General features: G+C 44.6%; 2 protein-coding genes and 2 non-coding genes across 4 annotated transcripts; 3 read left to right on the forward strand and 1 right to left on the reverse strand.

Annotated features, from left to right (window-relative positions):
- Positions 1-9,228: 9,228 nt before the first annotated feature.
- LOC136509882 (DEAD-box ATP-dependent RNA helicase 10-like) lies at positions 9,229-14,271 on the forward strand. Its single transcript, XM_066504471.1, has 13 exons — positions 9,229-9,611; positions 9,727-9,859; positions 9,943-10,012; positions 10,357-10,419; positions 10,774-10,848; positions 11,077-11,196; positions 11,568-11,609; positions 11,714-11,788; positions 12,898-13,044; positions 13,196-13,333; positions 13,455-13,566; positions 13,672-13,760; positions 13,893-14,271. Exons 1-13 carry the CDS (start codon positions 9,431-9,433, stop codon positions 14,010-14,012), a joined length of 1,365 nt encoding a protein of 454 aa, XP_066360568.1. The 5' UTR covers positions 9,229-9,430; the 3' UTR covers positions 14,013-14,271.
- Positions 14,272-15,205: 934 nt separating this feature from the next.
- On the reverse strand, positions 15,206-15,402 carry LOC136511834 (U2 spliceosomal RNA). Its single transcript, XR_010772871.1, has one exon. It is a non-coding gene; the product is annotated as a U2 spliceosomal RNA (small nuclear RNA).
- Positions 15,403-18,021: 2,619 nt separating this feature from the next.
- LOC136512572 (small nucleolar RNA R71) lies at positions 18,022-18,128 on the forward strand. Its single transcript, XR_010773153.1, has one exon. It is a non-coding gene; the product is annotated as a small nucleolar RNA R71 (small nucleolar RNA).
- Positions 18,129-47,594: 29,466 nt separating this feature from the next.
- Positions 47,595-48,656, forward strand: LOC136509887 (probable long-chain-alcohol O-fatty-acyltransferase 4). Its single transcript, XM_066504480.1, has one exon. The coding sequence runs from the start codon at positions 47,595-47,597 to the stop codon at positions 48,636-48,638; it is 1,044 nt and encodes a 347-aa protein (XP_066360577.1). The 3' UTR covers positions 48,639-48,656.
- Positions 48,657-60,948: the final 12,292 nt, after the last annotated feature.

Raw genomic sequence — 60,948 nt, forward strand, 5'->3', positions numbered from 1 at the left:
GACGCAGACAGAAGACCAGCCTCAATTGCAATTGAACGGGAGCTGTTGTCGGTGAGGATCAGCAGCGACGCGACCATGGACCCCGGCTTCGCGTCGCAGCTGAATGGCACTTACAGCTCCGACCCCAACGCCTTCACCTTCCTCGACCCCTTGCCGGTGGGCTTCGACAACGCCTTCTACCGGAACCTGTAGGTCGGCAAGGGTCTCCTGGGCTCCGACCAGGTGCTCTACTCCGACATGAGGTCGCGCAGCACGGTCGACTACTACGCGTCCAACCAGGGTGCCTTCTTCGGCGATTCCGTGGCGGCGATGACCAAGCTCGGGAGGATCGGGGTCAAGACGCCAGCCACCGGCGGCGAGATACGCCGAGACTGCCGGTTCTTGAACTAGTTGCTAGTTAATCTCACCAGCAGTGCTGCCACGACGCATTGAAACGAATATGAACCAAATAAATAGAGTCCGTGCGCAAGTTGATAAGTTGCCACATAATATTTGTTCGACATAAGTTTCGGACGATAATATGTGTTCGACATAAGTTCAACATAACCAACTAAGTCCCAGGAGTGTAAGGATCCATCGGACGCTTCTGTCTCTTCGGATTTGTAGGCAACACATCGGGAGTGTAGCCAACATCGGCGTGGTCACGTTGTCGGTGCGTACGGCTCGTACCCTACAAGTATATGATATGCACGATTATTTATAATCTTTATGATCGTTAGTTCATAGAGCCTACATATTTAAAGAAACTACCTTTGTTACTACCTATGAGGCTCCTTGGGTACGAAGCGGGGCTCCACCTAGCTGACACATGTCGATCTCGTCTTGCTGCCAATCGTCCCACTAGTGGTGCTATATGTGGAAGCCTGGGGGTCGTCATGGTCGTCGTCATCGTCGTCCTTGTTTGCAGGGTCCTTCCCATCGCTATGATGTGGTGATGTACGCACTGCAGAAGCGGCACCTGTCACCGGCTGAAAAGAGTCGGCTGGTGTCCTCAGAGAGCCAGAAGACGTGCCACCCGACCACGCCGGGTAATCGGGTTTCACCCAAGGAGTGTCCATGCAGCTCAACTTCTGAGCTAGCTTCTTGCAGCTCCGCTTCACCTTCTGCATAAATAGACGTTAAAGTGAGTGCATTTCCCAAACGCATATACACTAAAAAACATTTTCGAAACGGACAAGTTTATGTTTACCTCCATAAAAGCCTCAAGAACGCCTGACTCGTGTCCTCTAGACTCGTGAAGCCGAAGCGCTGCTTCGTTGGATAACCTTGACAATTGTGTCGTCTGGGTACAAAAACGCGGTTGGATAGTTTTAGTACACATACTTAATACGAAATGGATAACAAATTGTACCATTCGAGTATTTTACCATGTATCTTTGAAGTGGGGCTCTCTGTAGTTGTGTGTCGTCCCTAGTGGCAACGTCGTACACATCTTCAATCACATCTTCCTTGTCGTCCTCGTCAATCGCCTCCTCAATGTACGGGCTCTTGATATGTGTCCTCGTAGACCTGTGAAGCCACCGCAGGTACTCGTCGAAGGTGTGCTGGTCGTGTGGGGGACTCGCATCTACCGGCTGTCGGTCCCTGGTTTGCCATAGCTGGATGTACGCATCATGTGTCACGCGTCAATCCTTGGTCTTGTACCTCTTCCTGCGGTCATATCTGCAACAAAACGATTGTTAGTTGTACCATACACACCTCTGAATTGTAGCTTTATTATTAATCGATAACGCACCCATGCAATTGTTGGTTGGTGGAGTAAAGCGGTGGTGGGTAGCCTATCATTCTTCTAAACTGCCTGCAAACCCTGATGGGCAAGTGAATCTCGACCACGTGGAAAAAAATAAGAGGTATGTTGCAGCGATACTCGTCTGACTCATCCCTAGTGACAGGACACAGATAGTACTAGAGCTCCGGAGCATCCCAAGGACACTAATGCACCTAAATATTTCATAATTGAGTTAGGTTGTGATATAGTGTACATCGAATAAGACACATGTATGATAGTAAAGAGAGCGTAACCTAGTGCTGTGTCAGGACGTCGAGATAGTCCGTGTACTCCCTATACTTGCGCCTCGCATTCCCTCTAACTAACCCTACTTGCGTCTAGATATACAGAGCTATAGGGAGTGTATCCTACCCGTTCCAATGCTGCATTGAACACAATAATGAATTAGCCATTAATAATTTCATCATATGTAACTACCTCGAAGAATATAGTGAACCGAAGTACTTACCAGTAAACCAGTAACAAGGGGTTTCCCAACGGGCCATCGTTCCCAACACCAAACCTGGAGTAGGTAGGAGCAACCCCCAAGGTTCGCATACCCTGAGGTGCGATGGCAGGCAACGCATAGCTGTCAATACGTCCATGCCAGGACTACGCTGCCCTAGCTGTACGCCGCTATGTTATCCCACGGCTGGCGTAGTATGTCAAGGAAGATCCAGCTGATGGTGTTGCCCGAGGCGTCTAGGAATAGGAAAGCACTAAGAAAGTGCCAGAGCCATACTCTAGCGAACCTGTCGATCTGAGCAGCATCAGCCTGTGGGTCCAAGTAATCAAAGCGCTCTGTGATCCACGACGACGAAACACCGAAACTTTCCCTGAAATTCACCAAAGAAAATGAGACCCGATGGCTGTAGGAAAGCAATGCAAGTATTAAATAGGCTTGAATTGCTCACTTATTTTTCTTGAAAACCTCGTCGCCCGGTGGAAGAAAGCCTGTGAACTGAGCCACTAGCTCCCTCTAGTGATTGTTGTGAACTATACCTGTCACTAGAAGTCCTCCCAACCGAAGGCCAAAGATAGCCTTCACGTCCTGCATGATCAAGGTCATCTCACTGCAAGGTAGGTGAAACGTGTGGGTCTTAGGCCTCCACCTATTATAAGAATAGAACGACTGTTAGTTGCCTCGAATTTGTTAGAAGAATGTTTACGTAAAGTGAAGGCACTCGCACCTGTCTACAGCTGCAGTAAGTAGTGCTGGATCAAGGGGCGGAAGACCGTAGTTGACAACACGTACAAGCTCGAGGAAGCCGGCACGCCATATGCAGCGGCGAACCCAGAAAATATTTCAGGGGGGGGGGCTGGACAACACTGTTGTTTGATCTTAAGTCTCAGCCCCCCTACACTATAGAACTTTGCCTAAAAAATTATGGGAGATCCACAGGGGTTCCACTGCTGCGATATGGGTAGGGAGGCTTGACCCCCCCCCGGCCCCACCGCTGTGTCCGCCCCTGGCCATATGTACGGCGTGTAATACTTGTCACACTAGTGCGCCCTGGTGTGCGTGCGGGGCCTCAAAGGAGACAAGGACACCTCTGCGTCGGTGTCAGTCAAGAAGTATGCTCGGTGCGGCTCGTTGAACTCCATCTCAAGAAGAGGGTAGAACTGGTGCTGCGTGGGAGGGGCCATCCTATTACAATTTGATAAACAATGGGTTAGAGTATTCAAATTGACAATATTCAAATTAACATTATGTAGCATTGCAAAATTTAAACTACTTGTTATGCAATACGAACACAATGTGAAAGCACATGTATATATTCAAAATAACATTAACAGACATATTAAACAACTTCACTAGGAAAATAAGCAACTTCTATGTATGGACATGGTGCCCTCGTCTTCTATGCCTGCTAGCCTTGTGACCAGATTCTTTACAAATGGAGCAAAGATTCCTACCACGGGTCTCGTTGAAGTCTTCCCCTCCATACATGTCTTCGTCGTATCCTCTCATAGCATAACAGTAACCTAAACCCTAACTATCAGTAACCCAAAAGTGAACAACCGAGAGTCCTAACTAACAGTAACCTAAACCCTAACTACCTAACCAAACCTTAACTATGCTACAACACACAACCTAAACCCTAAAAACTACGTACCTAAATAAACAAATTCACTAACCTAACTATACTAAATCACTAACCCTAACTATCATAAATAACTAACCCTAACTAAAACAACATTCATAATAACAAGAAATCGAGAGAGGGAGCTACCATGATATGAGCGGGGAGCTTCTGGGGTCACCCAAGCTGAAGGAGATGGCCGCTGGTGCCTCAATAGTGGCACGGAGCACGTGAGGCGGCGGCACAGGCGTTGGCGCCTCAACACTGGCGAGGTGACGGCGGTTGGCGCACACGAGGCGGCGGCAACGCTGGGCGAGGGCGGGGGGAGGCGGCGGCGGCGTGCGTCGGTGGCGTGCGGTGGGGTCGAGGGCGAGGGTGGGCGCAGTGGGGGCGTCGCGGGCTTTTACTGGGCCTTGCCGCGCCACCAGTGCTGCCGCGTCACAGCCGCGCCAAGATGGGTGGTGCGGCAGACCCTGCCACGTCGTCGCCACGTCATCCTCCCGCCTCGCCACCATGCATGGCGTGCACAGGCGTTTCGCCGCGCCATGGCAATAAGCGCGGCCAAAAGTGTTAGTTTTGAAAAAAATAAACAGTGTTAGATTTAAAATTAATTTATAAAAAAGTGTTAAAAATAAAAAAATTCACATTGCACAACCAAAGATAGGCAAGACTGACTACAACAAACTAACTTGACCGCGACCCTCTCACCCCTAACCCTGTTCGCCTGTCTTATAAGCCGTATTTTTTCCCGCGAACGAAAAATATTTTTCTCTCACAACAAATCAGCCATCAGTACATTCAGTTATGGCTTATTAGTCAAGCGAACGGGGCTGCACGTTGGGTTTCAGGTGAAAGGGGACTACAGGAGAGCAGAGGAGTACTACTCCGCCGACCCCGACCACGGCGAGCTCTTGTCGGAGTACGCCAAGCTGGTCTGGGACGTGCACCGCGACGAGGAGCGCGCCTCCAGCTACTTCGAGCGGGCAGCCAAGGCATCCCCGCAGAACAGCCACATCCTCGCCGCTTCCCGTGCTCTTCCAAATCTTGAGTTTTCCAAAACGAAAGCAGCGCGGCGCGGACGGCCGCCAACTTCTCAGCTGGTAAGTTTTCCTCACCGCTGCGCATAAGCGTGGACTTCGAAATAGAGCTCTCCCAACTCCGGCAAAGCCCGGCCATGAAACGTAATGCCGCCATGAAATGTTCAAGGCTTTTATAAGCTCTCTAATGCTCATGCAAGCTCACAAGGCTCAAATCTTGCTCTCAAATTCAAAGCTTACCTCACCTTTTCACTCCAATCTCATAAGGGTGAATTGGAACCGTCACAAGGCTAGTTTGTAGTTATACAACTAAAAAAGAGCTATAACCATTGGATGAGGCGAATCAACGGGCCAAAATCCAAGTGCTCGCCAGAGTGCCAGATGGACAGGCCCTAAAGAACGAATCTTTGTTCAATTTGCGCTGCTTATTAGAGCGGCAGATGATCCGCGAATCATGGAAGAAGAGGATAGAGCAAAAACTAGGTACAGTGCGTAGCAAACTCTTCTTCTACCAGTAGGGATCCAGTCATCATGCAATGTACCATGTAGTACATAACAACGTACGCCTAGCTACTTTGCACAGTAGTGCTACGTACAGGTACGAGTGCTCTAGAAATTGCAGTATCTAACGTGCAGTAACAGACTAACAGTAGTAGTAGTATTTCTTTATCACCTGGTAGGAGTATCGCGCATGGCCATGGGTACGGCATTCATTCCCAGGTGTGGTAAAGGTGATGGCAACTGACCAACAAGGGAGTCAAGTGCGGCACATGCTCCCTAATAACGACTTCAGGAGGCCGGAGGCGCGCATTATCTCTATATATATACGTTGCCAATTATGTGCTTCAAAACGATTACGCCCAACGACTTAAGACCAACAGATGTGATATCTGAATTTGTAAAATAGAAAGCTAACTATCCCTTGATTTTCGGTGGCTATATATAGCCAACTACAGGAACTTGATATGTGATTTTGTAAAATAGCAAGATTGTTGGGAGCTTCTTCTTTTTTAAAGAGTTTTTTATTTCATAAAATGGTTAAACAATGAAATTTGGCTAATAATTTTAGCTAAACTTTTGGAGTTGCTCTAAGCACGCATTATTTGGAGGATTGCCAAATATGGACTACATTCCAGTGTACAGATAAATTGGAAAAAGAAAAAAAAGATTATAGAGATAAGTGCGCGGCACAGCCTCCCCCGGGAGATGCCGTCCGTTATCAGCAGCTGGTACTCCTCGTCTATTAATACGCAGTGGTTACTGGTTAGCTAGTACCTGATTAGCAGGAAGAGTGAAGCCCTGAGTGCAGTGAGCTTCGCCCATGGCAGTTGCGTGGGCGTGGGTGCTTTTCATCGCCTGTGCATTGGCACCCATCCCGAGATCAAACGGTGCCGGTGAAGGGGAAAATTAACGGGTGAATTTCTGTGTGTATGTCTCTGGAAAAGTTCAGCGGTCTTCAGTGCCACTGCTTTAACTTTTTTGTGCCCTCTATGCCACCGCCGTCAGTTTAGGCTCTAACGTCGTCAAACTGCAGGTGTAAAAAGTCAAAAATACCCTTAAGTCTAAATATGTCATTAAATTTTTTTGAGCGTCTTAACGACTTCAAATGAAAAAACTCAAAACTAGAAAGTTGTAGATCTCGTCGAGATCTATAATTTTCGTAATTTTTTTGCGAAACTAAATGAAGATAATTTTTTTGATTCCGCAATTTTTCTAAGATATCTTCATTTAATTCCGCAAATTTTTGATTTTTCTAAGATATATTAATCATATCAAATTATATTTTTTTTCCGAAACTAAATGAAGATAATTTTTATATAAAAATTATAGATCTCGACGAGATCTACGACTTTCTAGTTTTGAGTTTTTTTATTTGAAGTCGTTAAGATACTTAAAAAAAAATAATGACATATTTAGACTTAAGGGTATTTTCGACTTTTCACACTTGCAGTTTGACGGCGTTAGAGCTCAAACTCACGACAGTGGTATGGAGGGCACAAAAAAATTGGAGCTGTGGCGCTAAAGACCGCTAAACTTTTTCAGAGACACACATGGTATTGCGATCTTTTTAATGTCACACAGGAAATTCCCCAAAATTAAATATGTCCTAGGGCATATGGTTTTATCCTCATTGCTGTCGGATTCGCATTGCGATGGGTGCGAATCCGATGGCAATGAGGATAGGCGCACATGTCCCTGAGGATGGCTGTGAAGCCGGCCACAGACTATATCACCGTCACTAGTACAGAAACAAGCTGTACTTTCGGTTGGGAAACCCCTTCAGTCCCGGTTTTCTAACCGGGAGCACGAATCCGGGACTAAAGGGTCCCTTCTTTACTCCCGGTTTCTCGTCCGGGACGATTGGTAATACCAACCGGGGCTAAAGAGGCCTCCCGGCCTAGCCACGTGGGCCGGCGGGGCTAAATGTTTTCATTTTTTTCTTTTTTTGTTTCTATTTTCAATTGAAGATTCGTTTTGGTATTACCAACCGGAACTTTAAAAAACCATCGCTGGCCATGCGAACAACTACTATCAAACACACTATGGGTTGCGAGCTCATCGCTGCAGCCGGAATCCATCGATGTATCCCCCGCACAAAGAATTGACCAATCTGCATAGAAGGATTAGCGCAAAGAATTAACCAATCTCCCTATAAAAAATGAATAATCTTTCTTGTTCTTCCCATTAAATGTTTCATTCATTCATGCAACCGCAACAAGAATATAAAGGAAAAAATACATTACTCTGACAAAGTTTTAAAGTTTTGGCCAACATGATTAGGAATTTTACTGGTGTACTCACCTCACTTATCCAAGCACGACTTCAAGGCTCCACGGGGCTTTGTCTTCCTGACTTGCCGCAAGCGCTGCATGCATGGACTCCGTGAGAGCGACCACAGCGCACATTACCTGGCCAAAAATAGCCAGATCCACTACACCTAGAGTGCCGCTGCCGCAAGAGCTTGCGCCACGAACTCGTTGGAGACGTAGCTCCTAGGCCCGCGTGACGCCACCGCCGCACGGCCGGTGCGCCGCAAGCCGACGTGCAGCCGTCGTCGTAGCTCGGCTCACACAATGGCGCACATCTTGGAAAAGGAGATCCGGTGGATTGGAGATTGAAGAGAGAGAGAGAGAGAGTGAAGACTGAAGAGAGGATGAGATGAAGCACTGGCGTGAGGATGTTGAGAAGATAAGGATGAAGAAGAGGAGTGAGAAACTATTGGAGGTGGTAAAATTTTTGCCAAGAAAATTTTTGGAAGTCCCGCGTTAACATAAACTGTTGGAGACAGCAACCGGGACTAAAGATCCCTTTCTACTCCCGGACGGAGTCTCCGAGTAGACTTTTACTCCCGGTTGAAGGGACCAACCGGAAGTAAAAGTTAACCTTTAATCCCGGTTGGTAGGTCAAACCGGGACTAAAGGTCCTCTGCAGCAAAAGCCTGCCGCAGTAGCCGTTGGACAGGGACCTTTAGTCCCGGTTGAAGCTACTAACCAGGACTAAAAGTTTCTCTAGTCCCGAACGCAAAAAATACCGAAACTAAAGCAAAATTTCAAAGCGGATCAAAAAGTCGTTTCTCTACCGGTGCGTGGCTGTGGCCTCCAGCACGCTCGTGGCCGTTTCACGGTTTCCGGCCATGGCGGCGACGCCCGCCCGCTCCACCTCCCTAGCTGCGGTGCAGCGGAGACTGCGCGAGATCAGCAGCAGGAAAGTCGCCACTGTCGCCCATGTCAGTATCTAGTCATCGAAGCTGACATCATCTTTTCTTCTCGCATGGCATCGGCGGGGGCGCTGATGGGGGCAGCACGATCATCGCCGCTGGCGCTAGAAACAGCCATGCCAGGGGCGGCTCCGACGGAGCACCGTCCGTGCTAGCTAGAAGCAGTCCGGTAAGGCAGACGAAGCTGAAAGCGAAAAGCCCTCATCTCTGGTTGGCTGGCGCTTCCTCTGCCTTAGCTTGGCTGCAGCTCTTGCGTTTTGTGGGAAATTTTGCATCCAACGGCGCGCGCGGGGGGCATATGCCCTTGTGGGCAAAGAAAGCTTTTCCTGTGCGTTTGCAGTTGCTCGTGTTCTCGGCGTACCCGCTTTTATCGGGAAAACAGGATCCTCCTCCCACCGTCTCCCAGTCCGGCCCAAAACATGAGCCCGCTCTCCACAGCTCGCGGCCGGGGGGCAAACTGGACTACGGCCGCGCCAGGGCCCACGAGAGCGTCCGAGAGCGGGCAAAGCTACTGGGCCACAAACCCGTCTCTCTCCTCCTCCGCCGAAATAGCTCAAAGGGGCGTCGTCTTCACGGGCTGGGCCAGTTCTCCGACCCCATTCCAGCACCAGCCCAATAGTTGTTTGCTGCCGCTAGGGTTTCGTTTCATCGCGGACGACCGGACGTGGCCGTCACGTTTTTCTGCGTCGTCCTCCGCGCCGGCAGTACCATACCCAACCATAAACCCCGCGCCGCCCGCCTCGTTCCACGCCGCCGCACACCAGCAACCTTCTCAGTCCTCACGCGCAGCTCGGACAGGCAGCTCAGAGCTCGCGAACCAGCCATGGCGAACGGGGACGCGGCCGTGGAGGCCGTCGGGAACGGGAAGGAGGAGCCGGCGGCTCGCCAGGCTTCGACGTTCGCGGAGCTGGGTATCTGCGCGGAGCTGGTGGAGGCGTGCGACGCCATGGGGTGGAAGGAGCCCACCAGGATTCAGGCCGAGGCCATCCCCCACGCGCTCCAAGGTACTGCTATCCCACTCGTTGCATCCAGTGCACACGCTGCGCGGCGCGCCCTGTGGCGGGCGGTTGCGGCTTCGGCTGCGGACTCTTAATTCGGCGGCCGCCTTGGTTTTCGCAGGGAAGGACCTCATCGCGCTGGCGCAGACGGGGTCCGGGAAGACGGGCGCGTTCGCGCTGCCCATCCTGCAGGAGCTGCTCAGCAACCGGCAGGCCGAGCAGTCTTTCTTCGCTTGCGTGCTCTCGCCAACGAGGTGGGTTTCATTTCTCAGTCAATTACTTCGTTGAGGGGCGACGCACCAGTATCTAATTTGGAGTGTCCGTGGTTGCTAATCAGAGAACTGGCGATTCAGATCGCGGAGCAGTTTGAGGCGCTCGGATCAGCTATTGGTTTGCGTTGCTCAGTGGTGAGTGTTATCATTGCAATTATGCAAGCGAATTCCTTTTGGCTGTCAGCGTCTGAATGTGGCAAATCGTGACGCATTGATACAGTTGTACTTTATCTATGTTACAACGTTCTTATCTTAGTTATGCTTGTGACTTTATGATAAGTTGAGGTACCCATCTCTTCACTTTCCCCCACTTCCACCACAGCATCGCTCAGTTCTCTGTTTTGACATAGACATACTTGCACTATTAGATTAGATGCATTCAAATGTCACCTGGTGATATTGTATTTCTCATGCCTATTATTTGACTTTGTGCCTTTGTGGATACCTTGGTTCTAGCTGACATTTTATTCTTTCACCAGCTTGTTGGAGGAGTGGATCGGGTGCAACAAGTGTTATCCATTGGAAAACGTCCGCACATTGTGGTGAGTGTTATACATTTCCTGATTTCCTCTACTTATTCCAAGCTAAAGTTCCTTTCCACATTTATATAGCAAAAGATGTTTTTGATGACTCTAAAGTATGTTTCCAATCTGTGTTACTTTGAAATGTATACATTAAATAAAATTGCTTCTGAAAAGCCACCACAATGGATCGGCATCCTTATCAAATCCTGCTTCTCATTGAGCTCTTGGAGAGAGTCATTGCATTAAGCCTGAGAAGTACTTTGTAACAACAACCATACCAGCTTTGATTCTCTTTGGCTCTTCCATACTTGCACATATTGTTTTGTCTTCATCTGTACTAACCTTCTCCGTAATACTTCCTTCAAAACCTAGGTTGGAACTCCTGGCCGTCTTTTGGACCATTTGACAGAGACTAAAGGTTTTAGTCTTAAGAAAATCAAGTATTTGGTATGTATTCATTTTTCTTATATCTAAGTAAAAAGTCTCAGGGTGTATGTCGTGAATTTCTTGCTAGATACTTCCTTCGTCTGGAAACGGATGTAGTTCTAGCGTAGTACCGAATCAAAGCATCTTAAGTGTGACTATCCTTACATTTTGGAGCATATGTCTTAATTTGAGATAACTAGTTGAATAGGTTAATTTTTTTATTATTGTTATGTTCTTTTGTATTGCTAGGTATTGGATGAAGCCGATAAGTTACTTAATGTGGAGTTTGAGAAATCCCTCGATGACATTCTGAGAGAGATCCCTAAAGACAGGAGGACTTTCCTTTTCTCAGCAACTATGACCAAAAAGGTTTGTGCACAGTGTGCTTATTTATTTATGAGATGAAATTACTTAACTTATGGAACCTTTTAATCACACAAATGAAATAAATTAATAATAGCATTAAGTTCTTGATACGGGCATGTTCATTGCTGCCATTGGTAATCACAATCATATGGCAGCACTTCAAAGTGCCTGAGATGATCAAAGAGTGATGGTGTCTCATATTTATCATGGCAAATGTTACTGTTAGTTGATTTTCTGTTATTTCATACTAGATCTTTCTTTCCTAGTGTGATCTTTTCAATACAATCAGTCCATATTTTCATGGACTAATTTCATTAACACCTCTTTGCATGCGTTTTGTTTGACTAAATGAAGCTCCCTTTCCAATAACTTAGGTAAATAAGCTGCAACGTGCTTGCCTCAGGAATCCTGCTAAGGTGACATTCTATCTTTGCCTTTTCAGTTACTAAGCAAAGAGTTGACATCTTGGGTCTACTTTATTTTCTCTACTTGTGTTTACAACATTTTTTTGTGGAAACAGGTTGAAGCGGCCTCCAAATATTCTACAGTAGATTCACTTAAACAAGAGTTCTATTTTGTTCCTGCAGATGACAAGGTCAGATATTTGCTCAAAGCCTCCACCTATATGTGTTGCTGCTGCTGCTGTCCTTGCTGCTTAAATGATTTTCTTCAGTCCATGTGATCCAAATCCATGCCCTCAAGACTTTTTTGTGTTATCATGGACAATGCATGATATGCTTAGCTCTGTTGCAATGTGTGATCTTTTCTGGTTTTGTCCTAAGTCAAAGTAGTCTAAGTTTGACTAAGTTTATTGAGAAGATTATTAACATATACCACATCAAAGCAAAGAAGTAAACTACAAAAATATGTCACAATGGATCTAATGGCGCTTCTTTGATATAGTAAATATTATTGTTCTTTTATATAAACTTTGTCAAACCTCAAGTAAGTGAGTAATTTGACTGAGGAGTTAGGACAAACCCAGAAATGCTTATATTCTGGGAAGGAAGGAGTACTATTTTGATAAATACATGCATGTATGTCAACTTGCATTGTAGTGGATCTACAATTTGCTTCAAGTTCTTTGTTATTCACTCTATGCCTAGTTATAGCACCTATCCCCTTGTCAGCCTAAAAAAAAGGGCGTACCCAGTGCAGAGAGCTCCCGCTCTGTGCGGGGTCTGGGGAAGGGTGTTAGTGGCAAGCCTTACCCTCGCCTGTGCAATGCGAGGAGACCACGACTCGAACCCGGGACCTTCCGGTCACAGGCGGTAAGACTCTACCGCTTGCACCAGGCCCACCCTTCATCCCCTTGTCAGCCTAAAGAAAACAAATGCAACAGGCTCTACCATTTCGGAAGTACTTCACAATAACATATTTTCTCACTCTTTTACAACAAAATGGTTTGAACCTTTTGATACATAAGTGAGCAACCAACCAAATGATTGGAACCAATTTGATGTTTCGATTCTTCTTGTGTTGCATGTCTCTGTTAACTGTCTGGACAATCCCCAATTCATTTAATAAGCAGTTATGGAAAATCATGGCTGCAATGAATTTACCGTATTGAATGTCGTTAACCTAATTCAACATGTGTTATGGGCGGACTAATTGAATTCTATATTGGTTACCATTAGTCCATCACGGCAGAGTACCCTTTTCCATCATTTGTCTCTGATCTACCTTTTTTTATGTGAATTTCAGGATTGCTATCTTCTTCATGTTCTGAATGAGAGGCAAGACAGCATGATCATGGTCTTTGTGCGCACATGTGAATCTACTAGGCTCCTTGCTCTTATGCTGAGGAATCTTGGTTTGAAAGCTATGTCTATCAGTGGCCAGATGAGTCAGGTTTACTTTCTTTGACTTAAAATGTCAGACATATAGATAATTATATGACTATTCCATTCAGTAGGTTAATCCTTCTGTTCTGTGAAGTGGATTTGTCTTGTTTATGTCTTCCCTTTAATAATACTTTTTGTTTATTTTTCTTTATTACCAGGACAAGAGACTAGGTGCTTTGAACAGGTTCAAAGCGAAAGCTTGCAATATCCTTATTTGCACTGATGTAGCAAGTCGTGGCCTTGACATTCAAGGAGTTGATATGGTCATCAATTATGATATTCCAATGAATTCTAAGGTCTCTTTCTGTCGGTTTGAGTACTTGTCTTGGGCCATTGTGATTTCATTTTAACTGCTTACAATTAGATGTTCAAATAGGATTTGTTATGGTCTTAAATTTTATGCTGCGCGATATGTAGGATTATGTTCATCGGGTGGGTAGGACCGCACGTGCAGGTCGGTCAGGATATGCTGTATCTTTGGTGAATCAATATGAAGCCCAGTGGTTCGTGCTGATCGAGAAGCTCCTTGGTAATTACAGTTTTTTTTCACCTTTTTTCTTCTTAGCAATTGACAGCCATAGCTGGAGATGTCATTTTTCCAAAGCCTGCCTCTCTTATCAACTACGATTTGCAGGCAAGCAAATTGACCAGCGTAAGGTGGACAGAGATGAAGTCATGATACTTAAAGGGCCCATATCCGATGCAAAGAGAATTGCACTTACGGTACGTCCTCCTTTGAAATCAGTATCGATTCTGTAATTTTGGCGCCATTCTTGCTGGTAGCAAATCTGTGCAAAAGTATGGCTATCTGCTGGCGCTTACAGTTACTGTCATGCTACTTATCTTGCCTTGTAGAAATTGAAGGATTCCGGCGGCCACAAGAAGCGGAGAAAGGTGGGAGATGACGACGAAGAGGTGGAAGATCATTCTCATTCTAAGAGACCGAAATCCTTCAAGAAATCAAACAGACGATGAAGGCTCCGGAGCTCGCCTGATGAGTTAGAATCCCGAGTGTACAGCTGCTTCATTTTTATCCAAGTCCTCTGTGGTTCAGCGCACACCCTGTGGGTTTGCAATGATGCTTAATGCTTTAGCTATATACTTAGGGCCAGTTAAGACTTTTACTTGTCACCATTGCTTCCGTTGACGCAAGTCTCCCAATTTTGTCATCCCGACCCAAACCATGTTACACAAGGAAATCATTTTTATTTTTGCTGAAGGCTGAGCTATTTCATTGGAGTCTTGTTAACTACTGGGTCTCTTTTGCCCGAAGGCATAGGCAGCCGTCGGCATGTGTTAACAGATGACTGAAACAGGGTGTTTCAGTGCCTTCACAGGGGTGATTGGGTGAAAGAAAAATGCAGCTTTATACGACCATACATTGTTTATATAGAGCGCACTTCTTTTTTTTTTTTTGAGTTCATTGTTGACAATTATTTGTCCTTAATTCTTTGTTGGTATTTTCCTTTCACTCACTGGAAATAGTGAAATTGCGCTAGAGCACCGCGGTTATTAATGTACTTAGTACCTAGCATACGCCTCCAAATACCTGAACGACAGAAACTCAGAAAGCGCAAAAACCAAGCAAGCCTGCAAAAAGCTGCACGCTACAGGAGCAAGAAACGTCAATGCTGTCGATCCGTGACATGCTTTTTTTTTTTAATTCTTATTTTATTTGAGTAGTATCATGTTTTTTTTGAAAGGATTGAGTAATATCATTAGATGTCGATTCCATGAAAATTGTAAGCTTCGTTTCATTTTATCTGAGTTGGATCGTTTGGTTTGCATTAGTTATTTTATTTTTTGAAAGATGCATTCGATGTCTATTCCATGAAAATTGTAAGCTTCGTTTCATTTTATCTGAGTTGGATCGTTTGCATCCCAAAAGCTGCGATGCTGTCGATCGGTGACATGTTTTTTTTGAATTCCTATTCCATGAAAATTGAAGTGAACTATAACCAAAAGAAATAGACATATATATGAACTCCATTTTGTAAAAAAAAATATCAACTACATAAATTGTATATATAAAGATCAAAATCATATCATAGATTAATTATTAATTATTTTGTGATTAATTTAGTCTAAAAGTTTATTTTATTAGACTAACTATTTCTTTCTTCATGTTTTTGCAAGCCAAAAACTTTCAACATTTGATTCCGATTTGTTTGTGGTGTGCCAGGCCCAAGCAATAGTGCAACGCTAGGGCAACACACAAGAACCTTGATAGCAAGCTACCATATTAGATTCTTCTCCACAAAAAATAAATTTGATATCATTATGGACACATGTCCCACGTATCAAATATTAAATTGATAAGAACAGATACTACGCTTGATCTTAGCCTAAAGATCAAGAAATATATGAGTTGCCTTGTTGCTATGCACCTTCTTTTATACACGCCTCACCTGACTTATGTCTGCCACCCTTCGGTGTGGTACAATTCCTCAGTTCAATAGCTGATGTTAATCTCAATCTGAGGTTCGTTAGCAAAACAAGGCCGTGTTAATTATGATGTTAGGCTTAACGGTCCATTAAGCAATCTTGGCCTGGGCTTGATGGGCATTGGCCTTCTCTGACTGTTCAATGGGCCTAAATCCAGTGCACACAGCTAACGAAGGCCCAGCGCAGAACCAGATTGGCCTTCTCTGATTGTTCAAGAACTACTTTATCAAGATATTTTGTTGGTTCATTTTCTCTGTGTGACTTCCTTGGCAGGCAGCAGGCTGCGATTTTTTGGCATGCGCTAATCAAAGTTGAAGACCTTTCTTCCTCTACTAACAGCAGGGTAATCTAACTGAGAGAATTTCTTATTTGACACCAGACAAATGATCTGTTCCTTTCTTGGCCCTTAAAAAAATTCCGTTCCCTATTTGACACCGAGTTCAACTTTCGTTCCTTATACGACACTCCGTTGGGTTTGCCATCCATGAACCGTTAACCGACATGTGAAAAGACGATTTTGCTCCTGTGGGCTCCACCACCCTTCTCCCTCCTCTCCTCCCTTTCTCCACGGCCCGGCTCCCAGGTGCACTTCTCAATGTACCATAGCACTTCTCAATAGCATTTCATCGAGCAGGTGATGGGCACGTGCCAGTCCAGCGCCCAGGTGCAGTGGCGATCTTGGCGCGGCGGCGGAGGCACCACGCACGCGCGAGGCCGGCGTGGCGCAACTCGGAACGGCGGTGGCAGCAGTCACGTGCGCACGCAGTCGTCTCTGTGCGGCGGCAGTGACGGCATGCACGCGCTCTGCTAGGTGCGGCGGCGGCCACCAGGTCGGCCATGGTCCACTCGGCGGACGCCATGACGTGCAGCGGCCACATGCTCTGCTGCACCGCCATGCTCACTAGAACCTTGCTTGGCGTCCTCCTCGGACTCCTCCTGGTGTCACCACCGTCCGGGGGCGGGGACCCGGAACGGAAGCTCGCTGCGCTGACGCCGGCGAGCAGGTCAGGCAGCGTCTTAGGCCTCTGCTTCAGCGGCTGGTGGTGCCGCTGCTCGGTCCCACGCCCGTGGAACGACGCCGACCGCTGCTGAGCCGTAGCCACCGTCACCGCCTGCCGCTGATGCTTGCCGCCGGAGCTGCTGCTCTTATTCTCACCGTGTGGCGACGCCAGAGAAGGCATCACGCGTGCCATGACTGCGAGCGCCGGCCGGCTGCAGAGTGGGGCTCTAGACGTCGATCGAGGCGATCGATCCGCTAGTGACGACTATGGACGAGTCACGTTTGGTGGTGGCGGCAAGGCTCGCGGCGATCGGACGACGAGGCGGTCAATGCTGCACAGGTGAGCTCCGCACCGAAGGACGCCGGATCTCACAGGGAGGAGCCGAGCCGGAGGACGCCGGATCTCGCACGGAAGCGGGTGCGCCAGCAACTTCTTCGGAGGCCATGGCGGTGGTGTGAGCCACACGTGCGCGGACGCGTGAGCGCTTCACCGAGCAGGGCCGTGGAGAAGGGGAGGAGAGGAGGGAGAAGGGTGGTGGGGCCCAAAGGGGCAAAATTGTCTTTTCACATGGCAGTTAACGGTTCACGGATGGCAAACCTAACGGAGTGTCGTATAAGGAACGAAAGTTGAACTCGATGTCAAATAGGGAACGGAAATTTTTTTAGGGCCAAGAAAGGAACGGGTCATTTGTCTGGTGTCAAATAAGGAATTCTCTCAATCTAATTCCTGGGATGCAGATGTGCAGTCACTTCTGATGATGGAAGCTTGCAAGCTACAAAAGGTGGTGTTGCCTTGCGCTTGGATTTATAAGATGGAGCATCCATGTTTTGAAAGACATGAAAGATGCCTATGTAACAAATGAGAGAACAGAACCAACAATAAATACAGCCAACTATACAGTATGAAACTAAATCTTGAATTAGCACTAGGAAAACAAAACCATGAGAGAATTTTGCCTAGGCTTGCAAGATGTTGAGAAAAAAAACTTTCTATGTTGAATAAGCTCACTACATTGGCAAGTTTCTCTACTGCATAAAAAACATAGGGAAAGATTCTTTGACTACCATTTCTATATGAAAATACTAGCACTTGTGTACTTACCTTGGTAAATCGACCGTTGTTGTTGATTCCACCTTTGTCTCTGTTGTTGTGGAGCAGAATTATTGACGACGATGTTTGCATCCTCCTGATATTTAGGGAATTCTACCCCCAAGTATTCTCCACATGTGTTTTGAGCATTGAATGCATCTTGAATGATCTGACGATCTTTCTTGTAATTAGCTCGTTGTTCAAGCGAATTTAACAGTACGTCTATCTTAGTTGACAATGCACACACCTCTTATGGTACTTCTTCACTCTCATTGCATAATTGAATGTTGCATGACGACCAGCCTTGATTAGAGGCTATCTTTTTTGTAAGAGTTTTAGCTTTTCCAAGGGTGAGTGACATAAATGATCCTCTAGCAGTGGCATCGAGTTGTTCATGAGCTTTTTGAGTTAATCCATGGTAGAAACTTTGCATGAGCAATCAATCTTCCATCCCATGATGAGGACAATCTAAAATGTATTCTTGGAAACGTTCCCATGCTTTTGAAATGGTTTCTCCTCTCTGCTGTTAAAAGTTTGAAATCTTTCCTCTTAAGGCATTGGTCCTGTCTATAGGGAAGAACTTTTCTAGAAAGGCCTTTGAACACTTTGCCCATGTATTGATGTGATCTTTGTTGATGTAGAACCACTGCTTCGTTCTTCCCACTAGTGAGAATGAAAACAGGCAGAGTTGTATGATGTCTTGAGCAACGTCCTTGATGACAAATGTGCTGTTAATCTCCAGAAAATTCTAAAGGTGAGCACTAGTATCTTCATGTGCCTTTCCGCTGAATGGGGTAGCTTGCACCATGTTGTTGAGGCTTGGCTTGAGCTCAAACTCAAGGTTGTTGGTTTTGAGTGTTGGTCCAGTGCGGATGTTCTCAGTGCTTGGAGCAGAGAATTCACACAGAGTCTTTTCAGCCATGGCTTCAGGAACTGGTGTTGAGCTTCCTCTTGATTAGGTTGATTCTGATTAAAAATTGTTGGTGAATCACAACCAAGTCTAAATACCCTATATAAGATATGAACAAAGACAAACAAGGGTAAGCCTGCTAAAGTAGAGGTTATGATTTTATCAATAAGTATCTATTTGGTCAATTCTCTTAGCCATGTGCCCCTCCCCGGCAACGATGCCAGAAATGCTTGTTGACATTTCTTAGCATCACTCTTTACTAGGTTGTCATCCCTAGCATAATGCCAGAAATGCGTGGTTGGTAATTATTAATGACACTTGTAAACTCAGAGAAAATTATATATAAATTAAAGTATCTACAAGCACACAAATAATATACCATTATTGCATTTCACCCAGGAGTATACCGAGTATAGTTATTTATATTTTATCCACAGGGAAGAGAGATGGGGTTATATTAGCATAGAGATATTGAAAAATATATATACTTATGATAAAATCACTCTCATGCTATGACAGGGGTAAGTCAAGAGATAAATAAATGATAAGTGTAAGGTATTAACGGAATTCCATAGATAGAAATAGAGACTCATAAAATATAGTACGACTAAGCAGAAGATTCGTTAAGAGCAAAAGATTCCTAAGTCATTTCATATTTACTAAGTATTTTGTACACCCTAATATATACACTCTCGTCTATAGTATAACTAACTTTGGATCTATGCATAAGGAACATTACTAAGGAAGATCAAGAACAGAGCTTGTCTCCCTTCATAACCGTGTTCTACTTGCTCTACAAACGGGGAGTGGACTACAAAGGACTCAATAAAAGTGTCACATCCACGATCTACCACATGACCCAGAGTGCAGAATGCATCCGCAGGCAAACAATATCTAAGCATGTCGATAGAATATCGTCGGCAGTCCTTCGAGGGGTATCCCACGAAAGTAGATTTATCGGTAGTGGTGCGCGTAATCAAGAATAAGAAGGCAACAGAGACACAAGAGTTAGATAGGTTCGGGCCATCAGTACGACATAATACCCTACTCCTATGGTCTGTTGGTTTGTATTATCTATCGTATGATATTGCATGTGATCAGATGCCTTAGGCTAAACTTAGGATCTATATGGGGATGTCGACTATGGGACCCCTGCCCCTCCTTATATGCTCTAGAGGGGTAGGGTTATAAGGAAAGTACCCTATTTGGTATTATACAATATTTTATTGTAGCCTTATGGTGCACGTCGAGTAGTGCCGTGCACCGCATGCCTTGATCTTGTGGGCTGGGCCACCTCTGATGGTGCAGCACATCTCTTGTCTTATGGGTACCGAGGGGCATATCCCCCACAGCTAGTCCCCGAGCGCCTTGTATCCACTGAGCAACACCATCTTGAGCTTGTTCGAGCTGTCCAACTTGCTGCTGATCATCAGGAACAGGTGTCTGACCAGTTTAACTGGGAGCCGAGCTATTGAAGCGAGTATCCGAGCAGTTGAATAGGCGTCTGAGCAGTTGAACTGTCATCCAAGCTATTGTCCGAGCAGTGGGAATGGTGTCCGAGCAGTTCAACTGTGAGCAAGCCTAGACTTACTCCAAGCTGAGGTTTGCTAGAAGGATGTAAGGGGCTCAAGATAAAATTTGAAAATTCTTCCACTTAGGAGAAGTGTAGCCACTTAGACTCCGTCAATAAGGAGGGTAAATCAGGAAAAGAGCACTACATTCACCGCTAGGTGAAGTGTAACCACTTAGTCCCTGAGCCTACTAGAAGATAAAGAATGAATCTTGTAGCAGGGTCAAAGAAAATAAATCTGAAAGCTTGCCGACGTCATCTGACATGCGCGTATCAAGACCCCAGACGTGCTGCCCAAGATCGGCACCCTGATCTGAACAGCCTGGAGTAGCTTGATAGCACACCGATGAGACATAGCAAGACCCGGCCGCCAAGGGAGTCCCCAGCTTAGCTGGAGATGCTTGCACGAAGAATCCGAACACCGAGGAGTCCCTAGTGTAGCTAGCGAGCCCCCAGCGTAGCTAATGATAAAGCCCATGCGATGAACAGTCCATCCAACTGGTCGACGACGAAGTGAACACCGAGCAGGTGTGAGCGCCGAGTAGTCCGACTAATTGGTTGGCAGTGAAGTATGTCCATTAGGTGGTTCAACCACGAAGGGAGTCCCCAGCTTAGCTGGAGACGCTTACATGAAGAATCTAGACACTGAGGAGTCCCCAGCGTAGCTGACGATGAAGCGATGAACAATTCGAACGTTTAGGAGTCCCCAGCTTAGCTGGTAAGCCCCCAGCGTAGCTGATGATGAAGCACGAGCAACGAATAGTCCGGTCAACTAGTCGATGGCAAAGTGAGCATTGAGTAGAAGCGACCGGCGAACAGTGCGATCAACTGGTCGACGACGAAGTCCATAAACCTAGCGGTCTGACCAGTTGATCGGTGGAGAAGTCCGAGCACCAGGTGGTCCGATCACCTAATGGTGATCCTGCAATACAAATATGTAGAACGGGTAGTACATGATGTAAAAATAAAATATATGAACTTCGAAGAAGAATCAGTAATGGTGATGAAGTAGCGTATGCAGCTCGGCGATCAGTTGGTGTGAACACTTAGTGTTATTCTAAAGATGTGTTTATATTTAATATAAACCGCCCGACCAGTTAGTGTGTAGCTGAGTCTCCAGCCCTAGCTAGCCTGTTAACCATAACACGGAGCGCGGAGCCTATGTGCGTGTAGGAAGAGCAGGGCGTCGCTAAAGAGGCGCTGCCGACCACTCCAAACGCAGAGGGCAGGCGCTCGTGCACGTGTGAAAGCTCTAGTTTGGTTTTGGCTAATTGATGAAACCCTAAGTCCTAACCTAGTTTATCAAAGTGGTTATGAGATAGGTAGCACTACTCCAAGTGATGAAGCAATGACGAAGATCATGACAATGGTGATGGCATGGTGATGGTCAAATGTTGAACTAGGAAAAGAAGAAAGAGAAAAACAAAAGGCTCAAGGCAAAGGTATAAAATGTAGGAGTCATTTTGGTTTAGTGATCAAGACACTTAGTGAGTGTGATCACATTTAGGATAGATAGCCGTACTATTAAGAGGAGTGTAACTCGTATCGAAATGCGGTTATCAAAGTGTCACTAGATGCTCTAACTCATTGCATATGCATTTAGAATCTAGTGGATCACTAACTGTTGACACCGTTTTTTGCACGTGTCAAAATAATCGGAGTGGACTAATCGGCAAGGGGAAAGTTATTGAATACCTTGATAGCCGATGAAAGCCAGCTTGCAAAGATGGTTGCCGATAGCTGGTGATGGTCGATGGAAAGGTTGATTTGGACTCGGGCGTTGCCGATGAGGTTGGAGGTGTTGTTGTCGATGCCGATGAAAGGGAGGCTTGAAGATTACTGCCGATGAAACATGGAGTATGCCGATGAAGGGAGGCTTGAAGACTACTGCCGATGAAACAGGGAATATGCCGATGAAGGAAGACTTGAAGACTACTGCCGATGAAATAGGGAGTATGCCGATGGGAAGGAGGACGATGAGATTTCCATCGTAATTGAGGCGGACAGGGAAATAGATAGAAGTTGATTTCCTTTTCTATATTAGTTAGAGTATGATTCATGTAAGAGTCACGTGTTTCCTTAGATATGGGACTGGTGTCCTAGTTGTGTTTGGTTGTGTCTCTTTAGATCAGGGTATAAATATGGAGTAAGGGGCAATGTAAAAAATATATATATCAATCAACATCAAAACCAACTTTTACTCCTATTTGCATCTACTTACTTTTCGGCGACTTCGTCAATTTGCATACTTTTTCTTTTTTACGAGTTCTCATTGAATCGGCGAGCTGCATCGTTTCAGCGCGACCTTCGGCGATTCTCGAGTTCCGCGTGAGCACCTCTTGGCCGTGACTTCCGGGCGTATCGCTGTTGTCAGGACTAAAGTGTTCGTATCTTCATCCTTGTCGATTAGCAGGTCAAATCGACTGGCACGCTTTGGATATCGATTCGGGTATTAGCCCTTTGTGTTTGCAGTATCCCCTTCTGCATCAACACATCTTTTGGCACGCCTGGTGGGACCAATCAATCAATATGTTCAATTCTGAGATCGATTCAGGGAACATTATCGCAGTATCAGAAGAAGATCTCAAGGAAGAATAGAGGCAGGCTATGGAAAAGGCTGTAGAAGAATACAAGCAGCTTTGTCTGAGATCGTTTAGCTTGAACAAGAGTGGACAAGTCATCCAGAAGCAAGATTTGCCGTTGCCTCGGCAGGTTACCTTTGACTCCAATCCTGGTAAACTTCAAGAGATGGTTAATTCTGCAGTAAATCATGCTTTGATTAATCATTCCAATGTGCTATCCAATACTGTTCATAATGCTGTGGTTCGAACTCTCAAAGAAGGACAAGTGGCACCACATTACGTTGGGCCTGCCTATCATCAACCAGAGCCGGCATCTGTCAAAACTCCATCGGCTCCTTCGGCCGTTGTGGGTACAGAAGTTACTTCCCCTCCAGTATTGGCAGGCTCACCTAATATTCAATCTACACCGATACAATCAGATCAGGTACTACCAGGAGGGCGAGTTCAGCTTAATACAGATCTATCGGCATCAGCTATGTCAGGCCCTGTGTCTCAGAATAGCCAGATTCCTACTAATTGGTGGGGATATGGCATGCCTCCGGAGTCATCTGCTTTCAATCCTAGATTACCTCAAGGGTTTGATGCAGTAGGAAGAGCACCTATACCATCGGCCGTTTCACCGATGGCTCAAGTGCCTCAATATGCCGCAACTACTTCTGTGCAACCAACTCTAGGAGGTTTCCAGATGCCTATGGTTCAAACGTTCAATTCAAGTCCATCGGCGAGCTTACTGCCGATGCAGCAGAAAGCCCCTGCTATGAATCAAACTGGGGTTCAGTTCATGCCTCAAACCGGTTTTAATTATCCAACGATATCAGCAAATTACCAGCCATCGGTAAGTTTTGTACCGATGAGTTCTAATAATGATTGGTCAGGACAGTTACCTGTTCAACATACAGTTCAGCGAAATCAGCAGGTTGCAGGGATTCAACAAGGTCATATGCAAGCTGGTTTCCAGAATCAAGCATCGGCAACCCAGCCGATGAATCCTTTCCAACAGGCTAATGGACCACAAGTAACGGCAAATATGCCGATTGCTGGAGATCGTGGGCTACAAAGATATGTGGAGGGATGTCAGCAGGCACCTATAGAAATTCAACCGGTTCGTCAGCAGGAGGCTGATGCTTTTTGGGCCGATAAGATAGCAGAAATTATGAAGGATCAGTTTGGGATAAAGCCCAAGGTCAATACTTATTCTTATCGGACTCCATACCCTCCTGCATACGATTTAATTCCTCTCCCAAATCGGTACAAGGTACCGGATTTCACTAAATTCTCTGGGCAAGATGATACATCAACAATGGAACATGTCAATCGCTTCATTATTCAATGTGGAGAAGCAGCTAACAGAGATGAATTAAGAGTTCGATTATTTTCATCATCTTTGTCTGGGTCAGCATTTACATGGTTCATTTCATTACCACCAAATTCTATTATTACTTGGGTTGATCTAGAAAAACAATTCCATAAGTATTTCTTTGCTGGAATCCATGAAAAGAAGCTTACCGATTTAGTAAAATTGAGACAGCGTAATGATGAATCGGTAGAGAGCTTTGTACAAAGGCTACGAGATGTAAAAAATAAGTGCTACAGCCTGGTGCTGGATGATCGGCAGCTTGCCGATCTGGCTTTCCAAGGGTTATTGCCACATCTTAAAGACAGATATGCTTCTCAGGAGTTTGAAAGCCTCAGTCATCTTGTGCAAAGGATCTCTGATCAAGATTCTAGGGTTTTTGAACCTAAAAAGAATTGGAGTAAAAAGGTATCATTTGTTGAAGAAGTAGGAGATTCTGATTCTGATGAAGAACCAGTTATCGGCTTAGCTGAGTGGGTTAAGAATAAAAAGCCGATATCTTGTCCCTTTGGTCAAAAAGAGCCAGAAAAGTTTACCTTTGATATCACCAAGGCCGATAAAATATTTGATCTTCTGCTTCAAGAGGGCCAAATTAAGCTGTCACCTAATCATGTGATCCCATCGGCAGAAGAGTTGAAGAAGATCTTGTACTGCAAATGGCACAATGCAACTTCACACAGTACAAATGAGTGCAAGGTATTCAGGCAACAGTTACAATCGGCTATTGAATCTGGGAGGATTAAGTTTGGTACTTCCAAGGCCCAGAAACCGATGAAAATTGATCAACACCCTTTCCCAGCAAATATGTTGGATGCCAAAGGAAAGACCAAGGTTTTGACGTCAGAGGCTGCTGAGAAAAACGCGTCAGTGGACCCCCAACATCGGATAACTACCGATGATGCAAAAAGTAAGGGTTTGCTAGGAGAAAGCAGTAGTTCCAAAAATCCTCCTCGACCTGGCATTGTGATTACTCATCGGAGGCAGCAGGAGGGTTGGCGTCAACGTAATGACCGATATCGACAACAGCAAGAAGTGAGACGTCGGGAAGAATGGAATCGACATAAAGATCATTGGAGATGTCCGTTTTTCATCCATTGCTGGGAAGAAGGTATTAAATTGCCAACTGTTGAAAATTGCCCTGAGTGTAATGGTTATTACGGAGTCAATCGCTCAGAAAGGAGGTTTCAACTTGGTAATCAGGGTTCGTCTATCAATGAGCCGATCAGAGGCAGAGCATCAGTGCATGATCGGCTGGGGGGCAGACTTAGTGTACATGAGAGGCTTGGTAAACGCGCTGGATATTTTCCAAGGAATCAAGAGGAGCTTGAGGAGATGGCAAACGCAAGAGTTCCCGATGAGGAAATATTCTACAGGGACCCTAATATACGTCGTGTAGAACCAACTAGGACTTGTTATCAGCCGGTTTGGAAAACCAAGTTTCCTCGATGGTGCCCAGAGGGTCTGACAAAGACGCAGAGGAGGAGGATGCAACGTGAGCGTCAGGAGGATTTATACCAAGAGGAAAATTCCTCCAATGAAAAGCCTGGTCGTCAGCAGTGGCAGGTAAAACACAAAAATAAGGGTCCATCGGCAGATGTTAATATGGTATTCATGTTGCCGATGGAGTTTTTGGCACTATCTGATAATGAGGAAGAAGTTGTTCTCTCTGATCAAGTAGCTCAGTTAACACTAGATCCAATGATGGCTGTTTTTGAGAAACCTACCGATGATGAGAGACAGCATCTTAAGGCTTTATTTGTGAAGGGCAGAATTGATGGGCAGCCTGTGTCTAAGGTACTTATTGATGGAGGGGCTGCGATTAATATTATGCCTTATGTGATGTATCGGAAACTTGGTAAGGGGGATCACGACTTGACCAAAACCGATATGATGTTGAAAGATTTTGAAGGCAATGTGTCACCGGCTAAAGGGGCAGTGTGCGTGGAATTGACCATCGGCAGCAAAACCTTGCCAACGACGTTCTTTGTTATCAACGGCAAGGGTGCATATAATCTGCTTCTAGGGAGGGATTGGATTCATGCTAATTGTTGTGTTCCTTCCACAATGCATCAATGCCTCGTACAGTGGATTGGGGATAAGATTGAGGTCGTCCCTGGTGATTCTTCTTATATCATCGCATCGGCAGAATCAGATACTTATGAGCGAACTAAATGCATATCAGGAGAAGCTTGGGAAAAAGAGTTCCTTAGAGTTGCTGATTATGAGATTCCACCGATCCAAGCAGTCGGTTCTGAAGAGGAGTTTTAATGGATAGGTTTGCCGATGATGGAAAATTAGGTCAAGGGTTCACATCGGCAGATGATTTAGTAGAAGTAGATATTGGTGATGGTGATAGGTCAAGACCTACTTTTATTAGTGCTAAGTTAGATTCCAAGTGTAAGCAGCGAATAACAGATTTGTTAAAAGAATATAAAGATTGCTTTGCTTGGGATTATACTGAGATGCCTGGATTAGACCGATCGATAGTTGAACATCGGTTACCTATCAAATCTAGATTTCGGCCACATCAGCAGCCAGCGCGCCGATGCAACCCTAATGTACTTCCTGACATTAAGGCCGAAATAACTAAATTAATTGAAGCAAAGTTTATTCGGCAATGTCGATACGCAGAGTGGATCTCTAATGTGGTTCCTGTTTATAAGAAAAATGGAAAACTTCGTGTTTGTATTGATTTCAGGAATCTCAACAAAGCCACACCAATGGATGGCTATCCAATGCCGATTGCTGATTTGTTGATTGATGCTGCGGCTGGACATCAAATTATCAGCTTCATGGATGGTAATGCAGGTTACAATCAAATATTCATGGCTGAGGAAGATATTCCCAAGACTGCTTTCAGATGTCCAGGTCATGTGGGGTTGTTCGAGTGGATAGTCATGACGTTTGGTTTGAAAAATGCCGGTGCTACTTATCAAAGAGCTATGAACTTTATTTTTCATGAATACATCGGCACATTAGTGGAGATTTACATTGATGATGTAGTGATTAAGTCTGGAGATATCACAGCGCATTTAGCCGATCTGCGAAAGATACTGGAGTGCACAAGGAAGCATGGATTGAAGATGAATCCTAATAAATGTGCATTTGGTGTATCGGCAGGACAATTCTTGGGTTTTATGGTGCATCAGCGAGGCATTGAAATCAGTAGGAAGTCTATTGATGCAATTAACAAGGTGATTGCTCCTGCCAATAAGACTGAATTGCAATCTTTGATCGGTAAGATTAATTTCATTAGAAGATTCATATCTAATCTGTCGGGTAAGATCAAGGCTTTCAGCCCACTACTTAAATTGAAAGCTGATCAGGAATTCGTATGGGGAGTTAAACAACAATTAGCCCTTAATGAAATTAAGAAATATTTATCAAATCCTCCAGTGTTAGTTCCACCTCAACATGGGAAGCCTTTCAGGTTATATTTGTCGACTGATGATACAGTTATCGGTTCAGCTCTTATTCAAGAATTTGAAGGGAAAGAACGTGTTATTTATTATTTGAGCAGAAGGTTAGTGGATGCTGAGACGAGGTATTCGGCCATCGAAAAATTGTGTCTGTGTTTATACTTTTCTTGTGTCAAATTAAGGCATTATTTGCTATCTGCCGAATGTACGGTCATATGCAAAGACGATGTGGTCAAGTATATGCTGTCGATGCCGATATTAAGTGGTAGAATCGGCAAATGGATTTTGGCATTATCAGAATTTGAACTACGTTACGAATCAACTAAGGCAGTTAAAGGGCAAGTGATGGCTGATTTTGTCACTCAGCATTGTAATACAGTGGACTTTCTGGGGATTGCTCCCTGGACACTTTTCTTCGATGGGTCCACATGTGGTGAAGGAGCAGGTATCGGCATTGTGTTAATTTCACCTCTAGGGAGGAAGTATGAGTTTTCATTGCCGATTGTTGCTACAGCAACAAACAATCAAGCTGAATACCAAGCCTTGATAAAAGGGTTAGAATTGCTGAAGGAGATACGTGCCGATGTTGTTGAAATCTTTGGTGATTCTATGCTAGTTATAAATCAATTGGCTGGAAGTTATGAATGCCGAAGTGAAGCTTTGATTTCGTATTATGAAAGATGTTTGCAATTGTTGAAAGGATTTAGAGGTTTTCATCTTGAACATATCTCTCGATTGCATAATGAGGAAGCTAATCGACTAGCTCAGCATGCTTCAGGGTATCAGCCTATTCAGGAAGTGCTAACATCGGCAGTTGATACCGATGACTGGAGGAAAGAGATTGTCGATTATTTAAAGGATCCACATAGAAAGGTTGAGAGACGTATAAGGTTCCAAGCTACCAAATATGTGCTCCTCGATGATGAATTATATTATCGGACTATAGATGGAGTTTTACTTAGATGTGTTAGCAATGATGAATCGAAAAGCTTGATGGGTGAAATTCATGAAGGAGTATGTGGGGCACATCAATCGGCTTTCAAGATGAAATGGATGATCAGAAGGAATGGATACTATTGGCCGACTATTCTTGAAGATTGTTTTAAGTATTTTAAAGGATGCCAGGGGTGTCAAAAGTTTGGTAATATTCAAAGAGCGCCTGCATCGGCTATGAATCCTATAATCAAACCGTGGCCGTTCCGGGGATGGGCTATTGATCTCATTGGTCAGATTTATCCGCCATCGAGTAAAGGACATAAATTTATCCTGGTTGCTACCGATTATTTTACAAAGTGGGTTGAGGCAATTCCTTTAAAAAAGGTGACATCGGTCAATATGATTGATTTTGTGAAAGAGCATATTGTTTACCGATTTGGTATTCCTCAAACTATCACTACCGATCAGGGCACTATGTTTACATCAGGAGAATTTGATGAGTTTGCTGTAGGTATGGGAATTAAAATTTTAAATTCTTCTCCATATTATGCTCAAGCTAATGGTCAAGCTGAGGCTTCTAACAAAGGGATCATCAAACTCATTAAGCGCAAAATTGAAGAAAATCCTAGGAGGTGGCATACAGTATTAAATGAAGCCTTGTGGTCATATCGGATGTCATGTCATGGTGCAACCAAAGTAACGCCTTATCAGTTAGTATATGGACACGATGCAGTATTGCCTTGGGAAATTAAGGTTGGTTCTAGACGAATACGTTCTCAAAATCAGCTGACAGCCGATGATTATAATACTCTTATGAAGGATGAGTTGGAAGATGTGGCGGGTCATCGGTTAAGGGCTTTAATTAGTATCGAAGAAAATAAGAAAAGAGTAGCTAGATGGTATAACAAGAAGGTGAAAGTAAAAGAGTTTGCCGATGGAGATCTGGTCTGGAAATTGATTTTACCGATTGGGACTAAAAGTTCAAAGTTTGGAAAGTGGTCTCCTAATTGGGAAGGTCCATATCGGATAAATCAGTCTGTTCCTGGTAATGCATATATTTTAGAAACCCTCGAAGGGGTTGTGTTTCCCAGAGCGATAAATGGAAAATATTTAAAGAAATATTACCCTAGTATCTGGATAGATGCATAAAAGTATAAGTGCCGATAACAGTACTATCGGTTAGAATTATGCAAGGATGTCAATGTCTCATAAAGTGCCGATACAATAAATAAGATTACACGTTCAACAAGGATTGGATAGCTAATATCGCACGCAGGCGAATCTGGTCGGCTTCCTCCATTTCTTTGATATCGTCATCGGCGGCACCCTCCACAGGCTTGAGTTTTTTCTTCATGGCTAAAGCTTTGCGAGCTTGGATATCTCTTTCTTGCTGAAGGGCCTTGATGGCATCGGGTAGCTGGCTTTCTTCTTGTTGGGCATGAGTTAAGGCTGCCTCAACTTCTTTCAATTCAGCCAATAGAGCCATCTTCCTTGCTGATAAATCTAAGATTTTCTGCTTAAGTTCAGCGCCCGAAGTCTGCAAATTGCCGATGCCCTTGTGCTTCTCATCGGCAATCTGTTTCAGTTGTAGCATCTCTTCTTTGAGTTGAGCCTGAGCTGCTCTATCGGCAATGCGCTGAGCGGCCCGTTGATATTGCAGTTGGCGGCTTTCTAGGTGAGCTGCTGGGAAGAGTACTTCTTCAACATCGGCAGGGACCTGGCCCCGAATTGTTTTGAAAACTGCCTTTGCGGGGTCCGAGTCATCTACCAGTTGGGCGGTACCTTGTTGTAGCAAGTTTAGGAGGGTTTCCAACTTGGATTTAGTCTCTGCCGATATTGTTCCTAGTGCAAGGGAAGAACTTGTCTCCTCTCCATCGTCGTCAGAAATGTCAATGGCAAAGGAAAATAGGCTGTTCGGGGAGTCTTGTTCCTGAGAGAGAGAGAGGGGGATCAGTTAGGGGTAAGTATGAGTATTGTAAATCAACTAGGCTGATCGGTTTACCTGTTTCAAGGCAATTTCTTGTGCTTGACTGGAGGAAGCAACCTGGAGTATGTCGTGTGGGGGATCGGTTGAGCTTGCCGATGGGATATCCTCTGTGACTTCATCAGTGGTGGGCTCTTGAGGTATGACGGCCAATGACATTGGGGCAGATGTAGGGATCGGCATAGACCTTTGTCGTTTTGGCTGTGCTTCAGTATCTGTTGAAGCTTTGCATTTTGCTTGGGCATCGGCAACGATGGGCTGGGGGGCATCGACACTTGTTGGTTGTGAAGCTTGGACATCTGGTACGTTTGCCGATGTACCCAATTGTTGCTGCAAAACAAGTGTAAGAGATGATATTTAACAAATAAAAGGTAAAGTCAAGAAGCTACCTCTGAAGGTTCATCAAAAGAAGTGGTGCTTGATATCGGCGGAATTGCCGATGATGATCCAGTAGCAGCTCTTACCCCCTGATGATCAAGGTTAATACAGTTTGTGATCGGCATAAGTAAAGATAAACGAGGTTGTTACCTTAAATGCTTTGACCAAGGTTGTAGCAGCAGCCGATGGAGTAGCCCTGGATGTAGCCAATTTGGTCTTGGAAGTGATGGTCTTGGTACGAATCTTCTGGTGGGTCAAAGCGGCTAAGGTGGGAGCGTTGTAGCCGATCAGCGATGTTGGGGAAACAGGTCGGAGATTGAAGGGTTTCCCACTTTTGCTCACCGATGGTGCTGGGTTGTTAACCTGTTACAAGAGAATCGGTTACTGATATATGAAGGGAAAAGCAGAAGGGAGTTAAAGGAAACTTACCGCGTCGTCAGGGATGGCGTATTCAGGGTCGATCATGTGCCGATATGTGTGAGCAGAAGTTGCGAACAGTTGTTCTTTCCACTCTCGCCACCATTGCTTATATGACTCGGTGATGAAAGATATTGGTGTCCAGGTGGATATATCAACATCTGTAGTATCGGCATCGGGGGAGAGTTGTACTACCTTGTTCCAATCTGTTCCGCAGGTGATTGTTTCCCTGGGTTTGATCACATCGGCAAAGCAGAGTTTGATCGGCAATTGCCCAAAAGCCAATTGGCGGGATACTGCCGATGGGTTGTAAAATTCATACGTAATGTTGGTGTTTTTCCCGCTGCCGAATGTGTTTACTGGAATTGCCCTGGGAGTGATGATAGCCATCATGAGCTCATTATCTTGATTCAGAGTGTCATCGGCAAAGTTGAAAAGAAGGGGGAATCTGTTTTCTTCGTCAATATAAGGCACCCAGGCCCTATGATCACGAGAAAGACCATTGTAGAAGCTTTGAAAGAATCTGCCGATTTGGTCTTCGTTGGCTTCTGTTCCAGAAAGGACAATTATGGCTTCACCAAAATTGAGGGGTGAGCGTGTTGCCGATTCATCATCCCCAAGCACATAGTCTTCAGCAATTTCTCGTGGGAATTGTTGAGCAAAAAAGTCCCATTGCAAACGTTTGTGCATATGGGCATTCAGCCACATGTTGATAAACCACCACGGGCCTCCCAGGTTGCCGATGGGTTCGCCGAGCAAAAGTTTCTGAGACACTTGATGAAGAAAATGATAAGTGGAGCTCAGAAGGTATCGGCCAAGAGGAAACCTTACGCCATTAGCCAAAAGTTCAGCTGCAGGGAGGAAGGCGTTGGTTGGTCCTACTGATCGACCACAGAAGATGAATTTTTCCAACCACATATTCAGGAATGTGGCATGTTCCCTCTGGTTAACTGTCCCGGTCTTCTGGTATTCTTGAATGTATCCTGTCCAACCGCCGATGTTGCGGGTATTTACCCTGTATTCAGACTTTCTACCATAGATGGAGCCTTCATCGGCAGTTGAGATGTCCAAGCCAGTAAGCATATGGATATCGGCAAGGGTAGGAGTGGCTGGGCCATGTCCAAACATAAAAGTATTGGTCGTGTCTGACCAGAAATAAGCAGCTGCAATTATCATTGATTCATTTTTCTGCATATCGGCAATAGATAGCCTAATGCATTGGTCTAATCTTCGTTCTGCCCAGTATACTTGCATCGATCTATTAACTCTCAAGTACCAATCTTTCCACCCCTTGGTGGTTTTGGGCCAAGATCGGAATGTGTCTTTCCACAAATTCAGAGAGAAATTTTGGGCTCTAAAGGGGATTCTGTTAACCTCTGCATTGATCAGATCGGTTGGATCTGGGTTGCCCATTGGTCCAAGGCATTGGACGTGCGGCTGATCGGTTGGGATAATTAATTTGTTGCGCAGTTCCCAAGGTTATAGAATCCAGAGAATAGAAGAAAGGAAAAATCACCAACTGAATGAATTTGCGAAAAGATCAAAGTAAAGGGTAATGGAAGTGGAACGAACCGCGGGGACGTCGAAGTTGATGGCCATGGTCTTGAGGAAACTTGAAGTTAGCGCCGGAGAAGGGTTCTTCTTGGTTGAGGTCGCGCGGTTGTTCGTCGGAGTCGCCGCCGGAGAGAGAAAATGCCAAGGATTGGAGGCTGAAGGTAGAAAATGAGGGTTCCGGAGAAATCTATTTATAAGCCGCCCGGAGTAAGGGTATTTTGGACTTATCTCTATGTCGCGCGCATATAGGTCGAGACGGTTCAGAAGGATATGGTAACTGTTCGTGCGATAATCAGGGGATTGTACAGATGAGTTGATGACAAGTAATCATGACTTGGAAGGAATATCGATACAGGATGTTTTAATTCTGAAAATGGCAGCATTATCATGTTAAGATCTTGCCGATGGGTTATTGTTTCGGTATCTTAACCATAATCAGGGCAAGAGTGGTTGGCGATTGTGCAATATTTACTGAAGTGCGTGAATCAAGATTAGATTTGATTAGATTTGATAACAAATCAAGTTTTGGCTTGGAGAATGAGTTACGGTAATCGGGCGAAGGCAAGCGTTATCTAGAGTAAATTTCGGAGCATTAATGGTTTTATACTCCGAAATTGGGGGGCATGTGTTGACACCGTTTTTTGCACGTGTCAAAATAATCAGAGTGGACTAATCGGCAAGGGGAAAGTTATTGAATACCTTGATAGCCGATGAAAGCCAGCTTGCAAAGATGGTTGCCGATAGCTGGTGATGGTCGATGGAAAGGTTGATTTGGACTCGGGCGTTGCCGATGAGGTTGGAGGTGTTGTTGTCGATGCCGATGAAAGGGAGGCTTGAAGATTACTGCCGATGAAACATGGAGTATGCCGATGAAGGGAGGCTTGAAGACTACTGCCGATGAAACAGGGAATATGCCGATGAAGGAAGACTTGAAGACTACTGCCGATGAAATAGGGAGTATGCCGATGGGAAGGAGGACGATGAGATTTCCATCGTAATTGAGGCGGACAGGGAAATAGATAGAAGTTGATTTCCTTTTCTATATTAGTTAGAGTATGATTCATGTAAGAGTCACGTGTTTCCTTAGATATGGGACTGGTGTCCTAGTTGTGTTTGGTTGTGTCTCTTTAGATCAGGGTATAAATATGGAGTAAGGGGCAATGTAAAAAATATATATATCAATCAACATCAAAACCAACTTTTACTCCTATTTGCATCTACTTACTTTTCGGCGACTTCGTCAATTTGCATACTTTTTCTTTTTTACGAGTTCTCATTGAATCGGCGAGCTGCACGTTTCAGCGCGACCTTCAGCGATTCTCGAGTTCCGCGTGAGCACCTCTTGGCCGTGACTTCCGGGCGTATCGCTGTTGTCAGGACTAAAGTGTTCGTATCTTCATCCTTGTCGATTAGCAGGTCAAATCGACTGGCACGCTTTGGATATCGATTCGGGTATTAGCCCTTTGTGTTTGCAGTATCCCCTTCTGCATCAACACTAACACCCTTGAAAATGTTTGTGAAAATATGCTAACACATGTACACAAGGTGATACACTTGTTGGGTAGCACTTTTGAGCAAGGGTGAAGAAGACAGAGGAGATGCTAGCGTCGGTCAAGTGACTGGATGCTGGATCTGTTTACACCGGACGCTGACTGCCTGCGTCCGGTCAAGCTGACCTAGCAGTATAGTGGTATTCCACCGGACGCTGGGCTGTGTCCGGTCGAGGTGGACCGGACGCGTCTGGTCGAGGAAAAACAGATTTGGACCCTTACTGTACTCGACCGGACGCTGAGGCTCCAGCGTCCGGTCAGTTTAGCCGGAGCGTCCGGTCAACTTCGTAGCTGTTGAAATCTAACGAACAACGTTTGAAGCTAGTAACATGTGGCATGAATCAGTGGACCGGACGCTGAGTCCAGGGTCCAGTCAATATGACCGGAGCGTCCGATCAGAGCGCGTTTTGCCCAGTGAAGGGGTATAACGGCTCTATTTGATGGGGGCTCTATTTATAGCCCCATGGCGGGCTAAAGCTCTAACTTTTGCACATTTTCATTGACATAGCAACCTTGTGAGCTTAGCCAAAGCACTCCCACTCATCTCCATCATTGATCCATCATCATTGTGAGATTGGGAGAGAATCCAAGTGCATTGCTTGAGTGATTGCATCTAGTGGCACTTGGTATTCGTGTTGCGCTACGGATTTCGCTTGTTTCTCTTAGTGGTTGCCACCACCTAGACGGTTGGAGCAGTGGTGAAGGATTGGCATGAGTTGGTGATTGTTTGTGGCCACCTTTGGTGATTGTAAGGGGAGTTGTACCTTCCCCGGTGGAGTGCCAAAAGATAACTCTAGTAAATTGCTCATGTCATTGAGTTATCTCACTTGTGGGACGGTTCTTGCGGTGTCCTATCGTGTGGATGAGGTTTGTGAAACACCTCTTAGCTGCCAAACCACAAAAGTGTTGGTCAACACAACGAGGACTAGCGTGTTGGCAAGCACGTGAACCTCGGGAGAAAAATCAATTGTCTCTTGTCATTTGCATTCTCCCGGTGATTGGCTTAATCTTCATCTTGTGATTGGTTCATACCCTACACGGCGGTATAATCACCCTATTCACTCATTTACATTCTTGCAAACTAGTTGATACAAGCTCTTTAGTGTAATTAGAATTGAGAGCTTGCTTTATTATTTACATTCATCTAGTTGAGCTCTTAGTGAGTAGTTACATAGCAAGTTTGGGTGCCTAAGTAATCATTGCAACTAGAATTATTGGATAGGTGGCTTGCAACCCTTGTAGAGCTAGAGCAAGTTTGCATTACGCCATTTGTCATACTAATCAAATTGCTCTAGTTGATTTGTAGATTTTTAAATAGGCTATTCACCCCCCTCTAGCCATACTAGGACCTTTCAAGTGGTATCGGAGCCATGGTCACTATTTGATTAAAGGCTTAACAACCTCGGTGTCAAATTATGGCTCAAGTTGTGTTCAACCATGTGGGAGGCAAACCACTGTTCTTTGATGGCACATGCTATGGTTATTGGAAGAGAAAGATGAGGATGTATCTTGGTTCAATCAATGATCAAGTATGGAAAGTGACCAAGAATGACTATGCCATCATTGATCCCGATGATCCAACCAATCAAGATAAGATCAACAAGCAATGCAATACAATAGCTCTCAACACCATATACAATGCCATTGATTCCAAGGTGTTTGAGCAAATCAAGGATTGTGATAGAGCAAATGAGGTGTGGAAGAGATTGGAGGAAACATATGAAGGCACACCGGTGGTAAAGAGTGCCAAGTTGTATATCCTCAAGGATAAATTGACAAGCTTCAAGATGAAGAAAGATGAGAGCATTCCGGAGATGTTCCATCGATTGCAAGTCATTGTCAACGACTTAAAGGTATTGGGAGAGAAGATCAAGGATGATGATGTCTCCCATCGATTCTTGATGTGCTTACCTCCAAGATTTGAGATGTTAAGATTGCTCATCATAAGAGGAGGATTGAAGGACATTACCCCCAACCAAGTACTAGGTGATGTCATGACACAAGAAACATACCGTGTGGAAAGGGAGGGGATGACAAGGAGGACAAGAAGGAAGAAGAGGATAAGAAGAAGAAAAGCATAGCATTCAAGGCTAGTTCATCATCATACAAATACAAGGGCAAATCCAAGAAAGAATCAAGTGATGATGAAGATCTAAGTGATATTGATGATGAGGCTATGGCCCTCTTTGTGCGCAAGATGGACAAGTTCATGAAGAAGAAGGGCTATGGTGCAAGAAAGAGAAGAGATCACACCAAGAAGAAAGAGTATGTGAGAAGATGCTACAATTGCAAGAGCCCTGATCATGTAGTAGCAAATTGTCCATACAATAGTGACAATGATGAGGATGGGAAGAATAAGCACAAGGAGGATAAGAAAGAAAAGAAGGAGAAGAAGGAAAAGAGAATGACCTTCCAAAAGAAGAAGAAGGGTGGAGGCTATGTAGTCACTTGGGATAGTGATGGCTCATTGGATAGTGATGACTCTAGTGATGATGGCAAGAAGTCTATCAAAAGAGCACTAGCAAGCATCGCCATCAACGACAAACCCTCCATCTTCGACACTCCATCAACATGCTTCATGGCAAAGCCTACCAAGGTAAAATATGATGAGAGTGATGATGATGAATGTGAAAGTGACTTTTGTAGGAATGATAATGATGATGATGATGATGATGAGGAGTACTCCAAGGAGGAGCTCTTGGACATGTGTGAGCAAGTGCACGCTTGCAATGAGATGAAGAGAAAGGAGTGCAAAGAATTGCACAAGAAATTAAAATATCTTGAACAATCCTTTGATGAGATAAATGCCACTCATGAGAGGCTAATGGAAGCCCATGAGAAGCTTGGCAAAACTCACTCTAAGCTTGAAAAAGCTCACTCCTCTCTCATTGAGCAAGTCAAGAAGGAGGAGGCCAAGAAGGAGCAAGTGATAATTACATGTGATGTGGGACTAACATGTGATATTATTGATGATTCTTTTATGCCCACTATAGTTGCTCTCACTAACTCTTCTTGTAGCACTACCACTTCTACTCCACCTATGAATGATACATCACTAATGGTGGAAAATGAGAACCTCAAGAAGGAGGTAAATGAGCTCACTCGTGCCTTAGGCAATGCCTATGGTGGAGAAGCCCACTTGCTAAAGTGCTTGGGTAGCCAAAGATTTTCTCTCAACAAAGAGGGATTAGGCTATACCCCCAAGAAAGGCAAGGCGGCCTTTGTCACTCCCAAAGCTAGCTTTATGAAGGGCAATGGTCGGTTTTGCAATAGATGCAAGCAAGTTGGGCATATAGAGCAAAGTTGCAAGACTAACAAGAACAAGCTACCTAATGTATCCTCAATTAAATTTGATTCTTGTTACATGCTTTATAAGGGTGGCAATGGTGTGAAGGCTAAGTTCATTGGTACACCAATTGTGGGCCCAAAGAAGAAGGCCATTTGGGTACCAAAGACCTTGGTAACTAACCTACAAGGACCCAAGCAAGTTTGGGTACCTAAAAAGAATTGATCTTCTTTTATAGGTAAATTATAAAGCCGGAGGAAGGCATTGGGTGCTTGATAGTGGGTGCACACAACACATGACTGGTGATCCAAGAATGTTCAATTCAATCAATGAAAGCAAGAGCAATGGGATTGATAGTATCACTTTTGGTGACAATGGAAAAGGCAAGGTCAAAGGGCTTGGTAAGATTACAATATCCAATGACTTGAACATTTCTAATGTGCTACTAGTAGAGAGCTTGAACTTCAACTTATTATCGGTAGCTCAATTGTGTGATCTTGGTTTCAAATGCATATTTGGTGTGGATGATGTAGATATCATAAGTGTAGATGGCTCAAATTTGATATTCAAAGGATTTAGATATGAGAATCTATACTTAGTTGATTTCAATGCTAGAGAAGCTCAATTATCAACATGTTTGATCACTAAGTCTAGCATGGGTTGGTTATGGCATAGAAGGCTCGGTCATGTTGGAATGAAACAATTGAATAAGTTGTTTAAGCATGACTTAGTTAGAGGTTTGAAAGATGTCACATTTGAGAAGGATAAGCTATGTAGTGCATGTCAAGCCGAAAAGCAAGTTGGTAATACACATCCTAAGAAGAGCATGATGAGCAGATCTAAGGCATTTGAGTTGATGCACATGGACTTGTTTGGACCAACCACATACACTAGTATTGGTGGAAGCAAATATGGATTTGTGATTATGGATCATTTCACTAGATACACATGGGTGTTCTTTCTTGTTGACAAGAGTGATGTGTTTGCAACATTTAAATCATTTGTCAAAGGCATTCACAATGAGTTTGAAACAACAATCAAGAAAGTTAGAAGTGACAATGGTAGTGAATTCAAGAACACTAGAGTTGATGAGTTATGTGATGAATTTGGAATTAGACATCAATTCTCGGCCAAGTATACTCCTCAATCAAATGGGATAGTTGAAAGAAAGAATAGAACCTTGATTGATATGGCAAGATCAATGTTGAGTGAGTACAATGTGAGTCATTCATTTTAGGCCGAAGCAATCAACACGGCTTGCTACTATAGCAACCAACTCTATTGTCACCCCATGATAGAGAAGACACCTTATGAGCTATTGAATGAAAGAAAGCCCAACATAGCATACTTCTGGGTTTTTGGTTGTAAATGCTATATATTGAAGAAAGACACTAGATTAAGCAAGTTTGAAAAGAAATGTGATGAAGGTTTCTTACTTAGTTACTCCACTACTAGCAAGGCTTATAGAGTTTGGAATTTAGCTAGTGGCACTCTTGAGGAGGTTCATGATGTGGAGTTTGATGAAACAAATGGTTCCCAAGAGGAAGATGAGAATCTAGATGATGTAAGAGGCACTCAAATGGTCAATGCAATGAAGAACATGGACATTGGTGAGTTAAGGCCTAGAGAGGTGATTGATGTTGAAGATAACAAGAATCAAGTGCTCTCTAACTCAAATGTGCAAGCTAGTGGTTCTCATGATCAAATCCAAGCAAGCACTAGTAATGGCAATGTGCAAGATCAACAAATGGCTAGTTCATCATCTCAACCAAGCGATCAAACAAATGCTAGCAATCAAGTGCAAGTGCTTCAACAAACCAATGTTGCAAGAGATCATCCATTGGACACTATCATTGGAGATATTTCAAGAGGTGTGCAAACAAGATCAAGATTGGCTTCATTTTGTGAGCATTTCTCATTTGTGTCATCCATTGAACCTAAGAAGATAGATAAAGCTTTGAGGGATATTGATTGGATCAATGCTATGCATGAAGTGCTAAACAACTTCACAAGAAACCATGTATGGGATTTAGTTGAGAGGCCTAAGGATCATAATATGATTGGAACTAAGTGGGTCTTTCAGAACAAGCAAGATCAAGATGGGATAGTAATAAGGAACAAAGCAAGATTAGTGGCTCAAGGTTACACTCAAGTTGAAAGTCTTGACTTTGGAGAAACATATGCCCCAGTTGCAAGATTGGAAGCAATTAGGATCTTGCTAGCTTATGCTTGTGCCCACAACATCAAGTTGTACCAAATGGATGTGAAAAGTGTATTTCTCAATGGGTACATCAATGAGCTTGTGTATGTTGAGCAACCTCCCAGTTTTGAAGATGAAAAGAAACCCAACCATGTGTTCAAGTTGAGAAAGGCTTTGTATGGATTGAAACAAGCACCTAGAGCATGGTATGAGAGATTGAGGGATTTCCTACTCTCTAAGGGATTTAAGATGGGAAAGGTTGACACCACTCTTTTCACCAAGAAGCTTGGAAATGACTTGTTTGTAATGCAAATCTATGTTGATGATATCATCTTTGGATCAACAAATCAAGAATTTTATGAGGAGTTTGGTAAGATGATGGCAAGTGAGTTTGAGATGTCTATGATTGGAGAGCTTAGTTACTTCCTTGGTCTTCAAATCAAGCAAATGAAGAATGACATATTTGTGAGTCAAGGCAAGTATATCAAGGACATGCTTAAGAAATTTGAAATGGATGAGAGTAAAGCTATTAGTACACCTATGGGGACAAGTGGAAGCTTGGATAGTGATGCTAGTGGCAACATGGTGGATCAAAAAATGTATCGGTCTATGATTGGAAGTCTACTCTATATGACCGCATCAAGGCCGGATATGATGTTTAGTGTATGCATGTGTGCTAGATTTCAAGCCTCACCAAAAAAAGTCATTTGAAGGCAACTAAGAGAATATTGAGGTACTTGAAGCATACACAACATATTGGATTATGGTATCCCAAAGGAGCAAGATTTGAGTTGATTGGATATTCGGACTCTGATTATGCGGGATACAAAGTTGAGAGAAAGAGCACATCGGGCACATATCAACTATTGGAAAGATCACTTGTGTCTTGGTCATCAAAGAAGCAAAATAGTGTAGCACTTTCAACCACCAAAGCGAAGTACATTTCAGCCGGTAGTTGTTGTGCTCAATTACTTTGGATGAAGGCTACCTTGAGTGACTTTGGAATCAAGTTTAAGCAAGTGCCATTGCTATGTGACAATGAAAGTGATGTAAAGCTCACCAATAACCTGGTTCAACACTCAAGAACAAAGCATATAGATGTCCATCATCACTTCATAAGAGATCACCAACAAAAAGGGGATATTTGCATAGAGAGTGTGGGCACTGAAGATCAACTTACCGACATATTCACCAAGCCACTTGATGAGAAGAGATTTTGCAAGCTAAGGAATGAATTGAACATACTTGACTTCTCCAATATGTGTTGATGCACCCCCCACTATATGACATGCCTCTCCTTCGAGCTAAGCAAGGTAAAGTTGATTGACATGTCATCCATCCATTGCTAAGGACTTGTTTAGTGCATCTAGTCATTCCTATCATATCCTAGGCTCATTCATGAAAATCAAATGAATTTGATGCTTGTATGGTACCACTATTGCTTGTATGTTTGAAATGGTCTAGTGGTAGCATATGACATGTTTGTGGGCTTGTACACCTAGTGTTTGATTTAGAAAATGAGCTATGAGTGTTTAACTCAACATGGTACAAGATAACCCTTATTTAGAGGTGTGAAGAAGCTTGTCCTTGGATCGAGTTAAATATCTTTTGCAAGTAATCTAGATTGAACCAAATGGGAAAATAATCCTCATTTCACATGATTTCACTCCAACCTATCTATAATTTGAGCTCACCTTTTGTGCTAATTGTTGCCAAAGGGGGAGAGAAACAAAGCTATGAGTGATAGGGGAGAGATATGATAAAGGAAAAGGATTAAAATTTTGAGCACACAAGTAGGGGGAGCAAGCTCATAAACTTGTATGGTGCATTTGAATGAGCATTACATATGTTTGCTTGCATGGCATAAGTTTTTAATTTCAAATATCCATGCTTGTGTGGTGTATGCTAGTTGTAAGTTTGAATGTTGAAATGAAAAAACTAGCATGCATAGGCTAAGTAACTAGACTTATATTCATTCTATGGAAACTAGACCCTTGCATGTAATATTGATCTCACGGGGCATTCTAGTTCTTGTATATGTCTAGTTACCAATGGTGCTAAGGATGGTATATTGGTGCACTCCGATTGGTATCATGCTTCAAAGGTCCATCTCTTATACCTTAGCATCATGTGGTAGAAATTGACTTCTATATTTCCTATCTAATCATATGTGCAAAGCTTCAATCCAAACTCTTAGCACATATGTAGGGGGAGCAATTGCTATCATATGGAGTTCATGTAACTTGCCCATATCCTTTACACATGGTAAATATGCTTGGGCAAGCAACATGGATTCAAATGAACTTTAAATCATATCTTTGTATAAGGGTTGTCATCAATTACCAAAAAGGGGGAGATTGAAAGCTCTAGTTTGGTTTTGGCTAATTGATGAAACCCTAAGTGCTAACCTAGTTTATCAAAGTGATTATGAGATAGGTAGCACTACTCTAAGTGATGAAGCAATGACGAAGATCATGACAATGGTGATGACATGGTGATGGTCAAATGCTTGAACTGGGAAAAGAAGAAAGAGAAAAACAAAAGGCTCAAGGCAAAGGTATAAAATGTAGGAGCCATTTTGGTTTAGTGATCAAGACACTCAGTGAGTATGATCACATTTAGGATAGATAGCCATACTATTAAGAGGAGTGTAACTCGTATCGAAATGCGGTTATCAAAGTGCCACTAGATGCTCTAACTCATTGCATATGCATTTAGAATCTAGTGGATCACTAACACCCTTGAAAATGTTTGTGAAAATATGCTAACACATGTACACAAGGTGATACACTTGTTGGGTAGCACTTTTGAGCAAGGGTGAAGAAGACAGAGGAGATGCTAGCGTCGGTCAAGTGACCGGACGCTGGATCTGTTTGCACCGGACGCTGACTGCCTACGTCCGGTCAAGCTGACCTGGCGGTACAGTAGCTAGGGTATTCCACCAGACGCTGGGCTATGTCCGGTCGAGGTGGACCGGACGCGTCCGGTCGAGGAAAAATAGATTTGGACCCATACTGTACTCGACCAGACGCTGAGGCTCCAGCGTCCAGTCAGTTTAGATGGAGCGTCCGGTCAACTTCGTAGCCGTTGAAATATAACGAACATCGTTTGAAGCTAGTAACACGTGGCATGAATCAGTGGACCGGACGCTGAGTCTAGGGTTCGGTCAATATGATCGGAGCGTCCGGTCAGAGCGCGTTTTGCCCAGTAAAGGGGTATAACGGCTCTATTTGATGGGGGCTCTATTTATAGCCCCATGGCCGGCTGAAGCTCTAACTTTTGCACATTTTCATTGACATATCAACCTTGTGAGCTTAGCCAAAGCACTCGCACTCATCTCCATCATTGATCCATCATCATTGTGAGATTGAGAGAGAATCCAAGTGTATTGCTTGAGTGATTGCATCTAGTGGCACTTGGTATTCGTGTTGTGCTGTGGATTTCACTTGTTTCTCTTGGTGGTTGCCACCACCTAGACGGTTGGAGCAGCGGTGAAGGATTGACATGAGTTGGTGATTGTTCGTGGCCACCTTTGGTGATTGTAAGGGGAGTTGTACCTTCCCCGACGGAGTGCCGAAAGGTAACTCTAGTAAATTGCTCGTGTCATTGAGTTACCTCACTTGTGGGTCGGTTCTTGCGGTGTCCTATCGTGTGGACGAGGTTTGTGAAACACCTCTTAGCCGCCGAACCACCAAAGTGTTGGTCGACACAACAGGGACTAGCGTGTTGGCAAGCACATGAACCTCAGGAGAAAAATCGATTGTCTCTTGTCATTTGCATTCTCCTGGTGATTGGCTTAATCTTCATCTTGTGATTGGTTCATCCCCTACACGGCGGTATAATCACCCTATTCACTCATTTACATTCTTGCAAACTAGTTGATACAAGCTCTTTAGTGTAATTAGAATTGAGAGCTTGCTTTATTATTTACATTTATCTAGTTGAGCTCTTAGTGAGTAGTTACATAGCAAGTTTGGGTGCCTAAGTAATCATTGCAACTAGAATTGTTGGATATGTGGCTTGCAACCCTTGTAGAGCTAGAGCAAATTTGCATTGCGCCATTTGTCATACTAATCAAATTGCTCTAGTTGATTTGTAGATTTTTAAATAGGCTATTCACCCCCCCTTTAGCCATACTAGGACCTTTCAACGTGTAGGAAGAAGCCAGAGACAGGGCCGTCTCTAGGAACATCCGAGCATCAACATGACTGTTTGGGGTTTTGCCTTAGACTTAGTTGTATGTCATCTTTAAGATGATATACATGAAAGAAAATCGTTTAGAGAGCAAACATAGAGAAAATAGCTCGGAGAAATATTGGGAGATATATGAAATATCTAGAAAAATAATAAAGCGTGACTTAGCTTTAGACAAAACGCCTGGTCGGCAGTGTATGGCGCTATCTGGTCGACGTTGACAGCAAGCACCTGGCGAGCGGTGAGTTTTCGATCTGTTCTGTTATCGACGGCGGCGAGGACCCCAAAGATAGTGGCGACCACTTTGTCGTGATCCTGGAAGGCGTTATTGTTGTCCCTAGGTGGTCGACGAGCTTCTGGCCAACCTGATCGATGGATGCGATCAGATCGTCGTTGTCGATCTGCTTCCTCGGGTAGCGGGGGAGCAGGCGGCAAGTTGTTGGTGAAGATGACCTCGGAGGTGGTTTCGAGATCAGATCTGCCGTTGCAGGTGTTGGTGTGGTTGGCGCAGAATCGATCTGCACCGGCTCGATGATCTCTCCGCCTCCGTCAGCATTGATGACCCAAGAGATCGATCTGACCATAAAGATCTGGCCAAGCTTTGGAGATGATGAAGAGCTTGAAAAGTGTACCATCTTGTTCATCATGGAAACAGCATGCACACCCCTACCTGGTGCACCAACTATCGATAGAATATCATCGGCAGTCCTTCGAGGGGTATCCCACGAAGGTAGATTTATCGACAGTGGTGCGCGTAATCAAGAACAAGAAGGCAACGGAGACACAAGAGTTAGACAAGTTCGGGCCGTCAGCGCGACATAATACCCTACTCATATGGTCTGTTGGTTTGTATTGGCTATCGTATGATATTGCGTGTGATCAGATGCCTTAGACTAAGCCTAGGATATGTATGGGGATGTCAACTAGGGGACCCCTACCCTTCCTTATATGCTCTGGAGGGGTAGGGTTATAAGGAAAGTACCCTATTTGGTATTATACAATATCTTATTGTAGCCTTGCGGTGCACGCCGAGCAGTGCCGTGCACCGCACGCCTTGATTTTATGGGCTAGGCCACCTCTGATGGTGCGGACCATGTCTTGTCTTGTGGGTACCGGGGGGCATATCCCCCACAAAGCACCATGCTTACATAGTGTCGACCACTTAACTCACTCGAGTATTGAATTAAGCGCTTTGCAAACATATGCTTAAACTCATCATCAATCATAACTATATCAAGCATATAGCTAGAGCAAACTAGAAACATAATAAATAGCAACATAATATTGAAGTAGCACAAAGTCATAAATATAGAGATACAATGGCTATACCAGTCTCCAGACGACAGATCTGAAATCCTGAGCAATAGCCCACACTCTTCTTGACCCTTGCTAGCTAGCCTATACTAGAAGCTTGAAGAATTTGAGCTCTATTCTCTTCTCTCTGAAAACCCTAATTTCTGGTCTAAACTTGACTTATGGCAACGTGCTCTGGAGGAGGAGGCAGGGGCTGATTATATAGGCCAAAGTGTCCAACGTGAGCCCTCGGATCAAACCGACTTAAAGAACAACGTAGATGCATCCTAGGAGACGTTGGGGAACCGACATAACAACGAGGTTGATAGGCAAGGCCCACAGGGGCCGAGCGGCCCCACCTATCCTCCCTCGCTCTCTGCTTCGGTGACGTGGCTTCTGGAGTGTTCTAGAGTCTTCCCGTGTCGGTTTCACTGTGGAATTCCGTAATTTCCTTTGACAAATAGGTCCCCCTTAACGATTTTCTGAATAAACCCTGCTGAAAACACAGATTCACCAAAACTCGTGAAAATTGTCGGTTTAAACCCCTAAGTCTATGTTGCTGATCATTTTTATGCATTATTTCAAGTTATATTCATGTTTATAATGGATGATAACTACCGTCAACATAGGGCACTCTTGGAAATAGTGTAACGAAACTTACAATTGAAGAAGGCTTTATTGACGCAACAAATGGTGTCTTTGAAAGGAGAGGTCCATAGACCTATTACTTATTTAGGCATATGGCTGAAATGGTTGGGATAAAATCCCATTGGCTTAGCCTCAATTTCTATGGTTAACCAGCTTGAATTCGTATTCACAAGCATCTTGATTGGTTTCACTTTCCATCTTTGGCAAATTTGAAAACAAGACAAAAACGATGTAGCTATTTTTTTAATCTTTTTTGCTTTCCCTATTCTTTGTCTGGACATCTCGCTTTTAGCCCGGATATCCCGTTATAGTCAGTCCATTAATTCAGCCTATCTAACCACACCTCACTACAGCAGCCCAACCTCGCTCATGGTGGATTTTTGGCCGCTATGTTGTGTTGTGGACTTATATTCTTTTAGTGTTGTACTATTTTAGTAGATCTTACCGTATTAAATAGAACTATAGGAATTGAAGTCATATTTCTTCTTTCAATGTTGGTATTTTCGTTTTGCCTTTTCAATCTCTGATCGTCATTCACATGTTTATGTTCAAATTTGTTCTTTCTTATATCTTGTAAACCGCATATTCGTTTTAGTTCCTGGCCTTTTTTATTCTATTTTAGTAATAAAATATATAAGTGAAAATACTATAGGGCTTATGATTCGGTCCGTTCTTTTCAATACACAATGGCATGTCCCATAAATGATCAAATTTGGAAATATTTTTGGTAGTACAAAAACTTTTTCACTATTATTTTTAATCTGGGAGCTGCTACACTATATGTGTGATTTTTTCAACATCTTACACAATCAACTAATCTATATCTATATGTATCTATCTATATCAACTACCACTAGCATTTTATCTCGCCATGCAAGCTGTCTACATCAGTATCCACTAGCACTTGGAATTATATCTTCGTTTGAGCTATTCACATTAACAAGCCACATCATTTACTAACATATATTTGGTTGTCTACATCAGAGTGCTAAATCATGTACTAACATGTATTATGATATTTATTTGTTCATATAAGTAAGTATAACTAGTATAGTTTTATTTGCTATTTCCACAACTACATGTGGGGTATTTTTCTAGTATAACGAAAAAACAACTCACGAGAGTTAACTTATATTTTTTTTCTATAGTTAAGTAATGACAAAATATATGTTGCCTAAACAATAACAAAAATCAGGCCCCTCAAATACAGCCATACAGGAGAATTGTTTTTATTTATCTTTTCCTAGTAATTCAAGTTTAGTAACGAGTATGAGTAGTGCTAACATACTACTACATCCGTCCAAAAAAAAAAATGCAATTCTCGTTTTTCGAAAAGTCAAACCATTTGAACTTTGACTGAACTTTATATAAAAAAGTACTAACATTCATGATACAAAATAAATACCGTTAGATTAGTTATATAATATATTTTTATAATAAATTTATTTGGATATATAAATATTAATACTATTTACTATAAATTTGGTTAAACTTAAATAAGTTTGACCGATACGTTTTCTATAATTATATTTTTTTGCGGACGGAGAGAGTATATAGAAGTGGTAAAAGAAGCCCACTGATGTCTTCAAGTTCATCGTTTTATATGAGCAAAAGAAAACGGACAAAAGAAACGGCGGTGCGACGTCACAGACACCACCGCGGAAGCCACAGCACAAAAACACAAGAACCTCAGCGGCAGCAGCAGCAGAGAGCCCATCGATTTCTGTGTCTCCGTCCAACCATCCACATGGGCATGGCGACGGCGCTAATGGACGGTGAGGTCGGCGCTCTCGTCAAGGTCTCCGCGGCGGTGTGGGTGGCGATGTCGTACGCCCGCCTCGCCGCGGCGCGTCTCCGGCCAGGCGCGCCTCGCCTCCTGGCGCTCCTGCCCGTCGTCGCGCTCCTCTGCGCGATCCCCTTCGCCTTCTCGACGTCCACGTTCCGCGGCACCTCGGCCTTCTTCCTCGCCTGGCTCGGCTCCTTCAAGCTGCTCCTCCTCGCCGCCGGCATTGGGCCCCTCGACCCTTCCCTCCGCCCCTCCCACTTCGTCTGCTCGGCCTCCCTCCCCGTCAAGCTCCGGCGGCAGTCCAAAGAGAAGAGCCAAGCCCCCGTCCGTGGCCCAGCGAGGATACTCCTCTCCGGCGCCGTCATCCCGGGCGTCATCTACGCGTACCAGTTCAAGAGCTCGATGAGCAGGTACCAGCTCCTCGTCCTCTACACCTTTCACATATACTTCTCGCTGGATCTCCTCCTCGTCACCGTCCACACCGTGATCCACGACCTGCTCGGGATGGAGATGGAGCCGCAGGTGGACCGCCCTTACCTGGCCTCGTCGCTGCGTGACTTCTGGGGCCGGCGGTGGAACCTCATGGTGCCGTCCATCCTCCGGCCGTCGGTGTTCCGCCCCGTCCGCGCGCTCCTCGGCAGCGCGGCCGGCGTCCTGGCGACGTTCCTCGTGTCCGGCCTCATGCACGAGCTCATGTTCTACTACATCATGTGGAGAACGCCGAGCGGCGAGGTGACCGCCTTCTTCCTCCTGCACGGGGCGTGCGCGGCCGCCGAAGGATGGTGGGCGTCGCATGCCGGGTGGTGGCGCCCGCCGCGGGCCGCCGCCGTGCCGCTCACGCTGGCCTTCGTGGCCGGGACGGGGTTCTGGCTCTTCTTCCCGGCCATGGTCAAGGGCGGCCTTGACGAGATGGTGCTGCAGGAGTGCCAGGGCATGGTGGTGCTCATGGAGCAGGCCGCCCGGCGGCTCGCCGGCGCCACAGATCTCGTCTCGTCAACCATGTGACCTTGAGCAAAAGGCATGCAAGCTGGCTGGCTCTGCTGCTTGATGTTATCTCCACCGCAGGATTTAGATCCGACAGTTGTCGTGATGTGGTTGGTGGATGCGCTAATAGTGTTTCTTTAGTGATGAGCTGTGACTGTGGCTGTCAACTTTCCGTAATTAAATACACATTGTCTTTCAGATCCGGATGACAGGAGTGATATGATAGTTGGGAGGGATGCAAGCGGGTTAAAATACTGGGCACGGAGTGTTTGGGTTTACTCCGCTTCATATTTTTTAGTTTTGCTCCGTGTTTTTTTAGCCAAATGATTTTAGCTTCACGTACTTTATTTGAGGAAAAGAAATGATAGAGTTGTAAGTGCATCTAAAGGGGTGTTCCACAAACTCTTGGTTTTTATGGAGTTGTTTCATGGTAAAATTTATGAAGCAGTCACAAACACCCTCATAGAGCAACTGATTTTATAGCCGCTTCGGCTGCTCTGCCTCTCACAAAATCACTATGCGTGGCTCAAAATCTATATATTATAAGAATTATTAAGTAATGTATTTCCTTCATTATAAAATATAAGGTATTTAAAAAAATCTAGAACAAATTATGTACTCTCTCCGTCCTAAAATATAAGGTATCTAAATAATTTTAGAACATATTATGTGGTAAGACAAATAACACATATAACTTTTTCTGATTATCATATTTGGTTCGGTGACATACATTAATAGTAGGTATGCATTTGAATATTGTCTTTAGGTGTGTTTGCTCACCTAGAAGACCTTATATTTTAGCGTTTGCATGGGGTGTGTCTACTAAACAATGTGAGCGAGTTACATGTGGTCATGTGGGGCGCTACCTTATTACTTCCTAGGTTAATGTCTAATTTTAAAGGACGTACCCAGTGCAGAGAGCTCTCGCTCTGTACTGGGTCTGGAAAAGGGTGTCAGTGGCAAGCTTTATTCTCGCCTGTGCAATGCGAGGAGACCGCGCCTCGAACCCGGGACCTTCCGGTCACAGGCGGTAAGACTCTACCGCTTGCACCAGGCCCGCCCTTCAGGTTAATGTCTAATTTTATCATAACTAAAGTTAGACAAAATGTTGCAATTACAAAAGGTGTGGCTAGCAAATCACTCGTCATATTTATGACAAAGTTTAACATCAAAATAACTCTAGCATATACATAAATAAGTTTGGTATGCCAATAGTAGTGGAACTATACACACATCTAAGAAACGGTGATGCGCATGAACGACCTTAGGGCATCAGAATGCTTGCTTACCGAAACAGTAAAAGAGTAGACCCAACGCAGTAGTATTGAAGAATTGCTAAATCAGGTGCATCGGAGGGTTACGACTGATATGAACAACTACTTAATGGAAGAATATGGGGATGAGGAGATAAAACAAGCTCTTGATAGTATGGAGGATCTAAAGGCTCCAGGGGTGGATGGTTTGCCAACCCTCTTTTACAAGCAGTACTGGAATATTGTTGGGGAGGATGTAGTCAGAGAAGTGAAGAATCTGCTAAATGGGGGCATAGTGCCGGAAAGGATGGAATAAAACAATCATTGTGTTGATCCCAAAAGTGCAAAACCCATAAAGGTTAATAGACCTTTGACCGATCAGCCTCTGTACTGTTGTGTACAAAATTGCCTCCAAAGTTCTATCAAATCGGTTGAAGGTCATCTTACCTGAGATTATTTCTTTGAATCAAAGTGCTTTTGTGCCTGGACGCCTTATTACAGATAATGTCCTCCTGGCTTATGAAATGACACATTTTATGAAGACAAAGAAGAGGGGACCAGATGGTTATGCAACTGTCAAATTAGATATGAGTAAAGCATATGATCATGTTGAATGGTCCTTCTTGGAGAAGATGTTACTTAAGCTGGGTTTTCACACAGGCTGGGTTCAGGTTATTATGAATTGTGTTTCAACCGTCACCTATCGCATCAAGGTTAACGGTGAGCTAACAGAGGAGATTTCTCCCCAACATGGACTCAGGCAAGGTGATCCCATTTTCCCTACCTTTTCTTGCTATGTGCTGAGGCGTTTTCCTGCCTGTTACATGAAGCCGAAGTTAGAGGGGGAGTTGACTGGGGTTAAAGTGTGTCATAATGCACCGAGTATAAATCATCTTTTGTTTGCTAATGATTCTCTGCAACTCCTTAAAACTGATGAATGGAGTGCATATCATCTGCGAAATATTCTTTCATTGTACGAGGATTGCTCGGGCAAACTATCAATAAAGAGAAATCTTCAGTCATGTTCAGTTTGAATACCAAAAATGTAGAGAGAAACCATTTGATGTCTGTCTTGGGCATTACATCAGAAGCACGAAATGAGAAGTATTTGGGACTTCCAGTTTATATGGGACGATAAAAAATAACTTTTGAATATTTGAATGAAAGAGTTTGGAAAAGAATACAAGGGTGGAAAGAGAAGCTCTTATCGAAGGCTGGCAAGGGTGTTCTTATTAAGGCCGTTGCTCAAGCTATTCCAAGTTATGCAATGTCATGTTTTGATCTGACGAAATCTTTATGTGATGAAATTAGTAGTATGATAAGTAGATTCTGGTGGGCTTAGCAGGACAAGGAAAATAAAATGCATTGGTTATCTTGGGAATTACTATGCTGCAGAAAGGAAAGGGGTGGCTTGGGTTATAGAGACATGCACCATTTCAATTTGGCTATGCTCGCAAGACAAGGGTGGGGCCTTCTACTAAATCCTGATTCTTCGTGTGCTCAGGTTCTAAGATCCAAATACTTTCCTGATGTCGATCTCTTGTCAGTAGTGGAGAAGTGTAACACCCTCGGTGTTACACTGCAAGTTTTCAACTAATAACACTTCATGAGCATCATGATTATGTGTTAATGCATGTGAGAATGTGCAAAGATAAATTTCTTGGCATGAAAAATTATTAACACAAATGATACATAAAGAGAATTCAATAGTCATGTTATATCACTTAAGGTTAGAAACCAATTTTTATTAAGCAAAAATGCTATAAAACATATATGTGAGACCTTAATAAAGTTCGAAGTACACATTTTGTAGAAGATAGTGCAGCTTTTGTTATAACAAGATAATAACACTAGCTAACATTTTTAACAGCTTGGAAATCGAATTTGAAGCAAATCCAACACAAGACTTGGTCAATTTCTTAAGTCTGAAAATAGATTCACAAAGCTATGTTTGGTAATTTTTGTTGAGAAATTGGGTTAAGGAGTGGAGTGGTATTATAGTTTGTTTTAGTAGCTTATTATATCCTCTAAGGCACATCAAAGGTGGTTTGGGGATTGGATCAACGGTTTAGATTTTTTGAATGCTTTAAAAACGGTGCACAACACGTTCTCGGCCTGTTTCCTCGCGTGGGCGCGGTCACCGTGTCTCTGGGACGTGACGTCGTCGCCTCGGGCGCCCCGCGCGTGCGTACTCTGCCGTGCTCGATCGGCCACCGTGGGTGGGTCGGCCTAGCCGCACGATGCTGCTGCCAAGCGGGCCCGGTGCCCTAGCCGCCGTGCTGCCCTAACACGCGGGCGTCCCGTCCCGCTGTCGCGCTGCTGCTCTACTGCTGTCGCTGTCTCATGTCGCAACGTGGTTGTTGCTACTGCCATCGCGTCTTCTTGCACATTGCGCTGTGTCTCTGGCCGTGTTGATGCTACCACACATGGTCGTGCACGCCGTCACCACACCATTGATGGCACTGTGACGCGCGGGCCACACCGATCGCATGTGTGCGTGTCTGTCGGCTAGTGCCTAGCCACGGGCTGTGTCAGTCACGCTAACCGCGTCCAGCCCCACCGCCTCCCGTTCGGCCGCGTTCCCCTGCCTTTTCCCTTGTCGCCGCCGCTGCGCCACGATAACGCCTGGACGCGAGAGGCGCCTCTCATTAATTCCACACGCCTACACCTGCGCTCTCTTGTCCTCTCATCGCCTAAGCCACCCACAGTTTTGATGATGGCTGGCCGAGCGCCAATTTGGCGTTTTTGCCTCAGCGAGCCGTTAAGGCCACGCTTGGCTGTGGGCGCGGACAGCTCGCTCGCCATTCACCCATTGTCCAATTCGCTATACCACTACTTTCGCCTAGCTCTTTCCTTCACCCCGCGCACCTAAGCCCAGTCGCTATCGGCTCGCCTTCATCGCTAACGCGACCGTGTCACCACGGTGCGCCGCCACCAAGCTTGGCCACACGTGGCCAGCTTCCCTCAGCTGCCCTCTGCCTCAACCATCACTTCGGGCAGACTCACGATGCGTTATTAGTGCTTAGCCACCACCTTTACCGGCCTATTAGTACTATAGCTCGTTGGGGTGGCTACGCCGTCGTCGTGGGCGGTCGTGCGTGGTGGCAGCTCACTTCGGTTCACCCCGTGGCTCCGTATCGCCGCGTTGGGTTAGCGTTAGGATCGTAGGTGGTTTTGCCTCATTGGTGGGGTCGGCGTGGGTCTCGGGTGGCCGACACATCGCCTTGTGTCATCGCCCGCCGCACGCAGGGATGGCTAAGGACCTGGCCGTTGTGAAGATGAGTTGTTGCGAGGGCTATTTTGCTTAAGTGCCGACTGTAGGAATAGGCCGCATAGTAGTTGCGTGAATAGTAGATCGAGTGGGGGCATTTTCGCAAAAGTACCAGCGCACGCGGGCTTCCCCGCCGCGAGCCGTTTTCGCACATGGGCGCCTTGCGCGGGTCGAAATCCGTTTATCATTTCGGCGGGAAAATAGAAATAGTTTTATATTTTACATTCTAAGTTGAACTTTGGAAATTAATATCAATTCATATAAGTATCCAAAAATTATGAAATAAATTCTATTGAATTCCTAAAAATGTTGTCTATCTGATAGTATGGTTAGTTTATACATGTCTATGTTGATGCTAAGGTCTATTAAATCATTTGAAAGTGTTTAATGTTATTTAGATTAATAATTATAGGAATTTTTGTGGCAATTTGGTAATAGATTTGGCCATGAAATTTTTACAGTAGGTTTATTAGATTATTATGTGCTCACTGTAATTTTTGTAGCCTTAGAATAGGTTAAGAAATATGGTAGCTATGTACTCCTTGTTTTAGTATATATATATTAAATCGGTAACAAAAATAAGGATGCCTTTAGTTGCTAAGATAATGCTTGAAAGGTTTCATACCTGTTGAGTGGGAATAATAGGTAACTTAGCGTCTTAGTCATTAGAGTTAGCTTAGTAGCTTGGTAGATTTATTCTTATTTTAAGAGTTGTTGTTGCCGTATTACTAAGTGGTGTATGAAAGGATCAAGATGTCTAAGAGGGGGTGAATTGGGCTAATTCTAAATTTCTTTGCAATAATTAAATTCTACGGTTAGCCCAATTAATCCCTTGTGCCTAGAAAGTGTTTCTATTGATCTATCGCACAAATAGTCTTGCAACCTAAGTTCCAATCCTACTCTAGCATGGTAACTCTATGAATGTAAATGACAAGAATTGAATTGCTTAAAGTAAAGAGAGAAGGAGGAACGCGATGATGTTTTGTCGAGGTATCGGAGAGTCGCCACTCCCCACTAGTCCTCGTTGGAGCACCCGCGTAAGGGTGTAGCTCCCCCTTGATCCGTGCAAGGATCAAGTACTCTCTACGGGTTGATTCTTTGACTCTCCCTCATGGTAAATCACCCACAACCGCTCATAACTTGAGTTGGGTCATCCACAAGCTCCATCGGATGATCACCAAGCTCCCAATCACCACCAAGCCATCTAGGTGATGACGATCACCAAGAGTAATAAGCATGAACTCTCACTTGACCACGACAAGTCTAATGAGAAGGGTGGATGCACACTTTGCTACTCTTGATCTCACTAATGAGGGTTCTCTTTGGGATTCTCAAATCTCAATCATCTCACTAGGACCTTGCTCTTCTTGGCACTCTCAAAGGTGTTTCTCAGCTGTTGGAATGAGCAAAAGTACCCCCACACACGAATGGAGGAAGTATTTATAACACCGGCTGAAAAACAAACCGTTATGTGCCTCTGCGGGGGTGACCGGACGCTTCGGTCAGTTCACCCCGAACTCCAGTGATCAAGTGGTGACCGGACGCTGGACAACGTCCGGTCATGATTTTCCCTCTCTAGAACCTTAGTGGAGTTGACCGGACGCTGGCCCTCAGTGTCCGGTCACTCACCTCTCAGCGTTCGGTCACTTCCAAATGACTTCACCTTGATCAAATGAACTGACCCGACTCTGCGCCAGCGTCCGGTCACACCGAAGCCAGCGTCCGGTCAGTATTTGACCCTCCATTCACTTCCAACTCTCAATCATGCGTGAATGAAGTTTGCTCCAATGGATCTAAGGGCTATTTTGAAGCTACCTAGTGCTAGATTTAGCAAGTGTGCACCACACCTAACTCACTAGACTCACCTAGGTCAAGCTACCCATCCATACCTCCCTTAATAGTATGGCTAAAGGAAAAAACAAAGTCCTAAACTACTCTAAGTGTCTCTTCAACACCAAACGACACTTAGAACTAGTCCATCCTTAACCTTGTCGTCCATCCTTTGAAAACCGAAACGATTTCCATCGTAGGGGCATAACCACCATGATTGCCCAATCGATCTCCATTACCGTGACCTAACTTAATTGCCTCTGCAAAACACACGTTAGTCACAGTAATCACGTATTGTCATTAATCACCGAAACCCAACTAGGGCCTAGATGCTTTCAATCTCCCCCTTTTTAGTGATTGATGACAATACCACCTCGAGTATGTGAATGAGATGAGGTTTTTAACATGCTTGGTTCATATAAGCTTTTGACAATAAGAACAAAAGAGTTAGACAAGCTTATATGACCCAAGCCAACATAATACACTCAAAAGATATGAAATAAGCATGAGTACAAGTAATCAAGCTCATTTGCATCGGAGTAAAACGTGGAAGCAAAGCAAATGAGCATAACATAAGTGATATGACATATAAATAATTTAAAGTAGAAAGCACACATGTCATATATCACGATCACGTAGATATCACTATCACATAAATATAGTTTGATGCATAAAAGTAAACACATGAATGCATAATAGTGTATCACACATAAAACTCCAAATATAATAGATAATCTAATAGATAAACTAAGCTCCCCCTAGATATGTCGCTCCCCCTAAGACTAACATACTCGATTCCTCTCCCCCTTTGGCGTCAAACACCAAAACCTAAGGGTCGGTCGGTGGGGCTACAGCGGACGAGCCGGGCGCTGAGGTACGAGGAGCGAGCTAAAACTGTGTGCCATCATCATCTGACCCTAAGCTCTGAGCTGTATGACCCTCTATAGCTGGAAGCGATGCTGAAGCTGTCTAGATCAGATCAACAACTGGAGCTATTGTAGACTATGCAGGTATGACTGTAGCAGCCGGCTCTGATGATGCCACTGAGGAAGGGAGCGTCTCTATAGTCCCGGTAATAGATGCAACTATGGAAGGACTAGGGACATGTAGATATGGTGGAGTAGGCTACCCTGTCAACTCACTTAAGGAAGCACCAAGGCTCCTGGACACTGTAGTCTCTGGCACAAGCATCGAGGAAGTCTGAGCCGATGTGAAGCCTGTCTGAAGAGGTGTGAACTATGGGGCTAGCACTGGCGAGGCAAACCACTAGGACACCTACTCTGTAGGTGAAGCAAACTGTGCTGATGGCTGTCCCTAACTCTAAAGCCCACTAGGCTCTAAAGCTAGAGTTATAGAAGTGGTGGCAGGCTGACCAAGCTAGGGTGAATGCTGTGGCGGTGGAACCCCAATAGCTATCACAACATGCTGCATAAACCCAAGTAGCTGCTGCTGCATGAGAAGCTACTGCTGATGCATGGCCTGCTGCTACTGTTGTATGGCCTGCTGCTGCCGTTGAAACTTATCCTGCCGAGTCTAAAACTGTGCAAAAGTAGCGACGGTCTCCTGAGCCTGGCGAGCCTGATCCTGCCTCATCCGCTCAAGTATGGCAAGTAGAGCGGGGTCTATCTACGGTGTAGGTGGAGCTGAACTAGAGCTACCGGCCTCATGGTCATGTCATCGAGGAGGCATTTGAGGGATCTCCTGGTAGTCATCATCTGAGCTGTCGCTGGGGTCGCTCTCGACCATCCCCTCCTACTGAGCATCAAGCTGCTCCTCCTTAGTAGCTGCTATGCCCTGATGGTCTCATCTTGCTGGGCTACAGTCTCTGGCACCTCTAGACGATGGCGTGGCTGGCTAGATGTCCTCGCTGCACTATGTTAGATCATTTGAGTCATGTTGTATGCAGGGAACTCTGTAGTAGCACCACTATACTATGCCAGCATCTCAGGTGGTCTCACAGTAACTGCCCTGTGGATCAGGAATGTAATCTAGTGAGTATATGGCAGCTGCCTATGACCCCTAAACCCCTCTGCAATAGTATCCTCCATCTCTGATAGAAGGAGATCCCAAATGTCAAACACTATCTACTACATTAGAGAGTTCAGTAGCCATAACTGTATGTGAGTCAAGCCCTCACGATACCCTATCCTCGGAAGTAGTGTCCTCCTCATAATAGCATCAAGCACTCGAGCAGTAGGAGTGAGATCACTGGGTGTCCTGCTCGACCCCTCACCAAAAGGCTCTATGAAGCAATGACGAACCAAATATGTAGGGGGCACCATACCGCCATGAGGGCGTCTAGGAGGCATTGTCTGTCTATAGAAAACCTCATGTAGCCAGACGGACTGCTCCTAAAGCCTAAGAACCTCCCTGACCCTAGTGCTCATCAGCCTGTAATCTCTGCCTGTGAAAGCAAAGTGAATGAATCTATGCTGCGGGTTAATCTAGAGTGTAGCATAGAACTAATGGACCAAAGATGGAACATATAAGCCTGTCTGTCCAAGTAAACCTATCAGCCCTGGTAGGTAAGCTAGGTAAGGGCGAATATGCTCTCTAGCTGCTGCTATAATGGACTCAATGTTGCACACCCTCTGAGATCTGAATACAGCTCCACTGTTAAGATATGCATTATAGAAATCCTCCTGCAGTGGTGTATAAAAGCCCTCTAATGCACGCTCATCCCGCCTTGGCGGAAACCACTGATCAAAGTCCACAAATCTAAGCTGCTGCACCTGCTTGGCCATGGCGGCCCTCAAATCTAGATGAGTCACTGGAGGTGGACCCTATGGTCTAGGTGGTGGATGAGAACACCTCCGCTGTGTCTCTAGCCTCGGTGTGACTGGAGCACAGGTATGACCACAGCGACGTAGCTGTGGCTAAGGTGCCTGCTCTGTCTCCTTGGCCTGCTCTCCCTCCTGAGTCTGCTCTACTGACTGTGGCTGCTGTTGTGACTCTCCCTGAGGTTGACTCTCATCAATAGCCATACGCCGTCCTCCAACCATGAGAGTCCTAGCTGGACCACCATGACAGCGCTCAACCTGCTCTAGTGCAGCCCTCATAGATGGAGAGAGTTGATCTATAATAACAACACCACTCCTAGCACCTCCTCTCTCTGCGCGCTCTACGGCTGCTCTCGCTGTATCTGCATCAGGGTACTTCTGCTTCTTTGTTGCTAGCTTCTTCATCGCCTTGCCTTTTGCATATGTAGGCTGGCGAGGCGGGGGCCTCAGATCCTCATCACCGGGACCACCTCCAACATTCTTGACATGAGCCATCTGATAGATCTAAAAAGAATAACTGCTGCTAACAAAGATCAACTGCCAACTGTCACTTTCGAGGCTTGGCCTCGATTCATACTCGTGAGCTTGGCCCTGAGTTGATTGACAACTACCAATGAGACCTTAGAAACATCGACTCACTGCACGTTAGAATAGATTGGATTTATAAATAATTACAATATATCTAAAGATGCAAAACCCTAAGAAAGCAAGCAATAGGTACGAAATTGAATCGAGGGCTTGCTACCTGACTAACCGGCGAACCGTAAAGCAAAGGAACGACACGTGGCGAACCACCAGGAATCCTAGGGTTAGGGTGCGTTGGTCGGCGTGGATCGGCCATGGAGATCCAAAGTGGGCACTAGAGATGCTCGTGAAGGCGGCAGGGATTCTGGTGAGGCACTGGTGGCGGCGCTGGTGATGTTGGCGGCGCTAGGGCACGAGCTCGGTGGCGACTGGCGCGGTGGTGGCGCTGGAGCAGAGCACTACTGCGGGTGACGCTGCTGCTGCGGTGCAGACAAGGCATCATGGGGCATGGCGGCGGTGCTCGGAGCGGCTGTGCGGGAGCGGCGCTGGATGCGGCGGCGTGGAGCAATGCGGCGCGGCGGCTTGGGTCGAGAACGGCGATGACGGCGCGGGCTGGGGCCTTAGGTCAAATGGTGTGGCGTTATAAGGTGGCCCCCGACGGATTAGAAAAGGAAACGGAGAAGAAGTCCTGAACCCGTACGTTTTCTACTGATCGAACGCTCCGATGGCAGCGATCGGACGCTGCCACCTAGCGTCCGGTTGATTCTAGAGAGGTCCAAAACTCCTAGAATCATGACCGAACACGTCTAATCACCACTGACCGGACGCAGCCTGAGTCCAGTCAATCCTAACTTCGTCTTCTTTGCTTGACCGGATGTTGGATCGCCATCTGACCGGACGCTAGAAAAGCACTGTTTCAGCGTCCGATCACTCCTTCTCAGCAGCAGTTCACCTCCTGTGAACTAACCGGACGCTAGACTTTAGAGTCCGGTGCAGCGTCCGATCACTCTTTTTCCAGCAAATCTTCAAAGTTCTTCATGCTGCCTGTTCCCAATTAAGTCCCAATTCAATAAGATCCAAATAAACACCAATTGAGACTGATGTGAGTGACCTCTCTCAAACCCTCAATTTTTTCAAAATATTTTGCCTTAGGCTATAATTCTTTTTAAGAAAATAGGCAATAAGAGGGCAATTGAAGATAAACGACAAAGCAACATTCATGCATATGCAATGCAATACTTGAAAATAAATCTAATTGCTTGTCAAGTTTGATCCAAGGTTAAGCTTCTTCACACGCTTTACGGCGGTTATCTTAACCATGTTAGACAAGCCCTATATGCATTACTAAAAATTAAACATGTTGTATATTACAATGCAATGCAAGGGACAACACAAGCTTATTTTTTAGTGAAGTTACTAAAATCAAGCACATTGAGCTCATTCCGCAATCGACAAAAAATCACCTCATCTAGCGGTTTAGTAAAGATATCCACCAATTGATCATCGGTCCTTACACCTTCTAGTGAAATATCATTCTTTGCAACATGATCTCTAAGAAAGTGATGATGGATATCTATGTGCTTAGTGCGAGAGTGTTGAACCAGATTATTAGCAAGCTTTACCGCACTTTCATTGTCGCATAAAAGAGGTACTTTTTCTAGAACTACACTATAGTTTTTTCTAGAACTACACTATAGTCTAGCAAAGTTTGTTTCATATAAAGTATTTGTGCACAACAAGCACCCACGGCAATGTATTATGCTTCAGCGGTGGATAAAGCAATACTATTTTGCTTCTTGGAGGACCAAGACACAAGTGATCTACCAAGCAAATGGCACCCTCCAGATGTGCTTTTTCTATCAACTTTGCAACCGGCATAATCTGAATCAGAATAGCCAATTAATTCAAATCTAGCTCATTTAGGATACCAAAGGCCAATGCTTGGTGTGCGCTTAAGATACCTAAGGATTTTTTTAACAGTAATCAAATGAGTTTCCTTAGGATCAGCTTGAAATCTAGCACACATACACACACTAAACATGATATCGAGCCTAGATGCTGTTAAATATAACAAGCTACCAATCATAGAGCGGTAGAGAGTTTGATCAACCATGTTACCTCCCTCATCTAGGTCAAGATGTCCATTAGTTGGCATTGGTGTCTTGATTGGCTTATATTCATCCATCTTGAATCTCTTGAGAAGATCATTTGTATATTTCTCTTGAGAGATGAAAATCCCTTCTCTCATTTGCTTGACTTAAAAACTAAGAAAGAATGTAAGCTCACCAATCATTGACATCTCAAACTCCTTCGACATCAATTCACCAAACTCTTTGCAATAATCTTTATTTGATGATCCAAAGATGATATTATCAGCATACACTTGACAAATGAAGATATGTCCATCAAGCTTCTTGGTGAATAGTGTGGTATCGACCTTCCTAATGGTGAAGCCCTTCTCAATGAGGAAGTCTCAAAGGCGCTCGTACCAAGCTCTTTGGGGCTTGCTTAAGCCCATATAATGCCTTGGACAACCTATAAACATGATTAGGATATCTAGGGTCTTCCAACCCAGGAGGTTGATCAACATAGACTAGTTCATTAATAAAGACATTTAAAAATACACTTTTCACATCCATTTGATATAATTTCATTTTATGATATGATGCATA

Source organism: Miscanthus floridulus, chromosome 1, assembly GCF_019320115.1.
Source record: "Miscanthus floridulus cultivar M001 chromosome 1, ASM1932011v1, whole genome shotgun sequence".
In the NCBI taxonomy this organism is placed as follows: Eukaryota; Viridiplantae; Streptophyta; class Magnoliopsida; order Poales; family Poaceae; genus Miscanthus; species Miscanthus floridulus.

Coding starts and splice junctions, on each gene's coding strand:
- LOC136509887 (XM_066504480.1), top strand. CDS start 47,595: ATGGGCATGGCGACGGCGCTAATGGACGGTGAGGTCGGCGCTCTCGTC.
- LOC136509882 (XM_066504471.1), top strand. CDS start 9,431: ATGGCGAACGGGGACGCGGCCGTGGAGGCCGTCGGGAACGGGAAGGAG. Junction 10,420..10,773: donor GAAAACGTCCGCACATTGTG/GTGAGTGTTATA, acceptor TTCAAAACCTAG/GTTGGAACTCCTGGCCGTCT. Junction 13,045..13,195: donor TCAGTGGCCAGATGAGTCAG/GTTTACTTTCTT, acceptor CTTTATTACCAG/GACAAGAGACTAGGTGCTTT.